Source organism: Meleagris gallopavo, chromosome 3 (genome assembly GCF_905368555.1).
Source record: "Meleagris gallopavo chromosome 3, MGAL_WU_HG_1.1, whole genome shotgun sequence".
In the NCBI taxonomy this organism is placed as follows: Eukaryota; Metazoa; Chordata; class Aves; order Galliformes; family Phasianidae; genus Meleagris; species Meleagris gallopavo.
The window spans coordinates 40,155,053-40,225,764 of NC_139406.1; the positions used below are offsets into that span (position 1 = coordinate 40,155,053).

General features: G+C 35.1%; 1 long non-coding RNA gene across 5 annotated transcripts; it reads left to right on the forward strand.

The window, feature by feature from the left end:
* Positions 1 to 2,543: 2,543 nt before the first annotated feature.
* On the forward strand, positions 2,544 to 41,473 carry LOC146544670 (uncharacterized). 5 transcript variants are annotated; one of them, XR_014882413.1, is made up of 6 exons: positions 2,544 to 15,526; positions 18,902 to 18,977; positions 23,930 to 24,287; positions 29,658 to 29,863; positions 40,421 to 40,546; positions 41,235 to 41,473. It is a non-coding gene; the product is annotated as an uncharacterized LOC146544670 (long non-coding RNA). The 5 variants fall into 5 exon arrangements; XR_014882412.1 differs by having other exon boundaries at positions 24,206 to 24,287; XR_014882411.1 differs by having other exon boundaries at positions 18,902 to 24,287.
* Positions 41,474 to 70,712: the final 29,239 nt, after the last annotated feature.

A 70,712-nucleotide genomic window follows, 5' to 3' on the forward strand; every position in this document is an offset into this window, starting at 1 on the left:
CATGATAACAGATTACATAGCACTTTTTTGAAATATATGTTAATTACAGTGCTGAAGCATTGTGCCATGTGTAATATCATACAAAAATTTTGAGCTCAAATTTTCATAAGCCTGTCTGGAGCTCCAAACAGCTGAGCACCTCATTTTAAACATCACTATGGAACTGCTTTTAAGTCAGAAAAGCTAAAAATATGTTTCCTGTTTCTCAAGTTGGGAAATAAATCATAAGCTTTAGCTGCTTGAAAAGTTTGATATCAGTGTTTATCTTGAGTATGAATATGCCAATTCTTACTATTAAATGTGTTTGCACTGAAATCTTGAGCTGAAAAATGATGATTAAGGAAATTCTCTAGTATTCATTCCAAGTAATAGAGTGACTTTAAACTTTGTCAGAATTGGTTGTAGAGGACCAAAGGCACTTCAGTAGAAGGATGTAGAACTCCATATTCCTTTATATGGTGTTATATTTTTAGAATTTTGTGAAACCCAAGCATTCTCAGGAAACCTGAGAATAGAGTTAGAAATTTTCCTACTGCCATAAGGATGAGGAATCAGAGCCTAGTCTGTTGTTGTAATCACTGAAAACACAAAAGCTGAAAATCATACTTCAAACTCTGACAGCCTTTCAAATTCTCTTTCCACTTACAATTTGTTAGACTTTTATGTCAGTAATAAGAAGCTCCATTATTTTTTCCTCCGGATGACTTAAAATGGGCAGTCAATGATGTGCATTTAAAAAAAAGCCAGGGGCAATGGGTGGGAATAGCAGGCAGCTATTATTAAAACCAGGTGTGACTACGTGTGTATATATGTATGTATGTGTGATGTCAGTTTTTTTGTGTTTTTTTTTTGAGGTTCTCAAAGTGACCTAGTGGAGAATTGGAGGACTGGAGCAAACAGCAAGAATTGAAGAATGAGGAAACGAGTGGGGGATGTGAAGATCTTCATGCTGGGTTGCTGCACATACTGGTAATGGTAATTTGCATGACTCTCTGCAAATAGGGTATACATTTGCGTAATTAATCTGCAGTGTAGGGAAGCCAAGAGGAAGGACAACAGTTAAGAAATTTGTAATTAAAATATCTGTGATTTGTATCAAGACAATTAAAAGGCACCAGAAGCAAGTCAGGTTTAAAGCAAAATTATAGTTAATTCTATCCCCTGGTCATTTTGCAAATAAGTTTAGCATTTAGCAAGTAATGACAACTTGGACTGTTTGTCAGCAGGACATCACAAACCTTTTCATGTAAGGTGTGTTTTTCTTAACTCTGTGAACCACCTATGGCTGAATGTAGCTTCTTCAGAAGAGTACATCAAAGAATAACTCTGGTAATGAAAAGACTACTAATTTTAGAATTTTTGTACCAAAAGACCGTACGAATACGGTTCTATAACCAAGGTTACATTTTATGTTGGTTATATCTGCAAAATGTCCAGCTAGGCTCCTGACGGCTTATGTACTTTTATCAGTCCTTTCATGCTTAGTACATTATGTGTGCTTTTGTGAAGACACTGATTAAACAGCAATCTGAGAAGATGTGCGGCAAACAGGAGTTTATGCTCTTCTACGCTCTGTTTTAACTTAACAGCGCACCTTCTCCCTGTAAGGCTCAAATATTAGCACAATAATGTTTCTCTCCTAAGTAACTCAAAATAAATCCAGTAAGGGGTAAGTTGCTTCAGACAATCAAAGCCCTGAAGTTATGCTTAGTTCTCATATTCTTTCTCCTTCACCTCCTTCGCTCTGGTTTCTGTATAATACCTTCCCTTTTGGATTAGATGTCTGTTGCTAAGAAAGCTCAGCAACAATTTTTGCAAAGAAATCTGTTTGTTCCAGACCTTAGCAATGCTCCCAGGCAGCAGGGTATAGGATTCTCTTTTGTTTGTTTTTCTACATCTGTGCTGCTATTCCGATGCCTTTTATTTTCCCATATAAGAAAAAAACAAACACATATACATTACACTGAACTACACTGCACAGCATAAATGATTAGATTGTTAAAAAATTCCTTTGAATTGACTTTTGTAGAGCATCTTTTACTCCCTTCCCCCTTGTGCTGTAAGCCAATCCTGATGAAAACAAGTTAAGAAAGAAAGAGACATTATATCAAATCAGAGAAATCCAATATTTGGAGAGCAAAGCATTTACACTTAGTCATCGTGTGTTCCTGATTGAGGCTGGTTTGAAGGCAGTGTATCACCTGCTCAGGCAGCATTTGGTTTTTTTAATCACTTTCATGCTTCATGTAATCAAATGCATCTTGTTATTTTTTCTCAAGCAAACTGCTCTTATGGGCATTGTATTTGTTTCTTCTATTCAATTATTTAGTGATCATAAAAATTATTGTCAGTAGTTGGAGATTTATCTCTTAAGTATTTGTCAGATAAACCTCTAGTTTTCATTATTTCAGTGACCAGTTCTAGAAGTCTTACACATGGCTTTAGAGGAGAGAGACCTAAACCATCTCTGAGGTTGTGTGTGCCAGTGGACTTTAATGAAGTTGTCATAGTTTTTCAAGGCAATACCTCTGATCTTAACCTACATGGGCAAAAATATAGTGTTTTGTTTAAAAACTGGTACAACTAATGCCCTTGTTTACTGCAAAGACAGCTACAAGTAAGCAAACAGAAATGTTTTCAGTCATACTGGGAAAAGATTGTTCACTAAGAAGTCTGGGAATCGAATGTTGTTTCTTCATCAGAACAAAATAAGAATGTTGTTAATTTCATGGACTCTGCTACAATTTGGGTCCTTTATTAGAACTAATAGCTCTTTTCAGGGGGCCTTTCTACTTTATTGGGATTCTCTGATAAGTTTTCATTGCTAATCCTCTAGATGAATCTTTCCCAACAACACATACTCAGTATATAAGTAAAGTAATATGTATTTTTATATATCTGTAGAGATTAGATAGATGGAGTATAGATAAGAATAGAGAATTAAAGGATATATATGTAAGCTAGTAACAACTTATGTATAGCCAACATTGAAAATATATGTCACACACATTGCAAGAGTATCCTGTGCAAATTAAAAGGAACATTCATTACATGCCTCAGGGAGTGCCCGAAGAAGGTATTGAGGAAGACCGGGCACTTTCCCTCCGTACTCTTTGTTTAACAAAGACTCTGAAGAAAATCACCGTATCAATATGAACAAGAAGAGTGTTGAGACATCTTGGAGACAACAGGACTGACACCAGATAACAAAAAAAAATTAACAAATGTAAACCTGATAGGATTGTGAACCTGGAGTACCCAGCCAGTGGGGAAACAGGTGAGGGGGGGAGGCAAGGGGGAGAAAACAGGGTATAAAGGCTGTCATGTTGTGTCCATAGGTGAGCTCCTGCTTGCGGGACGCCCGCCATTGCAATCGCAAATAAAATCAGCTTTTATCAGAGATACCATTCTGACAAAAATTATCTAGATATTTCCAACAGAAGGACAGAATGTAAGAATTTACCCTAGCTGTAAAGGAAAGGCAGATGATGAAACCAATCATAATTACTGTAGTTAATTGACAGGTTAAGGAAAGGACAGAGATCAGTTTAGAGTGCAATTAAATATACTTACTGTTTATGCAGCAACACCTGCAGCATTAGTCTTTATTTATTGATGAAATGAATTATTCTTTCATTTACAACAATTTTAGGCCTGTAATTAACAGCTGACTGTGTGAAGGAATCTAAAAGATTTTTTGATGGTATTTTTTACAATGACAGCTCTTGGAGGGGGCTTAGTTAATCATTCTGCTTTGCTTTTAATCCTCATGAATATGTGCTTTTGTTTATATACATTGTTGGAGATCGAGTGATTTGCATATGAATGCTTCTTAATCCTAGGAGGGATCTGGCCTTGAGTGATCTTTACTTTGTCTCCTGATCTATGCCAGTTCTTGTGCAGCCAACTGCGCGGTGTTTGGGCAGGGGGCTGCAGGGCGCCCTGCGTGGGGGAGGCCATGAGACACCTGTGACAGTCTCAGATGGTTCTGATGCCAATGAGAACAATCAGTGGGATCCTCATCCCTGAAATATTTAAGAAAGAGCCCCAGCTACTGAGGAAAGGGGACTTGTAAGAAGACAGTTGAGAAGTGAAGGAAGCACAGAGGGACTGCTGCTGGGGGCATGGCTGGAGACACACTCTGGGAAGGAGATGTTTTGTGACAGTGGAGGAAGTTCTGAGAGACCATGGCTGTGGGACACCCATATCAAGAAGTGATACCCCAAGGAGGAGGAGAGATGGTGGATTGATGTTAGTCTGGGGAAAGGGCATAAAAGACGCTGCCCTAAATATTTAATTATTTGGAGTGTTGTTGAATTCCCTCTCCAGCAATGCAATGTTGTGCAACAATCCCCCCATTTTACTACTCCTTTCTCATCTTTCACCACTTTGCTTATTTCCAGTGGTCCTTCCTTCTTTCTCTGTTACTGATCTCTAACACCAGCTCACTTCCCCTTGATCTATAGAGGATACATCCCTTCAATTCCCTCCTGTCTTGGTTCTAACATCAGTTCTTCTTTCTGATCTGCAGTAATGATGGTACTTAAAAAAGAAAAAAAAATTACCTTTGTTCTCAATACTTTCATCTTCTCTCATATTCCTTAAATGCTCCTTTTCTGAAAATGGGACAGGTACATCTCATCAAGAGCCATTCAAAGTGGATACAGCAATTGTTGAACCTGTTCTTTATCATTTGTCTTGATTCCTGCTTTCCCCCTTTTTTATCCCTCTTTTGCTTTGTCAAGGGGAACCTCTGTGATTTAAAAGTAAAGGAAGAAATCGCAGTCCCTCTTCCTTATTACATATTTTGGGATCTGAATATATAAAATACCAATTGGTGACATCAAGTGGAAAAGTGGACATGCAATACAGATCTAGAGAAGGTTCCATTGCCTGCCTGGAAAGAACAAGACTTTTGCCCCTGATTAGTTACTTAGCATTAATGTCCTCATGGCAGAATTGTTGCTATGGCCAATTTCTGGGTTTCAATGAAGTGCATGGGCAGTGCAGGATGGCTAGTGCTCTGTAGCCAGCGGAACTCTGTTCCTGTCTGCACATTAATTGGCTACCTGCATCTAAAAAGTTTTGTGTCTTCTCAGTAGACAGATTTCCATTTTCACATCTTTCCTTCTTCTGAATTATACATAAATCCTATGGAGAAAAAGGAAAAAAAAAAACAAAACACAACCACACAAGAAGATGGCACAACTGTCACTGCAAATAATTATTTCACAAGTCAGCAGCACCAGCTGTTGTTAAAGCCCCAGTGCGCTGTGTGCCAGTAAAACAAATGAACCCAGAGTAGCATACTTTTGCATATGAACCAGTGGTGTCAGGGAGAGAAGCAGGTAAAAACAGGGTCTTCTTTGAGGTTGCTCTCATAAAAAATCTGCTGAAAAAACAGATTGCACGCTGGATTACATTTCTTACTTTCCACCAAGTCAGTAAGAGCTTTTTGGTATGAAGGTCCTGAGCTGTCACCTGATGTCAATTTAAAGAGACAGATGACTACCCACAAAGTGAAAAATAACGTGGCGTTATCCCCCGAGGTACAAACTCCACATAGCAATCAGAAAAGAAAGCTCCTCTAGAGAGGAGAGAGAGCAGTGCTGACAGTGGTGAAGTTGACAAGAGTCTCATTTTGGAGTTGGCTGTGTTGATATGGCTTCTATAGTTCCCAGTCTCCATTACAGCTGTCAGTTCCCTTCTCCTCTTTTCACCAGCTTCTGAATCTATCCTCATGTCATATACTGCAAGCCCTTCTTTACAATAAATACTTTAAATTAGCCCCCTAATGCTTACTAGTTTTTAATTCAAAATTTCAACAAATGAGTTTCAAGAATCATCCTTGTTTCATTTCCGTGGTTCTTTTCATTAGACTTTTCTTGAGGGCTGCCATTCTCTTCTGTATTCCTCTTTTCTTTCTCCTCATATCTTTCTATGTCACTATTTCATAAATTATGAACATTCCTCTTGTAAGAAATTTCTTTACCGCTCATCTTCTGGGCTGGCATTGAGAAAATGTACAAGGAAGCACAGTGAAGAAAATAAAGCCCCTCAGGATTAAATACTGTCAGGGGGGAAAAAAAAAAAAAATAAGAGAGAGAGAAGCAAAAAATAGCCACCTTAAAAGTCTCCACTGTGCTACAAATGCTCTCTGGTACTTCACTAGTGAATAAATTTCTCTGTGACATACTCTGGTCACAACAGAAATTTTTCAAATGGATTTTTATCGTTGTTATTTTTAGCTAAAGACCTTTGTGTACACATATAAAAAAAAAAATATATAAATTTAGTCGAGAATTCTGTGAAGTAGTATCAGCTGAGATGATATTCTGTCTTGCAGTTAGCACAGCCACAGAATGTCCTTTTGCCAGAAAAAAACCATGACCATTCTCATTTACATATCAGAAGAAGTTTAAATAGAGTAAGCTTATTGATCTTTTGTTTAATTCAGGATCTTTGTGCATCACTTTATTTATAGCTTTTTGCACAGATTCATATAAACTCGAGGTCTCACAAATTAATTCTATACATTTCTGCACTTTGATAATAAGAGAAAAATGGAATAATATTCCACCTATTTTGAAAGTCATTCCTATAGACTTGAGTATGAACTGTGGTACTAAAAAGAACCAGATTTATGTCATTCGGTTGGCAAACAAGTTTTGTCTAAAACAAGATGCATGTTATTATTTAACTGGGTCAAGAGAGGTATACAATGAACTCTTGCTTAACAAACAAGGTATAAGCACATGGGATTCTAGTGAGGCTAGAATTACTACCTGCTGCAAAATTTCATGTGGATGATCTATGTGTTTTTTTATTTTGGAGTTGTTTAGTCTCAAATTTTCATCCATTTATAAAGTTGAGTTAATGGTCTTGCATATATTCTGCTCTCAGTCAGAAAGGTGGGTAAGCAGAGGTTAAAAATAAGAATTTCAGTTTTCTGTAATTCCTCTGAACTCCTGAAAGAGTTCACACTTTCCCCTGACATTCTTAGTACTTGAGTTATACTGAAATAGTGTGCAAACAAGGGTTATTGTTATTAACAGCTGTATCTTTTGTTGTCTTATTTTTATGCATTTGCAAGGAAAACTTTTTTAACCAGTATTGCCAAGGGGAGAATTTGACCTGTTTCACAGTCTTTTTTTTGCTTGTTAGAGACAGAATTCTCATTAAGTGCCTGATACTTTTTATTCCTGAAGCATCTTGGTATAGCTGGAAGCATATCAATTGATAATAGAACACCTTTAAAATAAATTCAGTATTAAATAAACACCTGTTCATTAAATCTGCAGCTCTCTCTGCAGTTTGGTAGCAGATGCTACTGCTAATGATACAGACTGTTTGACAGGCAAGTTAGATGCTAATGGAATGTACTAGAGATTAATCTGGATGCTTCAGAAGATTATATGCCAAAATAAATTCTGTATATCTCTGAAATAAAACAAGACAAATATGCTTGGGGGACTGAGTAAACTTTTTTTTTGTTGTTTAAAAAGATGTTAAGCTTCACACCATTAGCCAGTATTTGAACTAGACTGAACTCAGCAAGGGTTCTGGCATTTTTTGAGCCTTTTATTTTCATATTTGTAACCTTGCTTAAGGGGTTATCTGGTCAAGGGAAATGAAATTTCAGAGGCATAAATAGGAAGTGGAGTTTGTTATAATATTACTGGGCTGTCTAGGTAAAAAAAAGAGATGCTCTTGGTTTTTTTCAAAATGCTTATATACTTGATGTTTAAACTAGACAAGTTCATACAAGTGCCCAAAGTGAACCTAAGTTTAGTCTTTTCTTTTTTCCCCTATGGATGTCGTTGGTAAAATTTAAGTTTTGTTACTTTAACAATTAAGTCTCAATGTATTAAAAAAAAAAAAAAAAAAAAAAAAAAAAAAAAAAGCTCTGAGCATAGTCAGGGTTTCTTTCTTTCTTTTGAGATTGAGACAGACTGCCACTGAGAGACAACTCCGCTTGTTTCTCTCCAAGTACAGCTTTTGTTCTTACTCCTTCAGAAGCTGCCAGGAGCACTTGAGAAGAAAAAGTGACTCCAAGTGGACAATGAATGTACTCAAAGAAAGAAAAAAAAGAAAAAAAAAAAACAACAAAAAAGTAAAAATGTCAAAAGGGCTTCCTAATGACCTGGGAACAAAATGCCAGAAGAAAGTCAGAGAAGGTAAATGTGAAACGATTTAAAGAGAGTCCTCACCTCAACCTCTATATGTGCAGTGATTTATCTTAGCCTTATCATTCAAGAATGAAATTTTGGAGTTGTAATAAATAGCGTATGATAACCTTATATGATCTCCATGTCCAATAGCAGTCAGAAGTAGGATAAATGATTAGAAATCCCTTTCTTCTTTATTTAAAACCATGGTGCAGCAGCTTCTGTTATACTCTGTAGCATTTTAGTTTTTTTTCTTCTCAAAAATATACCTTTAAAAGGTCCCGGGAAGGACAATAAGAACTATCAAAGGTATGGAAAAGCTGCTTATGAGAGAAGACATAAAATACTTTCGTCCTCTAATTATACTACTCCTAAATTGCTTCTTACAGGCTTCAGTTGGGGACAGGATGCTGTGCTATGTGTACCTTTGTTGTGGCCCAGGGTAGCGGCGCTGTGTGTCATGGTGGGAAGAGCACTGTACCAGGGCAGGCTGACACAATTAAATTCCATTGAAGCTTAGTATTCACCACTGCTTTCCTTTGAAGAAGTGTTGGTCTCCTTTCATATATGAAGTGTGAGTGTGCCTGAGACTGCAAAAGAATTCAGATTAAGAACAGCTTCATTAAGTTTTTTCTAAATCCTTGCATTATGCTTTCAATTTTTTTTCAAATGCTTAAATAACTTTTCCTAGTATCCTAAAGAAGTCGCTACGCAGTAACATGTTTCCACCTGTATTGGGCCTATCTCATGCTGCTGAAGCCACATCTGTGGGGACAAGTGGAATTTTGACCTGCATCTTCATGTACTTTTTCAATGTTTTAAATTTTGTAAGAAGATGTTAACCTTAGGGGTATCAAAACAGCTATACTGGATGCACAGTAAAAATGTAATTCCTTCTGTTCTATTTCTTCTTATACTTTAGTTTAAAGACTCATTTGTGATACAGCCCCTATGGACTCTATTGCCTTTAGGTATGGGAAAATACTTTTGATCTGTATGTTCTGCTGTGTTTACAAACAGGTACAAACAATGACATTATCTGCAATGGTAGCTGATTTCCGACAAGGTAGAGAAATGAGCACATTCCAATGAGCTGGCTAAAACACTTCCCATTAATATATGTTTGAAATAAAGAATTTGAGTTGGATTGTTCATTGATAATAGTTCTCTATGACCTGTAGCTGAAAACGTTCTTATCTCAGTTTTCACTTAATTACATCTTCCCCTTCACAGTGTAGCCAAAGCTAAGCCTATCCTTTAAGAACTTCAAAAGGAACTTTAGCTAATTCCGTGTATTTTTTTAACTCTTCTGCTTCACTGTAGCGTTAAAAGAGAACTGGCAATTTAATTAAAAAATAATTAACTAGAATTTTTCAGTCTTTCTAAAACCTAAGAGTGCTCAAGAAAATATTTAATCCTAAATATATTTTAGCTGCTCTTAAAACCAAGATGTATTTCACTATTAAGAAGCCATAAATTCAGAGCTAATTTAATAAAGTCAGAAGGAGGCTTAACTAATGTTTCCAGCCTTTTGTGTTTCCAGACAGAAAATGGCTATTTTTATTTGTGTGTTTACAGACTATAGCTATTGCTTTCTGCAAGATGTTCTCTATAAATTCAGTGAGTATATATATTTTTTTTCCTAGGAGTATAATACTCTATGATAAGTTATAATAGACTCTTGACCAAGTAAAAACAAGTCTTTACACTAAGGTATCTTCTGATTTACAGAATTTTGGAAATCGATAAAAACAAACTGCCAACATCTTGAAAATGAAAATAAAACAATATAAAATGTACTTTTCCAACTTTGATTTATGCTTAATTATAAGAAGAACTTTTGTGTTTATTACTGTTTATAACATAAGCTCAATTTGTAATTTGTATTTTGTTCTGGTAGTCAGCATAAACCTTAGGTGTGATGAAGAAAAAGATAATAAAATTAAAATTCAGACCATTAAAATCTATATAAGTATTAAGATAAATATTTTGGAACTTCAGTCTTCTCTACCAATTCAGTAGGAACTTTAAACTGTCCATTTCATAGAATGCATCATAGAATGATTTGGGTTGGAAGGAACCTTTAAGATTATCTAGTTCCAACCCCCATACTTTAGGCAGGGATATCTTCCTCTAGACTAAGCTGCTCAAAGCTTCATCCAGTTTCAATGAAATCTCTGTAATATTTAGCAGTGGAGAAATTGGGCCATTGAAGTCCTTTAAAATTTTCCTAAAATTAATATGAAAATGTCACTAATTAGATTAATCTAAAGCAACTGCTGTTCCATTTCAAGAACACACTTCTGTACAATAAAAGATAAGAAAGTGTAAATCCTAAAAATTTAGTGGAAGGCAAATGTAGTGTTGAAGTTGAACCACATTTCATAAAGAATAGATACTTAAGAGTTTTAATTAGGTATGAAAGGCCAGAGAAAGAGAGGGCAGACTGACAAGTCAAACTTGCTTTAATGAAGAGGTTGATCATGTACCTTTATCTGTGTCCAGGTTCTCTTTCAAATGAATCCCCAGTGGTAAGAGGAAAGATCGTTTTATTGTATGTATTTCCTGCTTGTCTGATTAATGGAAAGATACTGCCATAAATATTCTTTTTTAAACCAAGAGAGCCTTTGTAATTTGTTTCTCCCTTTGTAGTTGCATGATTGGTCTTGAGGAAGACAAAAATCCTGCTGCCTTCATGTGTCATCTCTTTCTTCTTTCTAGTCATTAATACTTTATCTTGCTTCTGAAGCTTACATATCCTTCAATCATTGGGATTTTACAAATCTAGACAGTTTATTTACGCCCACTGGGTATTTTTTAGCTTATCTCTTTAAAGAAAGATCTTTCTTTTTACCAAGATCAAGCAAAAGAGACAGTGAAGAAGAATCCATAACACTGAGTACTCAATTACTTGAATTCAGCTCAGTGTCTCAGGAACCATAGAGTTTTAACCATCAATTTTAAGTACATTTAGCTTCACTTCTTTTTCAGTTTATTTAATTATATTAAATGTGAATATAGTAATTACATTTTTCTTAAGGGCTGTAAATCTTTTTTCATAGCAGCATTTGGATACTTAAGCACTCCCTCACATAAAGTGTGTACTATTTATATTCAAGAGCAGATTTTATTTGAATAGTCATATAAGCATGCACACAACAGAGAATTCGGAACAAAATAAATAGCTTAAAAAGATCTTTATTGCCACTTACCTTCAGTGACAGTACTATGAAATGAGGATCTACTTTTTATCTCTATCCTCACAGACTTTTTTGATTTTGGATTTACATAAGTATACATTTTTACATTAAAATAAGACCTATAACTTACTGATTTTCTAGCAATGCCTTTTTGGACATCACTTTCTTATGCCATTTTAATTCAAAATATGTTGGTTTCTAGAAAGCCTAAAAATGCACTGCACTTTTCCATTACTTTTGTATATTAGACTAATATGATGATATGATTATGTTAGTAATGAATGTGGAATACATGCTTTTGAAATCACAGGAAACTTGTAACTTCATCAGTATGAAGGATATCTCTGTTAGACATTCGAGAATAGAACTGCAACTTGGGAGAAAACTTAATTCTATCACTTGTTATTAAGGTATCAAAGTCATTTAATAGTCGATTTCTCCCATTTCTTTCAGTTGTGATAATATTTCAGAGTATAATAATATTAATTCATAGAATAAATCATATTTAAACTAGTGGATCATTTGAGTTATTCCTCTCATGAAAAGATCATGAAGTCCTGTAGTTAAACTCTTAGAGCAATTTAAAAAACAAGTTTTGATCAAGTCCCGTTTTTCTGCAAGGGAGATGAAACTAAGACAATTTCTAGGTGGTTGCTCTTCCAGAGACCTTGCCATACTATAACTTCTTGCTCCTTTTTGATTCTGAATTCCTGACCAGTTCCAACAGATGGAATTTGAAGTGTCTGTTGATAAATATACTTTAACTTTGGTTTCAGAAAAAGTATCTGATGGAATTAACACTAATTCATTTTTTTTTTCCTAATGAAAAAAAACCTATGTTTTACAGATTCTGTAAGAGAGACAAACTAATTTCTCATTTTCAGTAACATTGTTCTCCATTCTCTCTTTTCACAGAAAACACATGGAATCCACACAAATGACCTTATTCTGCTTCAGATCAGTGGTTACTGTCACATATAATTGCTTTAAGTAAGAGAGCTCCTCAGAAGATGCCAATCAAGTGCTGAAAGTAGATGAAACACAGGCTTTTTATATTTCTCTGAATGATTTCAGAATTTTGTGAGTGTAATGTATTAACAGAAAACGGTAAAGAAAAAAACTGTTCTCAGCCTGAAAACTGAAAATCAGTTTTCAAAGAGCAAAACATTTGTTTATGTTCTTTTTAGATTGGCATTGATATTACTAGTTACGGCTGTAAATTGTTTATAAAACTGCATTAAAACAGGGCTGAAAAGGTAAAGTTTTTAGTGTTTTTTTTTTTTTTTTTTTTTTTTTTTTTTTTTGTGTCTGTCTGGACATCTGGTGTCCATTAACAACCAAACATTGTGATGGGCTATTCATCTGTGCTGATATTGCACAAAGGATTTTGCCACCTGTTCGATTTTTATTCACTGCTTTCAAAAATATTTAGAGGAAGATCTTCTACACTTTCGAGTTAAATGTGAAGGACATTATATCAAAATCTGTTTTTTAGCAGGCAGAGCTTACAGAATGTACTAAATCTCACAGTTTTGAATCTCATTAAGTTTCCTTCTTTAATTATGATTTTCTTGCAATTATTTGGAACTGAATGTTTGAAGACAATGAATACCATGTTAAATAAATCTCTGTAACAGGAGGTAGAGCTTATTTATTTATTTATTTATTTATTTATTTATTTATTTATTTTTCCCTCAGGTATTTGAAGACTTGTATTTTTATAATCAAAGAGATCCCCCACTATGGCCCTACTACTGATTACCTACTAGGTGGCATTGATTATTCCTAACCATTATGAGATCACAATTAGTGACAAACTGAAGATAGTACTGAAATTTCTTGAATAGTTAATAGAGTTAAGAGTTAATATTTCATTGGTTCTAGAAGGAAACATATCTTACAGTTTACGTTTCTAAAAAAAGGGGCTAATCTTATAGACAATATTCCTCTGTAATTCTTGTTAATCAAGAATGTAGCAGAAGTGCTGAGTCACAGCTTGAAACAGTGACTGAGCATTCAGTGGGAAGGCAGGGCTAACCCAGGGGAGCTCAGGTGTGTGCAGTGCCCCCGAGTGACTGGAAAGAGTGGAGCCAGGATCTGTCCCTTCCCAGACCTCATTTAAGAATTGGCAGTGGAGATAGGGGTCTCTGTGTACCTGAGGCCTTCTAAGGGTAAGCAGGGTTGTGGTTTTTTTTTTGTTGTTGTTGTTGTTGTTTGCTTGTTTTTAATGATTTGTTTCTATGTCTGCTGCATTTGAGTGTATTTTCACTTGCTGCACCCTGGGACTTTGCTATCCTGCTATTGTTGCTGTGCTTTCCATTGCATTGTAGAAAAAAGGTAAAAAACAAAGAAAAACTGTAGCTTAGAACTTGTATGCTCCTTTTGGAGATGAGACCCTTGTTATTTAAGTGAGATATTTCCAGTTTATTTAAAGCTGAGGTCATCTTGATGTGCTCAGCATCTGGAAGTCTAATGGTTTAGAAGAGCATCATCTTTTTGGAGGGGAAACAGTATTTCATGTGCTGTAAATAACAAGGTACATGTGATTTCTTTATGAGTTACTCGAACATTACCTACCAGTGATTATCCTGCAGCTGTAAATGTATCTGCAGATGTTTAAGATCCTGAGATAAATGAAGAATTTTTCCTGTATACTTAAAAGCAATACACAACACTATCCCCCAACCACTCCTCTCACTCTCCTGTAGTCTTTTTAATTGCCTTAATTAAAGAAGCTGAAGTATTTTACACTAAACTCCCATTTCAATTATATATACATCTTAATAAATTAAAAGCAAATTTATCTTTTGCTGTAACAGGGATAAGAACAATGGAATTCTGATGCTTAATTTCACTTTGGGTGTTGTTGTTGTGCTTTTTTTTTTTTTTTTTTTTTTTTTTTTTCCTTGCATGCTTGTAGAAGCTCCTGACAGTGAAACATTCTTTTCTTTTCTAAGAAGTGGAAACTGAAAGCCAGTGACTGATAGAATGTTCATTTTCGGTTAGATGTTCTTTTATACTTTGTTTATATAAAATAGTGTTACTAAAAGTGTTACACTACTTGAATGAAGTACTCTTACTCTATTAAGTTACCTATACAGTATGAATGAACTTTGGAGAATAGAATTACTTGAAATGCTGTAAATTTGAGGTTTTCTTTTTGTTGTTGTTTTGCTTGCTTGTTTGTTTCCCTTGGTCACCATAGAATTGTTTGAGTTGGAAGGGACTCTTGAAGGTCGCTTAACTGCTCTGCAATGAACAGGGACACCTACAAGCTAGATTGTGTTGCTCAAAGCCCCATCCCATCTCACTTTGAGTGTCTCCAAGGAAGGGCTTCCACCACTTCTCTGGGCAACCTGCTTTAGTGCTTCATCACTGTTATAAAACATTTCTTCCTTTCAGCCTAAGTCCCCCCTCTTTCAGTCTGAAACTATTTTCCCTTGTCCTGTCACAACAGGCCCCACTATAGAGTCTGTCCCCTTCTTTCTTACAGCCCCCTTTAAATATGGAAAGGCCCCTTTCAGGTCTCCCCGGAGCCTTATCTAGTCTGAACAGCCCCAGTTCTCAGCCAGTCCTTGCAGGGAAAGTGTTATATTCTGTGATACTTATTTAGAAGAAAAAAAAAAAAATAGGTCAAAAAGGGAAAAGAGGCACTGTAGATCATCTATTCCAAAGGAAGTCTAACTTCAAAAATATATTGGGTGCCACAGGGCCGTATTTACACAAATGTTTCAAGATTACATTTCTTTGATGTTTCTATGTTCTAAATAAGCCACTTCAAATTTATTATCAACTTTCCAAAGCATGCTTGCTATTTCTTTTTTCTTCTCTATTGGGTTTCACAACCCCACTAAACAAACTAAGGAATTTTTCATTTGCAATGACAAATATTTTTATTACAACTAAGAATGACTCATTTATATCATCATTCTAAATGTGATAGATCACACCAGAAATTCCTTAAGAAATAAAATTAATCAAGTTAGTCTAAAGTCTAATGTGCAATAAAAACATTTTGTATTTCTTTCACCACAGATAAAAATCAGGATTTCATGTTTGTTAAATGTGGAAGACAGATGTGTTGATGGTGTTCTCAAAATTTCTAGAAAAATCCTTGGCAATGATGGCTTGATAACGATGAGACTACAAGGCTCACAGGTCTGAACGTAGTTATCATCATCTTTTTATTTCTCTCAAGTGATTTTTCATATACTTTTTTTCTCAGTAGCCAAGCATAGTTATTTACAAACAAAGCATGTTTGTTTGTTTCAGGGTAAAATAGAATCTTTTGATGAGCTTCTATCACCCAACAGGCTTACTGTCTTTGTGTCTGGCATATAAAAATTTTATTTCATGCTGTCACACTGTCCTTCTGACAGTTATGCTAATATACTAATAGGGTACCTTCAGTGTTCTGTACCAGTTCCAGGTATCTATGCTAAATCAGATATGATATGTATTTCTGGTGGGGAAAAAAAAAAAGAGATCTCTGGTCTTGTTTAGACTCTGAAATTTTAAAAGTTACTTCAAAATTGTATAGTAGGAAGATCAATAGAATTTAAAGAACTGTCTTGCAAATATTACAGAATGCATCTGGATAGTTGTGGCACTCCTTGTTTTCAGTTTTCTCTTTACAGCTAACAGAAGAGGAATGCTTCACACACTCCAAAGAACAACATGAAACAGTAGTCAGTCATCTACATTTCAGAGTACTATGTTTATCAGTTTGGGTTTAGGTTTAATTTTCTCAGCAGCCTACAGAAGGAACTATTTAGTTTGAGAATGCAAAGATGTTGGAGGGAATTCAAAACTGAATCATTGCATAAACTGTTCCCAATTTTACTCTTGCTCACTTCAAATCTTGCTTAATTAACTTGTAAATCAATGAAGAAATAAAACGTGAATGTACAACCTAAGACATCAAACAAACATTTTCATTTGAGGGGACTTATTACTAGGTTATAACATCTTTTGATACCTAATGAAAAAGGAAAAAAAATGTTCTTAAAAGCAGATTCTTTCTTTTAATTACCATAGATTTTAAATATTAAGACTGGACTAGAACTGGTAATTCAGTGCATAACACCAGATTCTGCTTTCCAAGAAATTTATACAACTGTGAGTGTAGTAATATGAGTGTTGGTTATTTTGGAGACAGATTGTCCAGAGTCTGCCCTCAGTAATAGCTAGTTTAATGGACAACAATGGTAGTTGTGTGATCTTATCCGAGGTCACAGACTGGCTCATGATTTTCACATTTATATTACTGATTTTACAAGTATTTGTATTTAAGTATTTTAATTCAATTACCAGTCATACTGAATTAACTGTGCTCTTTGCAAACACAATCGCTATATGTTGTTTTTTTCTTCCTGAATTGATTTGTACTTATTATTGTTTGTAAAATTATAATTAATATTAAATGTTATCATCTGTGCTAGGCGCAAAAGGCTGAGTACTTTGTCATATATTCTTGACAAGGATTTAAACTGTGAACAAAGAAAAGAATTGGCATCAAGTTCACTTGGAAAAAGTATGAACTTCAGGAATAAAACCCTGCAGGTTTCATCAGCTTTCCATAAAATGCATATTTAAACTGGATTCTACCTGAGATGTGATGAGTTCCCATGTGGTAGGTTTGAAGGATAAAAGTACAGGGTGTATGAGACTGCTTCTCATTACAATGCAATGCCAGTTCAGTATCCAACAGCTTAGAAATAACTGAACACTATTTAAGAAGCAAAATAATATAGTAATGAAAAATACTTCAATATATTTTGTAATTATATTTTTATGATAGGCAAATTTCACTTCTTGTACATAAGCAGAACCTAATTCATTTGTCACATATATATGCACATTATCCAGACCTTGCAGGATATTAATATCTCATTTTAAAGAGGGCTCAACACATTGTCAAATTTAATCCTATGTAAAGTTCATCATATCTTTGTCTAATAATTCTCTAGCAATTATTAAAACAACACTAACAGAAAAAAGTAATGACATTTCAGTTGTGGTAGACACAATATATGATTTTAAGCTTGTAATAAATCAATTATCATGAGCTTCAAAGACATAGTAAGGGTGCAGGATCATTTCTTCAGAATGTCAGGTATATCAGTTGCACATTTGAAAATATAACTTGTGTAGTTAAAGCAGCTAACAACCATAGCTTTAAGGACACATTTGTATTTCCAGTTTTTTTTTTTTTCCCCAAAAAAACTCACTTTTAGTACCTCTTGAAAAGCGTGCTCAGCTGAAGCATGAATGTTCTTTTTCTGACATAAAAATGATGTTTATTTTAATGCAGAAGAAGAAATGGAAATACATTCTGAATATTAATGGAATAATCTTATGAGTGAAGCTACTTACAAGTGCTTGAACTTGTATTTCTTTTGCCTCCAAAGAAGAGAAAAAACACTAAGTAAAATAAAGTTATGTGAAAAATCCATTCATATTAATCTCTATTAATACAGTTTCTATAGTTAATATATTAATATATTGATACAACCTATATTATCTATTAGTTTTGGGATACTCAGGGTGACTTACTCTCTTGGAGACTAATTTTACTTTGTTAAAATACCCTTCAAAAGCCAGATATCTTAGAGTGTTATACTGTTCCACGTACAGTAACATTCTGATGGTCACCGAAGATATTTTTTCAGGTTAATTCTCACGTAAGTCTACATGCAATCAGAAGTATTTCTATGTGAATATGATTGAATTCTGATTTTATTATAGTTACTCAAGTGAAGTACTTAAAATGTACAGTATATTCTGAATATATTTGAGGATGTTGGTGTTCACCTCACTTTCTCAATTCTGTGCATTTAATACAGACGCCCTATTTAAGAACCTCATGGTGTTTGTAGAGCTGATGGGAACTCTCAAGCTCTGTCACTGAAGAAATCAAAAATCTAGGCTGACATTTTGGTATTAGCTACAATATCATGTCTTAGAGTTTTCAAGACCCAGTAGGTAATCAGTACTTAGAAACTTCAAATGACGCAAGGAAAAAAAAAAAAAATCTGCTCTTCAGTACTGTTTTCTTTTTAAGAATTAAGAGCAGCTCTTCAGAGAGTTTTTCTTTCTTTGTCTACGCGTACTTCTATGCGTATTCAGTTTCTGACATGAAAATTTCTATAACACAAAATCATGTTTTACCTCTTTAGAAATCAGAATGCTTTTTTCATTAAAAGTGATTGGGAATTGCTGATACTTTTTGGTTGAATATTGATTCAAATAAATATTGGATAGCATCATCTTTCAAAGCACTTTCTTGCAAAAGTGTTCTTTTAGAAGGTGTATTTCTTTTCCATAAGGACATCTAGGTGATCTAGATCACCATACCTGTGGACCACTTCCTACATTCTCTCTGCAAGAGCCTCTTTTGCTTTATATTGGCTTTTGTTAATATATCTCTTCATTCCAGGACTTACTACTACAGTAAATATTATCTGAAACAGTGGAGAATTATAATAGGATAGCTGAATTTTATTTTATTTTATTTATTTTTTTTTTCTGCAGAGGTTTATGAGATGCTGAAGACAGTCTACTCAGGATTTCTGAAGAGAATTTCCGCTTCATATGCTACCTCTCAAAGGTATAATGAGGATTTAGAAAGTCAGAAACAGAACAGGGAGTTCTGATTACTTTTTTTTTCCAATTAAGTACAGCTTTTTAGTTTCATGTACTTAAGCATTGGAAGGGACAGATTTATTGGAGCTTTCTTTCCTTAAAGCTTTCATGACTTAAACTAGCTTTTTTTTTTTTTTATGATGTTTGCAAAAGTCACTTATTGCTGCAAGATTTTCATCTACAAAACAAATCAGATTTGTTTTCCTTTTATGGCAATACTTTGTCAGTAGCACAGTGTCGTTGGAATTTGATACTTTGAAAATTGATTCAAAAATACCTGTGGAGTTTCCCAGTGAAATATCTGTCAACAAAAGAATTAGCAGTGATAACAGATATTTATAAAACCCTTTGCCTTTCAATAAGATGATGGCCAAAATAAACAACTGTTTATTAAACAGAATATACACCTGATCAGTTATCTGCTACAATGTTCATATGTTATTTCATAATGTCTTCTGTCAGTTATTTTTGTGTTGCATATCTGTGACTAGTTGTCAAAAAGTTTCATTAGCAAAATGAACCATAAAAGGAGGTAGATGACTTACATGTGTTGGTAATCAATTATATAGTTTAAAGCAAGGCATGTTTCAGGATCACTATGTTGTCACATGACTTTTCCTTGTCAGTTCTGATTATTTATAATGCTGTTGCAAAATGCAGTGCTCAGGGTAATGCCTTGATTACTGTCAGCATAGAGGACATTTGGGCTCCTCTTCCACTGAGGACTTCTTTGCTAACTCTACTTAGAGCTTTTTTTCCTGCTCTGGAGGCTATGGTCAGAAACAGATCAACTTGGAATCCGTGAGATAAAAAGATGAAGCTCTCTGGCTCTCAACTGATGCAGTGGTTAATCTGTGACAGCAAGGTCTATTTGACTTTTCCCAAGTACATGAACATCTAAAGCTGAGCAGGAATAGGGAACAAGAACTCAGCAAAGTCACAGCCAGAGCAGCAGTAGAACCCCCAGAGAAAGTGTCAATAGGAGAGTGATCAGCAGCTGAATGATCAGTTCTCTAATTTTTGCTATGTATAGGTATACCAACTGTCATTTAGCTGATACTTTATCATCTAAATATGTGGCAGTACGATATTTTTCTAGACTTCTGTTATCAGTGTAATAGGGTATATTTCATTGATGCAATTTTTGATTTGAAAGATATCACTGTGAAGTATTGTAGTCTACTTTGTTCTGACTAAATTCTCAGGTGTTGCATAATCTCCATTAAGAGTATATACAGGCAAGATTAAAGTAGGTTTATACTTTCATCAGTGATTGATTCAAAATTCAATTTTAAGATGTTTAATATATAAATATTTTTGGTAAAATGAGTCATTTTCTGTTGATTTTATTTCTGATGACTCTCACAATAGATCCTGCCAAAAAATCTGTCCCCTTCCTTCTTGCAGCCCCCCTTTAGATATTGAAAGGCTGCTATTAGGTCTCTCCAGACCCTTCTCCAGGCTAAACAGCTCCAACTCTCTCAGCCTGTCGTCACAGGGAGGTGTTCCATTCCTTGGATCATTTTTATGGCCCTCCTCTGGATACACTCCAATAGGTTCATGTCTCTCCTGTACTGAGGACAGGACACAGTACTCCAGGTGAGGGCTCACCAGCACAGAGTAGAAGGGCAGGATCACCTCCCTTGGCCTGGCCACACTTCTTTTGATGTAGCCCAGGATGTATGTGTGAAGAAATTAATGCTTTAATGTTCAGCTCAAGTTTTAAATACTATATTTAATTAGTCTAGAGCTAAGAAAGAAAATTAGCAGGTGAGAAAAATGATGCATCAGGCCATAGTTGCAAATTATATAAAAGCACATGAAGGTAAGAAGGCAGCAAAGTTTTAATTTTGAACCTCAGATATTCCAATTTTTGTACCTATTACTTTTAGTATGACTGTAAAATAGTCTCTCATTCTCTCTATTCAGAACGAAGAACCCTGAGGTTTCTGCTGCTTGCAGTTCCTATGACAACACACCCAGATTACTGTTTCTGTCATTTCCTAATCTAGACAGAAGATTTTTTTTTTTTTCCCTTTTCATACTCACTTGCAACAGTGTCAGAGATTGTTCATTCTTTAAACCTAGTCATTACAGCATGAACTGGAAATATTAAATGATGTAGCTGCATAACTTCAAGTCTATGGGTGGACAGGGATGTCAATATCAAACTATTTTTGTATAGACTGCACACTGCTTGGGTCACTTCCTCCCAGCATTAAGGAAGATGCATTGACTCAATGGATATTAGATTATTTGTTTCTCCTCTAAAAAATTGAAGTGATGTTACTCATTTGTGGCTGGCTCACGCCTCAGAGTTGAGATTTTAGCTGAATTTACTTTTCTCAATTTAAGAGAATAGAATGGTAATGCCTGTCATGATAAAACCATCATTAATCAATCAGAATGATACAGTATCTTAGCAGCAGATAAATATATAATAAAAAAATTGCGGAGACCTTATGATTTTTTCTTTTCCTGGGAAAAGACAGAGATAGCTCACCAATACTCTCTTCACAGTAGAACAAAATTTTCTTTGCAATATAATTAGTTTTAATGCTGAAAACTGACATCATAGCATTTTGGCAAGCAGTTTTGCAACCTAGTTCCTTGGTTTTAGGTCTATTTTGATAGCATAATAAAGTGTATAATATAATTACCAGGTGATGACTTCTGTGTTTTTATGCACAAATTTTTGCAGTCAGGACCTCAATTTTTAAGAGCTTCACCTTCCTTTTTCAGGAACAGCACAAGTTTGCCTCAACAGCTGGTGGGAATAAAGGCACATTTTTGGTTTGTTTCCTACAGTAAAAATGTTACCATGTTGTAGAACAAAACTTTCCAATGCATTAAACTTTCTGGTCATAAACTTGAATGTCCTATTTAGTTACAGACCTTTTTTTTTTTTTTTTTTTTTTTTTTTTTTTAATCCACTGATTTATTTTTTTTTTTAATTTTTTTTATTTTTTTTCCCCATTGTCTGATGTTGTATTAAGAATACAGTATGGTGTGCTTCCTACAACCTAAAGTGCATTATGGGAGTATCTCTATTTCTCGCTTTCAAGAATACAGTGAAAGTTACTGTTTTACACCTCATCCACGTCAGAGAATACCTGTATTAGTTTTTCATTTGAAGAAAATTGCTTTCTCTGTTACAATTTTTACTGTGTCTGTTAGTTACTTCTAAGATTCTGCTACACTCTCTCCTTTTAAAGGGTTTCTGAGCGCTGCTTTTAGAAAGCGTCTAAATTCTAGTTATCTTTGTAATTTACATGTCACACATTTCCTTGTTATCTGTTAGAGCATCATGATAACTCAGGATGAGGCTATATCACTTTTACATTATCACACACATAGCACAGCATGTTGTGAATCTGTGTTGTCAGTACATCAGTTATTGAGAAAGATATCCTTTGAAACTCCTTCGTTTTACTATATGAAAAAGAGCTATGGCTAAGTTATGGTTAACTTTTTATCCATATCTTTGTTAACTTAAAGGTATTACAAAAGAATAATGACAGTTTGGATTTATCAGGGTAGTTCTCCCCTGTTTTGGTATATTCAATTTTCTACCATTTTAATTGATATCATGTAGGAGTAATGAATGTGTGCTTGAGAATGCATCTTAAAAGACATCTTACATATTTTAAATAACGTTTGTTGATATCTAAAAAGCTCATTTCACAGGCATCAAAGGAGTTCCATTTTACTCTCTCTAAATTCTAGAATAACCCAGAGATTGTCTGACTGAACTCTAGCTCCTTGTTTACATTTTCTTGAAGCTTCTCTAGGCACTTGAGGTTGTCTTTAGACTTACTGCCAGCAAAACAAACTCAGCTCACCTTAGGCACAGTTGCAACCAATTTTGTGTTCTGTGATGGATTCATTTTATGATGTCTATGCTTTAAAGATACCACTCCATGTCTTCAATGAAGTTTTGCATCTACATTGGTTGAGGATAGCTGTTTCAGCTATCAGCCAAAATGTGTTACACTGAAACACGCTCAGTTATTGCCTATTTTCATCAAATTTTCAATGCTCACACAAAATATTGTAATGAAGTAGTTAATATACAAACTGAGTGGAATGGAATTAGCAGCTGCAGCATTTATGAACCAATCTTAGACCCTTCTGGTCTCCTACTCCTCCTCTTGTGATGGAGAAAAAGCAGATTACATGAGAAAATATCTGATATACTGCTTACCACTCTGATTCTCCTGACTTGTTTTGTTCATTGTGCTGTGTCTCATTCCTCTACACGGAGCTAGATGAGCTATTGCTGCATGTCTGCATTTTTCATTCTGATAGAAATATTGATTCAGAACTTGTAGCTCTGGAATTAATTTCCATATCGTACATGTCTGCAGGTCACAATGGATTGCTTTAGCAGTAATGTCTTCAGAAGGACATTTTTGAGCTTAAAAGAGTAATGATTTAAAATGAGACCACACAGCATAATATACTTGCTACAGCCATCAGTATATGTGGATACCTAGGGCAACCAGTCTTCTGTGGCAGGTTTTAGTAGCGTAAGAACTGCAGGGCAGCCTCTGTGAGGAGAGCCCAGTGCTGCCTCATGTTAGATCAGAGCTTCAACTGCTCTAAAAGGGACACACTGCTGCCAGTGCTGAGTGTGTGGGAAAGCAGATATAAGGAAGAGAGAAACTCCCGTGCAATAGCAGCTAGAAGAGAGGGGTGAGAGAACAGCCCTACAAGCATCAAGGTTAGGTCAGGAGGAGCTGCAGGCACACAGCAGCAGCTCCCTGCAGTCCAAGAGAGGCCCACAAAGGAGCAGGCTGCCCCATTCCAGCCCATGGGCACCACACGAAGCAGATTTGCCCATGCAACCATGGAGGAGCCCACGGGGCAGTGGTGGATGAGGCCTGAAGGAAGTACAGCCCATGGGTACCCCTGCAGGAATGACCTGAGGTGGAGCAGTACTGGGAGAGCTGCAGCCTGTGGGAAGCCCTCATGGGATCAGTTCGGGAAGGATGGCACCCGTGGAAGGGATCCACGTGAAGCAGAGAAAGAGAGTGATGAGGGAGGAGCAGCACAGATGAAATAGTATGTACGAATTGCTTGTGTTCCCTTATCATGGTGGTCTTGCAGCTCACATCTCTTAGTAGCTGTTTCTGTTCCCTATGCTTAGTTTCCTCCATGAAACTGGGATCTTTCTATCCCCTGTTCTTGCAGCACCAGGTTTGGCCAACAAAAGCCTGCTGTTTCCTTGGATTTTCCATCAAGTCAATTCACCAGCAAGACAATAAAGAAACAGGTATCATCACTGATATTATGTGAGATTATATGAAACAAATAAAGTTCAACAGTGGTTGAGTAATGTGTATTTTAATTAAAAGATTTGCTTGCACAAATGTATATTCAATAGGATAGACTCATTTGTTCATAAATAATACTGATAAATGATCATGGTTTTATTATCATATTTCTAATAATTCATGATTTACATTCACATTTTTCTTAGTTACCAAAAAGACCAAATATTTAGGAATAGTGTCCTTCAAAATATGTGCAATGTAACTTAAGAGGAAATTTTTTCAAGCTTCTGTGTTTGTGAACTGTTTACTCCACTATTCTGTAGTTGCTTTTTGTGCTGTGTGTGTGGTCATTTAAGGCATTCTTTCAGTTTCTTGTGTGGAGAAGTGATTGTCTTCATATATGATGATAACAAATAATGTTTGTATGATCCATAATTTATGCAACCTGAAAATTTCCTGACCTACTATATTTTCTGAAATGCCAAGAAGTCATCCAGAGAAGAATTACTGCCACAGCAGGGAAAAGCCATTTTCTGAATTGTAAGGATGTTCTGAGACAACAAGCAATTAAAGGCATTGTAAAAGAACCAAGAAATCTAGGAGACATTTGGTAAATTTAGAAAAATCAAAAGAAAGCTTAGTTTTGTTTTTTTCCTACATTGGAAAAATATATTTTTTCAATTTGTGTACTAGATAAAAAAGTAATAATTAATAAAAATCTTTCACAATAACTGAGCCTTAACTGTGTTTCCCATCTGGTAACATGCTGGATCAATTCGTCACAAAATGACAGGAATATGAGATTCCTGAAAAAACATAGTAATAAAACAGGAAAACATGGTCATCATCATAACTGATCACATTATTTGACTTTTTCATTTGGACTGGATTCTTTTTGTTCTCTGTGTAGATATTTTTTCCTCCTTAAATAGCAGTCTGCAGCAGGGAGTTCAGGAGTTCAATCTGTGTGGTAGCAGATGAAGTTAATAGCAATTCCAGCAGTGTATTGACAAATGTATTCCTGTGATAGGAAGGCTTTTAACAACAGAGTTCCCTTTACGTAGATTTGAACATAGTGCTGGGAGAAAGAAATGTATGCCTAAACATAGATGAAATTATAGAATGGAGAAAATAATCTACCTTGTGAAATACATAGGTTGCTCTGAAAGTAATGCCTCCTATTTATTTCCACAGAAACTACAACAGATACAAAGAGCAGTATTTCTCCATTACTTTCAGATCAACCTTGTATTTACTTGACTAAAGTATACTAAGCACTATGACCATGCTGATAATATGAATTGTAATCCTGCCCAATTACTTCTCATGTGTATAGATTGCACTGAGGAGAGCTCTATTTTTCCTTTCATGTGTTTGCTTGTCTCTATATATCTGTGGTGACTGTTACAGAATTTAAATTATGGGCATTATCTCCTGAATGTTTAGTAAAAGATGATTTAAATCTAAACAGCATGCCAGAAATGTCATTTCTCTTTCCCCTGGTAGAAAGGTAATTTTTCACTTTAGTGATGAGGAAAATGAATGTTTCTGGCTGTGGATAAGAACATAACATGAAAAGGAACTGAAAAATGCACAGGTCATATTATAATCTGAAAGAAGTTGTACACTGCTGAAATGTTACCAGCAAGCACAGTGACAGGTTGCTCTAGATCATTAGCACACATCCACACTGTTGAGCTATTTAACTGAGATAAGCATGTGATAATGTTAATATTGAAAATCTAGCTCAAAAATATGAGACATATCTTGTTTCTGAGTTTCACCTGAGTTTCTTGTTTCTGAATTTTCACCTAGACCTCTGTTTCTTGGTAGTTAAAGTACACTCATTAAATCTTTGGAACCTGATTATTTAGGGGCAAATCAGCCTCATGACTTGGCTGGAATAAGTTGGAGGGGCCTTTTTTTTTTTTTCCATTTTCCATGAGATGAGATTAAATTAACATTACTTAGATTGTCTGTGGAAATACAAGAGAAGATTAAGATATTATGGCATTACTTTTTTTTTCCCCAGAGCATTATTCTCTAATAATAGTGGAATACCTACACTGCCTTTGTGGATAGCGTTTGATGAAGTCCATTTCTTTTTACTAGTTGGTTCTTTATGTAGATACTGCCTAATATTACTCCTCTTTTAACAGATTTGCATCTGCAGAACACTCATCTAGCATCACTGTGTTTTTTTTTTTTTTTTCCAAATTTCATTCCATAAAATAATTAGATGTTGTAGTTTACCAAATGCTTCTTTATTGCATAATGTCATATATCTGGCCTTGTGTATTCTTGTTCCTCTCAGTTACTAGAAAACTAAAGTTTTCTGATTTTTCTTATCTGTTATTACAGCAAAATTGACTGAAACAGAGTGGCAATGTCTTGGAAGCCCAATTCCATGTTTCTTAGATAAGTCATTACCGCTAACAGAGACAACTGGTGTAAAATATTGGTGAAATCTATTGATGAATTGAAACTTAGTATAACTCTCAGATAAGATTTTCTACAAATTTTTGAACTCCTCAGAATAGAAAACAGAAGAGAAATCAATAGAGTATTTTTGCAATTATTTTCAGGTAGTTTGTTCCATTCAGAGGATGGTGACCTTTTTTTAAAAAGAGTTTCCAGAAGCTATTGCAAATGATCTTTTAAAGAAAACTAAGAAAAAAGTGTAAAAAAAAAAAAAAGTGCCTTATGTCTTAGAGATGTGGAAAGCTCAATTGCAGTCAAAACCCAGACTAGTTTTTATATTATATTAAATGATTTAAACAACTTTTTTTTTTTTGTTGTGGTATGGCAAAAGAAGGTGATGATACTGCCTTCTAATGGGATACAAGCACTTCAAAGCAATAGTAACAAAGAAGAAAATGTTTTCTAATCCTTTCCAACAAACTGATGGTTCAAGAGGAGGACAATCTCTATTCAGAGAAATGCTGCTCACTCACCTGTTAACCCTTAAATGAGAGTGAGGAGGGGTGGATCCAGGCTCCCCACCCTTCTGGTTACCCAAGTGTACTGCTTGTATATGAGCTCCCTGGGTTAGCCATACTTTCTCACCTGATGCTTAACCACTGGTTCAGGCTGTGACCTAGCAAGTCCACTGCATTTGTCTGAATTTTTTCTAATGATCTCTCACTAATGATGAAAAAGGATGAAAAAGGCAGCAAAAATAGTGACAGTGGATTCCAAGTCTGGAATTCTAAAATAAACAGAGCACAGATAGCAATACAGTCAACATTTTTTTTTTTTAAGTCTAATGAGAATAATTCCATTTTACATTTAAAAAAAAAATATTATTAAAAACCAGTTTTGAAAAACTATTATTTTAGAGTGCTTTATATAAAATTTTTTGTTAGTTCTATGTATGCTGTAGCAGTGAGGGGTAGGGAAGGAGGCTGCAGCTGAATGATAGGCTGTCTAATAGAAAACAGTACTGTTACTGTTTTAACTCTTTCCTGACTTGAAAAAAGTTATAATCTTACTTCTCTAAAATAATTTTCAGTTCGATTTTCTTTCATTTTATTTTACAGGAATTTGAAATATACAAGATTGTGACAAAACTCCAGATATATTCTGTGCATTTGAAGAATATAATCTGCACTGTCTTTTTTTTTTTTTTTTTTTGCTGTGTAGTGGATTAAGCTCGGATGGAGTTAATTTTTCTCATAACTGCGTCTATGGTGCTGTAGTTTGAATCTGTGACTAACAAGGTATTGATAACACTCTGTTTTGGCTCTTGCTGACCAGTGCTTGCAGATCATCAAGGTTTTCTTTTTTGTTTTAATTTTTCCAGCTCTGTCCCTACAGTGAGCAGGCCAGAGGTGTGTCTCCATGACAGCTGATCTGAATTGGCAAAATGGGCATTTTGTACTATATGGTGTTGTGCTTGGTGATGAAAGCTTGGTCAAAGTGGAAACATTCATGGCTCTGGCATTTGTCTTCCCAAGCAACTAAGTTATTGATAACATTTTCCTGTTTCTATGTTTGGTTGTTGTTGTTGTTTTAAAGAATAATTAATATTTTCTTTTTTTTTTTTTTTTCTTTCCTAAAAAGACCATTTTACTCCTCTTGGTAACAATAAAATGTTTGACTTTCTTTCTAGATGTCTACCTACCTTTGTAAAAATTTCTTCATTTGTCTGAGTGCTCTGAGTGCTAATTACATGTGATGTAGAAGAGCTGAATTTGGAAGAGGCCTCCAGAGATCTAGACCAGTTACCCTGTTTAGATTGAAGTCAGCTTGATCAGTCTGCTCAAGCTGGTATCCAGTCAATATTGATTATCTCCAGGGATGGAGGTGCCACAATCAGTCTGGCCAGACTGTTCTAGTATTTGACTACCCTTGGAGTGAATAGTCTCTTCTTATCTTTAAACTGAAATTCCTGTATTCCAGTTTATATTTATTGCTCTATTCTCTCATGATCGGACCTGTTTCCCTTTTCTTTACTGCCTACTAACAGGTATTATATGCAGTGATGGGATCTCCACTGAGCCTTCCAGCCTCCAGGCTGACAGGTTGTTCATAGCCTCTCCTCATGTGACAGATGTTTCCATCTCTTAATCTTTCACAAGCTAGCTAGCTAGAAGCGAATATAAATAAATTTGCAACAAATACAAGAGAAACAAGATAATCTTATTCTGCATCATGTTTTCAGCATCCATAATGAAAACGACATTCTAAGAGTGATCTCTGAAAATGCAGTCAATGCTTACAGGATGTAATGAAAATCTTCTATGTTTTCTGTAGTTAAGTTTCTCATACCAAAGTAAATGAGAATATTAGCACATATCTTTAAAATAGAAATGCCCGTTATTTCTACAGTTAAAGGAAATAAGTTAGTATTTGTCTGTCTTAATTTTTATTATCTGAATAAGTGTAAATTCAATAATAAATAATATATCCTGATTTTGTTGTTGTTTTGTTTGGTGCTGCTTTTTAACAGTGGTTACAAAGAAACACAAGAGAAGAGAACTTCCTCATAACGACTAATAGTAATTATTTACAGTTTACTTATAACCTCAGACAGAATGTCTGTTTGTAGATTATTTATGCTAATCTGCAGTCTGAAAATTCTGAAGGAAAGGGAATCCCACCACTTCCCTACTACTGACTCTTATTGTAAAAATTAGGAAGTTGTTGCAACAGCTAGTGAAGCCATTACTTTAAAATAATTTTTTGATAAATTCTTTTTGTCTTACTGGACTGGACACATTGATGGAGATATATAACAAGTCTAAGAGCTTTTTCTCTCAGCATTTTTTAAAAATTAATTTTATCTAATGGAATCTTATGCACATCTTTTCTTGACTAAACATCTAAGAAACCAAATAATTGCCTTGTACTTCGCTCCCTTGTAATAGAAATGCTGAGTCATGGCTTGAACCAGTGATTGAGCACCTGGTGGGAAGGCATAGCCAACCTTGGGGAGCTCAGGTGTATGCAATGCACCTGAGGGACTGAAAGGTGTGGAGCCAGGATCCATCCCTTCCCAGACCTCATTTAAGGGTTGGCAGTGGAGGTGAGAGTTTCTTGCTGGAGATCCCTGCCTATCGTAGACCTTCTGAGGGTAAGTAGTTTCTGTCCTTTTTTTCTATATCTAGGGCTGCTGTATTTAAGCAAATCCTTACTTGCTGTAGCTGTGGGCCTTCCTGCTCTGCTGATACTTCTGCACTTTCCCTCATGTTGCATCAGAATGTATTTGATTTGGTCTTGTTTATCATGAAGAGCGAAAGAGTTATATTGAAGCCATTATTTTATGATGAAATTAAAAATAAGATGGGAAATTTTTATCTCAAATGGATTAAGATCATTAATGTAACTGTGAAGAGTGAATTCAAGGGCATGATGGTTTTCACAAAACACTTTGAATGGGCATTGTATTTAGTTGTGAAAAGTATTGGAAGAAATATGAAAACATGAGTTCAACTTATGCTCAGTGTGTGCAGAAGTCAGTGTGTCAGAGACTGAATACATATGTAGAATCTGTTTCTTCCTTTGAAATGACAAAGTAAGATGCATACTTCTCTCTCACCAGGCACAGTAACATAATTTTTCAGTTGAAAAGCTTGGGAAATAGATTGTTTACATCAAGTTTATAGTAAAATGTCTGGTACAGGAGTTGTATCTAACATCATGGACCTCTAGTTCTGACTTTTTTCACCATATGGGTCTTAGTGAACCACATTTTAAACAGGTAATACTTTATTTTGCCTTTAGTGAGAGAGATTTCATGTCCTCCTCTAAACATGAGGAGTGCTAATGAAACAGCAGATCAATTTATTGGCTTCCTTAGGTGTTTGGAACATAAAATGCCAAAGGTGATTATGTCCTTGCAAAATGTCTATGGACTTAATGGCTGACAAAGTGCAAGAATTACTCTTTCAGTTCCTTACCACAAATAAATTACTCAGTTTTTCTTACTAATGTTGTCTTTGTCAGTGTTAGATGTTTTGTAGTAAACTAAGTTTTCAGCACTCTGAAGATTTTTCCAGATATGTTGGAATAGATATTTGTCCGTTCATAAGGCAATATTTTTTTATCATTTTAGCATTTGTGCAAAAAGTTTTAGTAATAATAGTATAAGGAATAAAAGCAACAACTTGCACAAAACCAATTTATAAACTTGCATAGAATAATGCTGACAGTAAAATCTGACAACCAAAGAGAGTAGCAAACTACTTCTTACTAAAAGAGTCCGTGCTTTTCTACTCAGCTTTTTATTAAGTCTTCTGTAAAATTTAGATGCATGCTTCTACTTTTCTTTGTTGAGTTTTCTTCCCATTCATGTCTACAATTACTAAAGAATTGTGTCTAAATTGATGATAGAGAAGTATCAGGCTGCCTTAAATGCCCGCTTCTAAACCCTCTGAAGCAGTGAACCTCTATTTTACAGCACTTAGAAATCTTAGCCACTGAATGTCTGTTGCAGTGTTAATATTATGAAGTGATTAATCAGAATTCTGATTAAGATGAGAGTGATACAGTTCTTTTGTACCATTAACCAAGGGTTGAATATCAGTCTTATCACTAGAGTAAAATCATAGCCTTCCTGGCAAAATAAAACAATTTTATAAATGACAAAAATGGGTACTGAAGGAAAAATGAGGATAAAATGTCCTTGCAAAATAAAATTTTAGAAGAACAAAGGAAGGATAGAGGGCATCTATGCAAAACAAGATGAAGGAAGAGCTGAGAAGAGTTTCTGTCACAGGATTCTGATTATACAAATTTGCAAAACAGGAGATGCTAGCTTAGCACCTATGTGTAAATCTTGTTTGCTGGGAAGAACAGAGTGATAGACTTGACAGGATACAAAGATAGTTCTAGTTGGGCGAAATAACAAACTATGAACCCAGATTACAAAGTACGTATAAAAGAGGAAACAAAGGGGGAGTAGCTTATAGGGAGATGGCCTAGGAGAATGTGAACCCCAAGTACCTCAGCCAATGGGGAAAGGGCAAAGGGCTCACTAGCATCAGGATGCAGGGATAAAAGAGGGGCTGTGTGCCCCCCTGGGTATGCCCCAGTGGAGTCTCCCTTTATTCAAATAAAGAAAGCTGAGGACTCCTCTGTCTGTCTCTTTTTGGGATAAAGATTACTGAGCAAGCTTTTTGGAACAGAGATTTTCCTAACAGCTGCTTTACATCAAAATTATTGCTGTCAGCAGGTGGTCACTATTTTAAATGTTTTTTTTTTTTTCCAAAATGTTGTAACACCTTCTTAGTGAACAAACACTTCAAAGTCTCAAATTCTTGTTGGCGTGCAGAAGGATACAATTACTCTGTACCCAGGGAAAGTATAATTTTGATTTTTTTTTTCCCCTCAAAACACAGTATTTCTTGAAATCCACGCAGAATTACTTTGTTTTTCAAGGTAGCACTTCACGTACTAATGTCTTAGACTACAGTTTCTTTTATCATTGTGCATCTTCCTACCATCTTTGGTTAGAAATTGTTCAGCCCCAAAGCACAGTCCACCTTATGTGTTGAATGAAGAACTGTAGAAAATTGGTATGTGAGCATATAGAAGTTAGAGGAGAAATGGACACATATTCCAATTTATTTTGATTGTATAGTAAACGTGCATGTATTTCTCAATTTGATTAAGTAGATGCTTTTTAAAAAATTCCTCTGAAACTCTGTGGCTAAAATGAAGGACTATGCTTAGCCATTGTTTTGTGATTATTTCCAGAAGCTGTCAAATTTCATGTTTACACCTTTTCACATTTTTCACTGGTATACATACAGCATGAAAGTATTTAAAAAGAAAAGACAGTTGCCAATATCTTGTATTTCTTTTCAATTTTCTTCTAATTCTGCTGCTATGCAATACTTTATATCAGTTTGATTCCTAAAGGAATAGATTATCATCCACTATTCAAATCTAATTGTTGAGTCACAGCAAACAAAGAGTCTAAGTAGGTTGCTTTTACCTGGTCAAAGCTTTGCTCAAGAAGATAGTAGCACAGTGCAGATAAAAATCATGGTATTGCTAATGTAAGTAACGATCAAAATACTGTCTCAAATTGGTTGCTCAAAGGAGTGCTCAAAGAACTGATGGCAGTCATGAAACCTGGTTCAGTATTGGAAGGCCATTTGAGCATTCAACAAAACCGTGACTGAGTCAGTCATTTTACTCCATAAATAGAGGGAATCCTGAACACCCCTTAAGCACTCCTGACTGGCAAGTGGTTGAGTGGCAGGATGTCCCTTTGAATAGGGACGCCTCTTGACTTTATGCCTGCTGCGAAATTTCCTTACGACTTGATGTCAATAGGTTCCTTACCGATAGAGATCCTTTGTAATTGACAAGTAGCTTTAAGCTTTGCTATCTTAGCAAAGATTAAAGTTTAGATTAGTTGTGCACATGTAATCCTTCAGACATAAACCACTGACCAACTCCGAAATTATGAGTGGGTTCAGTTGCACCTGGGCTCCTTATCTCTGTGGTTCAGGAAGTCTAGAAAGCAGTGGGCTTTACTCCAAACCTTAAGAATCAACAAGAGAGCCTCCAGTGTGTGTTTGACTCTATTCTCTATGATGTAAGTAATCAAGAGTGTCTTGCTACCCCTAATCCTGTCAAACTGCTGTCATATACAATTAAACTTTGTTGCATTACTATATCCCATCAATAAATATATCCTCTCTTCTTTCTTAGGAGTGTGGTTTCCATCTGTGATGCCAATTTAATTTCTTTTTTTCCTCCCTCTCACTCTTAGTTAAAGAAAATATTAAAGTATTTTCTTTTTCAGAAATCAGAAGTTTAAGAGTTTGAGAAAAATGTATTTAAATTTGTAGTGTATTTACACATGTACTGAAAGTCACTTCAAAGTTTTTCTTTTATAGATTGTCTGAATATTTTTATCACAAAAGTTTCTCTGTAGATGATGATTGCACAACACAGCATGAATTTAACATTTTTTTTCTCTTTTTTATGTCTGTGATGTAAATGGGGAGAAGAAATGGGGAGGCATGACCTAAAATACAGAAGATGAAAATTCTGGTGAAATCTACTAAATGCATTCATTTTATTTTTTTCTTCTGCTCCTCCTCCTTTTTTCCTTTACTAAATACCTTTTTTTCTTCAAAATTATTGCCATGAGGAAGCAACTTTTTTTTTGGCAGACAATTTACAGAGTTGTAGAAGGTCGCTGACAGCATGTTGATGTGAGGGAAAGGATGTTTTTGCATAACAAAAAAAAATTGTGAAACCAAAGGGATGTACCTCAGGGTTTGTGATACAATGTAAGTTTCAGCTTTCAGTTAGACCCCAAGAATAGAATATGTGTCCTTGAGTGATAACAGGAAGAATACCACTAAGTAAGAAGTAAGGAAGAATACCAATAAGGGCTTTGTTGGAGAAGGTTTGCAAGGGCAACTCGATGGTAAAAAGGAAAAAGGGGAAATTGAGTTGAAAGAAGAAAGGGTAAGATGTCCTCAAAGTAAGTCTGAGAATTGGTTAAACAAACTGATCTTATAGATATATAGCAGGGGATGCTAGTTTGAAAATTCTTATAAATCTTACCTGCTTGACAAGACAGAGGGAGATGGACTTTGTCAAACAAGATACAGAGATAACTCTAGTTGGTCAAAGCAATGAACTCTGAATCCAAATTACAAAGTATGCATGACCAAAGGGATACCTAGAGTAGGTGATAAATGCATGATACCAGAGTCAAGAAGAATGTGAACCCCAAGTACCAATGGGAAAAGGAGGAAGGGCTCATTTGCAGTTGGGCAATAGGGAACATAAATGGCTGTATCTTTCCAGCGTGGTATGCCTACATTAGGTAGGTTATCTGCTTCTACAAGAGCATTAAATAAATTGTGATTCATAGCAAAGTCTGCATGAGCCTGGTTTATTGGACCCAGATATCTCTCATATTGAAACTAACAGAGACAATTCCACTAGAATTTATGTTAGGATGAGATAGTCACATTTTTTTCCATTTGTCTTCATGTTAGATTGTGAATGAAGCATAACAAGCAACTTCTGCAGTACATAACCTAGAATATCTACTGAAATTTTCAGTATTATTCATAAGGCAATTCCCAAGCCCTTGATGTTATCCAGTGTATTCAGGACAAATTTTTCCACTTCATCATCACTCAGATTTAATAGTCCTAGTTGTACTAGAGAGAATCTTTTGGTTTCAGCAAATGGTGCTTGCTCACCAAGGTGACAGGAGAAATTAGCATACCCTGCACATAAAATGACAATGGCAAGCAGTTATTTTCAGACTCAATTCAAGATGTAGAACAAGTTTAAGAATCTTCTCTCTCTTTTTTTTTTTTCTATCAATTAAAATAAAGTCTCAACCTGAGACTGGAGTAGAATGGATTCTGATGGAACCATAACTAGCATCAGCATGCAACAGTCCAATAACACTGCTTATCATACCTTCTGCCCTGAAGGACTGTTGTGACAGATGTGCTGTCTCTATGGCTATTTGACTTTTAGGAGCATCTTGAAAATTAACATATCTATCTGGTCTGCTGGAACTAACCAAATGTGTGCAAATGGGAGAGGTGGGGTTGAGATCTCAAAACTACTGCAGGTTTTTCTCCAAACAAGTAGTCATAGTTTACTGAAATGCGTATGAAGAATGTACCTTTGTTCTGTTGAGGTACCCGTTTAGGTGAAAACTGTAGTAGAATGTAATGCCTTCTAAACACTACGTTGATATTCAGGAGTTTTACTTGGGCTGAGGTCTGTCCAGCAACAGATGAAGCACAAATTGTGGACCAAGTGAAGTCCACAGACAATTTAGAAGGGCAGCCTGTGAAACACTGGAATGATATACGTATGTGTGTATCAAATGACAGGAAAGTTTATGGTAATTAATGGGTATGAATTAGTTTTGAGCAATATTTTGTATCCATTGTTTTGTAAATATATGTACGTATTCTAATAATTATTATTTTTCTTTTTCTGTCTTAGTAAATAGTTTTTTTTATCTAAGACGTTTCTTTTTTCTTCCTCATCCCACTGGGAGAGGAGAGCAAGTGAAGAGCTGGATGGTGCTTTGCTGCAGGCCAGGTTAAACCACAAAAGTTCTCTGTGCTGGCATTGGATGCTGACAGTGAGCAGCTTTGGAAAATGGCTGCTCCCAAACCATTTTCTTTCTTTTAATTGCCCAATTTTTTTGTTTCTTCTTTTTTTTTTTTTTTTTTTTTTTTTAATGAAATGCCTTGTTTGTTTGCTTTGTGATCTGCAGAACAGAGTAAGGACTGAAAAGTTCAGAGAGCACTTTAGTTTTCCATTTTCTTCTGTTAAGAACCTTTTTTTTTTTTTTTTTGAATATACATTTGATATCTTAAGAAAAAAACTGGAGTTGAAAAATCTCATTAAGTATGAAAGACAGAAATGGAAACTGGCTGCTAATTCCTAAATTATTGTGTATAGAACTTTATCCTGCAAATCGATATGGATTTTTTTTTTTTTATGGGGTTGGGTGAACTCTTTCTGGTTAACAGCTTTTTGAATAGAAAAGGTAAGATAAAGCATCTAAAAAGGGCTTAGAAGTTGTTCTCAACTTTCTCAGGAATCTGCAAATGAATAACTCATTAGGATCCTTTTAAATACCAGCTGAATGAGAGAAAGATAAGTTTCACAAACTTGATACCCTTGAAATACTTTCTAAAACGAAATTAAACTTCAGAAAATGGCTTTATATTTGTATTTCATGTTCACATTGATCTCAGTAAGAGGTTTTGAATGCTCAGCAGTCACGTAACTCTGAATTCAGTGGTCTGATTTTGAGTGGGAATGTGACATTTTTGTCCTTCATTTTTTTTATCTCAGACTTTTTTCCACTCAACTAAAATTCTAACACCTCTGTCTTTTTCTTTCATCTATTTATTGTCAAAAAGAGCTTTCAAGCAGCTAGCTTTAATGAAGTACTTTTAAGACTCTGTATATGATATTCATAAGCATTTCTTCATCTTCTATTTTTTTACTCACAGTACACAGCGCAAGAATACAAAAGTCTACAAGGTAGACTTGTCAATAAGTCAATAATATCTAGCTGCAAAAGTGACTTTTGTTTGACAATTTTTCTGAAGACTGGCGGGATATATAAATATACAGCAGACAATTGGGATCCACAGGGACCATGTTAAGATCATTATGAATATTTGAAAGGGTAACTAGAGCAAGGGGTGCACAGGGCAATCAATTACTATGAATTTTTATTTCTCTAAACACTCAAAGGGAATGTCAGGACAGGTATGTATTATCAATAAGCTTCATTTAAGGAAACATGGGCATTATTTTAATAGGGGCAGGGCAAGAGAAAAGAGTCACACATAAGTAAACGTATTTAAACAGAGGCTTTCAAAGCTAATTATTTAATTAGTGCAATTATTTTAAAACTGAATGCTTATTATTATTTATAGATGTTGGATAGTTGTTTTTTTGTTTTTTTGTTTTTTGTTTTTTTTTTGTGTTTTTTTTTTTTTTTTTTTTTAATAAAATTCCAGCACCACTCTTTTGAAAACTTGAAAATCAGTCTCAGGAGTCTGCAAAACTGAAGAATGAAAAGAAAACTTTTTTTATAAAACTTGAACATCAAATTAGGAATTGCAGTTTTGAAGGCGTCCTTTCTCACTTTTTTAGAGACTATTGTTAAAGAAGAAACGAGAGAAGAGTTTAGATATTTAAGCTTATCATGATATTTCACCAAATATTTTTAAATTATACATTGTGTCAGAGACAATTTGAAATCTTATTGTGCCTCTGGAAATCTGATTGTTACTGTATTGGCATCAATTTATGCATATGTTTTGTGTTATATCACATGCTCTTATTGAAAGTCTGGTCAGGCCCAAAATGTTGTTCCTAGCCAAGATTATGTTGAGATCATAGAATGATAGAATCGCTGAGGTTGGGAAAAAAACACTGATATCATCTAGTCCAACTGTCAGCCCATCCCTGCCATGCCCACTAACCATGTCCCTCAGTGCCACATCCACATGTTTCTTGAACATCTCCAGGTATGGTGACTCTAAAACTCTGGGCAACCTGTTCCAGTACCTCACTGTTCTTGGGGAGAATAAATTTTTTTCCAAATATCCAACCTGAATAGTGTAGAAGTAGCTCAGAAGATCAAAATGAAGTACTTATGCTACAAAAATATAATAATGTATATATAATGTTATATATACACCAATATAGTATATCTACTAATACAATATTTCTACTATAAAAATGAAGGCTGTAATTTACTGGAGTAGGTACTTAATCATGTGGATCACCATTAAAGCTTGCTTCTTTGAGATCTTAAATACACTCCCACAAATCCATCTATTTTGTCAGCTGTGACGTTAATGACTAGAAATATTCTGTGGGAGACACAGATGAAGGACTTGATACAGAATATGTCACAGTTACTCCAAGTTAACCAGATAAATATATATACTCTGTGGTTTTTTGTCATCATCCTCATTCCAGCCCAGACAGTGCCAGACAAATCCACTGCCATGATGGGATGGTGTGGGACCAGCGCAGGTGCCTGCATTAGGTCAAGGATTGTTCCATATCAGGTGATGTAGGCAGAAAGCTGTAGGCAGTTACCTGGGAGTTATTTGCTGATTGGGGGTTGTAGAGTGTTGGTCAGTGAGAGTGAGTCCATGGGTTGCTAGTAGTGCATTGTGTTGGTGTTGTATGTTCATTAGTGGGTGATTGCATTAGGAATATAATATATTAGGAATATATTTAATATATGCTATAATTATTTCCATTTCCCTCTTCTGCCTTAGTGAATGGTTTTTGTATAAGCCCCTGAGTTCTGTTTTATTTCTAGCTCTTCCACTTGTCCTGCTTGGGGAGGAGAAAGCAAACAGCTGCTGCCGGGGTAAAACACTACAGTAATTCCAAAACACAACTTATATGTAACTTGCTAATAGTGTAAAATAGTTGCTAATTTTGAAGAAGTTAATAATCAAGGATTAAATATGGGATAAGATGTTTGTGTGGTGATTACTCAGGGACCTTAAGGTGAAATGTTAAGTATCTGAAATCTGTTTGGACAACAGTCCAAAGAAAAGAGAAAACTGCTTTTCTTACAGTATTTATTATACAGAGTCCAGTGGTTATCAAAGATGCTGAATCCATTACAAGCTTACAGAATTTCTCAAAGCTGAGGTCACAAGAGAATTCTTTTCTATTTCCTGAGATCTGTTCCAGAAGCATTATTTATATAAAAATAATGCCTTTAAAAAAAAAATCCTAAAAAGAGAATATGGAACATATAGAGCTCAGTGATTTCAATTTAAATAGAGACTTTACCTTTGCAGTTCTGTTTTCTGTATGCTGTATCCTGAAGTTTTTTCTCAAGCTGTTTTTGATCTACAGGAAGCTATTAAGAGACTGTCAACTTAGGTATACTTGAAAATCTAGCTCAGCACTGAGGCCTTCTGGTTAAGTAACTAATGGACTAAAAACAAAACCACCAAACTCCCTTTCATTTATTTAATACCAGCATTGTTCAACTGAGTGCTAGGAGGCTGGATTTTTGTGGTTCCTGAAGTAAGGATTTCAACGCTAACATAGGCAAATATGTGTGCAGTATAAGCTGCTGCTGTTTGTCTTTTCACTGATAGACTGCATGCTTTCCCTCTGCTTGTTAATAGTGACCCACTCAGTTTAATGTTTCTTGTACATGACTATAAAAATGGCTTGGAAACTTAGATACCCTTGTATATAAGGGACATGGCTCATGAGGAAATATTGGCCAGTAGATGGACAGTTGGACTAGATGGTATTAGAGATCTTTTTCAATCTTGGTGATTCTATGATCATTCTCAAACCTCACTTTGAGCTATTAAATTTTCTTTAGAAGAAATGGCATGAATAAAATGTGTCATATTCGTAGGATCAAGAATTAAGCCAACCTACTGAATGACTAGGATTCTAGAATGAGACTTAAACAATATGACTTATTTCTAGTCCCACAAATTCTTCCACAAAAATAACAACTTATTGCATTAATTTTAGAAGTTACTTTTTATTCTTAAAACACAAAGTGAATTCATGTGAGGGCTTATTTTCTGAATTGTTGAAATATAATCCTGTTTGAATGGTCCTAATCATGAACAACAGTTTTTAGTCAGACCTTGCTTCACTGCCTCTGGGTATAGTAAGTAAATTTAAATTATCTCCCTCAGGACAGGAGAAAGAAAACAATCATGCTTTTCTATGCTTCTAAATTAAGACAAATCTCTGCAAGAAAATGCAAAAACAAACAAAAAACACAATAACAATAACAACAACAACAAAAAACAATAACAACAAAAAAATACTCAACAAGTACCTACAAGATGTTTGTTTATTAAGAAAATTTGAGTGTGGGATAAAAAAATCCTCTTACTAATACCATGTCTAAGTTGCTGATAAATTATACTTCATTGCTACAGACAAGCTCCTCATACAGAAATCTTCCAGCAGAGTAAAGAAGGTAGTCAGAAATTTCTTAAGTCTGGACTAACATTCAGTCTGTAATGCACTTGTAGTTTCTGTTGTGGTAGTGGATATAGTTCTTGAAGTACTTCATTTTGAGTTGTCTAAGAGAATACATATACAAGTGTCATCTTATTTATGAGAAAATTTCAAAAATCTATTGCAGTGGTGGAAGTAGGAGTCTGCTCACAAAGGAGGAAAAAAATGTGGCCTGAAGATCTGGACAAGAAATAAATTCTGAAGTTAGGAAATCATAACTAAAACAATCAGTGTTGCTAATGCCTGGATTCAGGTAAATATTATGGACTCTAAATACACGTTTTCCTTTTGCTTGCAGTTGTTGAAAGTCAAAAAAGGTATAAAAGCATGGAAATATTTCCACTTCTTACTTTCTCAGTCTTCTGATGGTTCATTAAATACTGGTTCAGTTGATATCACTGCAGTGATTTTTTTTTTTTTATCTATAAACATACTTTACCTGTCGTAGTGTGCAAGGAATCTACACTGGATTTTTTTTTCAGTTTTTTTCATTAGTACGTTAATTCTGATAAATGGCTTTGCACATGATTAACCATTTTCACTACCTTAAAGCAATTGAAGAGGTCTATGGAAGCTTTGATCTAAATCCCTAAGGGAGTGTGACACTTTAAATCAGGGCTGCAAATGCCTTAATCACTTTTATTTTCATTGTAAGCCAACACTATAATTTAAACAGGAATCTAGTTACTAATCTTGTTACTTGAATTTTTCTGTACACTTTGCTCTAGTTATCAATTCTGTATCTTACACTGATTTTTCAGTTCCTTGTTTTCTCTGCATTTCATATATTACTAGAAATGAGTTAAATGTCATCCCCTGGCAACCTTTAATTTGTAATGATACTGAAAATCCTTGCCAATGATTAAAATTCCCATCTTGCGATCACTTTGCGTGGGCTGAATTTGCTTGGGGATTCAGTGAAATCTTATGTTCTGTTGCAGTCATTTCAGTGTATGTAGGAGTGTATGGGAACTGCTGAATCATGGCCTGAACCTCTGATTGATCACCTGAGATGAACAATGGGTCAGCCCTGGGAGCACAGGTGAAGGCAATTCCCCTGTGCTGCCGGAAGGAGTGGAGCCTGGCTCCACCTCTCCTAGACCCACTTAAGAGCTGACCACAAGTAGGGAAGTATCTCTTTCTGGAGATCCCTCCTTTGGAGTTCTACAGCGAGCCCAGGACAAGGGTAAGCACTTTATCTATTTTCTTTTTGGTATAATAACCAGCTTAGCCAAACTCTCTTGTTTATTTCCTACTTAAAACATCTGTATATTCATTGATTATACAAGGAGACAACTACGATACAATGATCTGTGATCTCATGCTGGAGATTTCCCAGAATCACATAGAATGGCCCGGGTTGGAAGGGACTTCAAGAATCATGAATTCTCCAACCCCCCTGCCATAGGTAGGGCCACCAACCTCCCCATTTAATACTAGACTGCTGCCCAGGACCCCATCCAACCTGGCCTTGAACACCTCTAGGGAAGGGGCACGTATCTGAGATTCAAGACTTAGGACAGTGCTCATAGATTAGGCTCCCAGAAGAGCTTTAAGATAATTAAGATGAATAAAGCTATTAAAAACAGTGCTAAAATTGTCAAACATTGAAGAAAAAGACAATGGTCCTACCAATTCAAATGTTCAGTCAGAGCATTGCTGTAGAAATACAAACCAAACACAGGCATAAGAACACTTTTCTCACCCACAGGACTGATAGTAACTGCTTTCCGGACTATTTCTCACTCATTGCTGTAGCTTCTCTGCTTACCCGGCCTTCATGTAGCAAATTTGATCCTCTTTCAGTATTCGCAACTGTTGCTCCCTGTATTGATCTCTTCATTGTTCAGTCTTTAGAAATTTCCTCAGTGTTTTCTTCCAAATGAGAACAGTCACAGTGGAATACTGCGCTATGCAGGGGGATTTGGCACAAAGACAGTCTGTGATAAAATATGCTTGAATATAAGAGGCTTTTAAAACATGAAATACTAATATAATAGAAAACAGTAAAAGCATTATGTATAGTGACTTACTAGAAAAAGTTAAATGTATTACTCTAGAGACAAGCAAAGACTAAACAAAGAATATTTGAAATTTTTCTGGCTGACACTAACAACTGCAATCTACAGTTTTTCTACACAAAGCTGTAGCAGACTGAGAACATGCACAGAAGAAATGTACTCATAAGTATAATTTTGGGCTACAGGCAAACATGGGGAAAAAAAGTTGAGTTGCATTCACATAACTGAGTGAAGGTATATTGATAGAAAATTACTACGTGGTCTTGTTCTTTAAATATCTTTTTATTGAGATATATAATGTAGTTCTATTTTTTTCTAAGATTCCATTGATTTGGTAAAACAGTTACATACAGCCATGAAAAGTCTTTGTTATGAGACTGTCCTGGCTTCAGCTAGTTAATTTTCTTGCTAGTAGCTGGTATAATGTTAAGTTTCTGGTTTAGAAGAAAAGTGTTGATAACTTATCTATGTTTAAGTTGTTCTGAGCAGTCCTTACACTAAGTCATGAACATTTCAGCTCCTTGTGCTGCTCCCCCATCAAGGGTTTGGGAGTACGAGAAAAACTGGAAGGGTACATAGTGAGGATGGCTGACTGAGACTGACCAAAGGGATGTTCAATACCATGTAACATTGTGCTGAATGATAAAAGTGATGGGAGTTGATTAGTGGGGCTGCCACTGCTAGGAGACTGGACGTTGGTCGGTTGATGGTGAGAGATTGTGTTGTGAATAACTTTCTTCTTTTTAAATTATTTTGTCTTTATCTCAAAACATGAATTCTCACATTTACTTTGTGATTTTCTTCTCCATCCCACTGTGCGTGTGGAGGGAGGGGGAACGAGTAAATGCCTGCGTGGTGCTTAGTTGTGTGGTGGCAGGCACTATGATCTAACTGCTTATTTATATAAAACAAAATATCTTGTTATTCCCTTGTGTAATTAAGGACATCAGCAAATAGTATCTGCCTGTCTTAATAACTGGCATTCCAGAAGAAGATAGTATAGATGCTACAAATTACCCCGGGAGTTCACAGCCAAACTGATGCATTTAAATAGATTTGTATTGCAGAAAAGAGGGAGAAGAATAAATTCAGGCTTAGTTTCAGGAAGGCGTTCCTTAAGGTAGGAATACGTATTTTGTAGGTATATAGGTGAGTTATTTCTTGAACTTACAGGTGAATAATATTGTATACTGTGTTGGGATACAGAGATAGTTAGGCTAGGTGCAGAGAAATGTACCGATGTGACTGCAGTACTGGCTGGTAGGAAGATAAACAGGATGATTTTTTAGGGTTTATTTTCAGTCTGGATTTCTTTGCCAGATTTGAATGCTCCTAAGAATTAGGTCAGCCTTCTAAGGTCTTGCAAATCTCCCTCTGGAAATGACCTTTTCTCCCACACTATGGAGTTTCATCTTCAGGTGACAAGAGGGTTTTCGTTGTTCCTTTTCTCTGAAATAGTAAAGTTTCATGCTGTAGGTGTTATGACTGTGTTGCCTTTTTTTTTTTTCTCTTAAAAAGAGAAGAAGATGCAGCAGAGAGAGATATGCAAAATGGTGTTCTAGCCTGACTCAAATAGGCAGGAAGGATCAAAGTGTCAAATTCTGCACATTCTTTGTATAAGAGAGACGGGTGGGTATGTGTGTTTATATATACATAAATATATGTATATGCTTCATTATGTATCTGTCCAAGGAGATGATTGTGGAAGTGAAGAACGACATAGAAAATCCATAGGATCTATAAAGATAATATGTATTTAACAATGTTATGTAATCCAGTAAGAAATTCACTGCAATTATATTTTGATGCTATCCAATTGATCAAGTTCAGGATAAGCCTTTCACAGTTAATTATTTTTGTTGTTCTGTTATCTACAAAAGAATATTATGTCTTGGTATATTTATTGCGCTTGTAATTGCATCAGAATTACTGTTTGTTTATAGTTGATCTGTAATAAATGATGTAATCTAAGAGGAAATAACTAGCTGTTATAAATCATTGATTTTTATGGACAAAAGTTAATACTCTACAGATCAGTTTTGCAATTTACAAGATAGAAGCATTTCTTCCCATTCTCTCCACACTCTTGCCCTGGTTCTGTCTTATTTACAAGCATCTTGGTTGGTTTAATAAATAATGGCTGAAATATTTCATTTTTAATTAGTATAAAATGTCATTTGTTTTTATGTATTTAGAGGAGGGATTTGGAGGTGCTGCTGAATGAAGGATTAACACTGAAATAGAGATCTGAATAAATACATAGTGTTTCAAACTGAATTCACAAAACACACAGTGGATCACGTTTTTAGATAAAGCTCTTGCATTTAATGTGATAGTACAACCCTGCTGCTTGGACTGTGACAAATTGCTCAGTATGTGTCTGCTGGGACATAAGAGGACAAGATATTATGCTTAACCCCAGAACTGTCAAGTCTGATTATTTTTTAAGAAGCTTAATAGCTCTGGGAGCGATAAAAACAAGTGTGTATAGAGAAGAAGGAAGAAGGGAAGAGGAAGGAGAACGGGGAAGGTGTTGCTGGTGTTTTTCATGTTACTACTAGAAATAATTCAGTCTGGGAATTCACTGTGTTGGTTCTTTTTTTCTCCCTGTATGGATAATAAATCTAATAAAATGGCATTGAACATAGAAAGGTATGACTATTGCTGTTGACGTATCTGCAGAATAAGTCATCAAGAAAGGAATAGTTAGTTTGTAACAGAACAAATGTAAGTATATATATGTATATATACTGCCTGTGATCTTAGTGGATTTGTCACTGCCAGGCTTCTGAGAACATGGAGGAGCTGGGGGGAAAAGGCTGCCCAGGCTCAGAGCCAGTGGCTACTACAAGGTTAGACCCTGCTGGATTTCAACACTTTTACTGTGTCACATTTGATAAGAACGTGTTAAAATATTATGGGAACAGAGAGTGTAATAGGCCATGTCTTTGCTGTTGGCTGACTCAGCATGTTACTACAGAAGACTGAAAAGTGTGTGATTGAAAGCCCTGATTTTTCTCCTGATATTTGAAATTGAAAAATTGAAATTGCTGGTTCTTCAAATGTGCAATCTCCATAAAAAGCAAAGGCCAACTTTTATGATGTTTGCCTTTGTCCAGTTTCTAGTGCTAACATTAAGGAAGTTAGCTTCTTGAATGCTCTTTGCTCGTTGTTGATTCCTATTGGTGTTCAAGGTTGTCAGGAAAATGAATGCTCACTAAGATGCTTCATACTATGTGCCAGTGTATACCAGATGTTTAGGTGCAGTATCAACTGAGTCTGAATAAAGAGTAAGGGTTTTATGAAGAAGGAAAGAGATGAGATGAAAGTATGGATATTGGGAATACTGTTTGAACCAAACTGCAAATGAACAAAAGGGAGATGAGACAAATGCATGATGCCAGGACTGCTGTTTTGGTGGGAGATGAGAGGTATCCAAGTCTGCATTTATTTCTGAGAAACATTACACTGAGTGAAAAATTTGGTCAGATTTCTTTAACTGTCAGGAACAACTCACCTTTGGCAATTTCTTGATTTACTCTTTTGTTGCAGCTGTTTGTCATAGCATAGAAACTTTCCAGTAAAAATGCTTGTAACCAAGGAATTAAATTGTGACTAATCCAGCTTTTTCAATGTATTTCATTTGATAATAGTCATTATCCATTGGAGAGAAGAATTCACTGAAGTAGATAAGCAATCATTTCCTCCTTTCAGTAGTTTGGGTCAGCTGACATTATAATTTGAAACAATATATACATATTACCAATACTGAGACAGCATGCTTAGTCTAAAATTCAGTCATAGCACTCTTATTTTTAAGAATCAGAATTTTATCTCAACAAAACTGTCCTTAAAAAAACAAAACAAAACAAAACAATTATCGTTGTGTATTTTTTTTTGCTTTTATTTGTTTCTACTTGTTTTATTTTAAGATCTGTTGTAAATTTTCCTTAGTGCACTAGCATTAAATCTCATTCTCACGGTAGATTATGTATAAAGATATTCAAAACGAATGCACTTGTTGTTAAGGGAAAAATAAAAATATCAAAATGTTGTTAGTTTTTTTTTAAAGACAATTTCAAACACATTCCAGCTAATGAGTAAAACTGAAAAAGTGAGATTTTTCAATTTTGCTAAAAATAAGTTATTTAAACTTCTTTGGCATCCAACTACAAAGAAAATTGAGATAGAAAGATGTTGATGTTTTCTGCTCATGCAGTGTAATAAACCTGTGGCTAGTATGAGTGGTGACAAACATTTGCTTAATCTAGATTATAAGTAATGATAAGAAGACGCATCATTTTAATGTAATGGACAGTTAAGTAATAAACAAGATGACATACCTAGCTGCAATTACAGGAAACTAGATAAGCTCATATTACATGCATATTAAAAAAAAAAAGTGTTAGTAATGCACTTGAATGGTACATGCAAAAGGTTTAGGAGGAATCAACTGCAGTGAAGTTGTGTTTCAGAGCTCAGAAATATATTTTATGGAAAACAGTACTTGTATCATTCCAATTTATAGGAGGGAGAAGAGGTTCTTTTAATATATGTATACTCAATGGCGAGATTAAGACACAGCAGGTCAAATGTTAGCCCAACCAGTTTATTATAAATCCTAGTTGCCTAGGGGTATAGGAAAAGGGAGAGGAAATAAAAAGCAAGGAGTCTTTTAAAGAAAGCAAGAGACAGATAGTCACCACCATGGGTCCTGCAAGGTCTCAGGAACTCATCTGGTCACCACGGGGTACAGGAGGAAGCCAGGAAGCTTTGCAGCAAGTAGGCCCCATGGTTGGGGTTCTTCCAAAGAGGTTTTCCTCTCAGGGAATTCTTTGTCAAAGATTTCTTTGGGAGCTCTTCTCCAAAATCCTTAGTTTAGTGAGGGTCTTTTTATTCCCCGTTTCTCTGGGTTTTTTCTTCTTTTCTCTCTGTTAGTGTGACATACCTGGCCCAGCAGATAAGCCAGCAGGGAGTGGTGCCTTCGTTGCCATGCACAAGCATTATCACCTTTTGCAGTGGTCAGCTCTTTCAAACTGCACCCCTGGAAAAAGACTGTTTGTCCTGCTTCCACTTATCTTTACAATCATGAGCAGATGTGCTGTGGCATAGTGACACCCACCACTTGCCCCCCTAGATAATTTGCAGTTGTTACTTAAAGTCTTATCACCAGAAAGGCCTCACAAAGCAAGTTTTGAGACAAAAAGAAAAACAGTTTGGTCTTTCACAGTACTCCAGCTGATATATGTGCTGTAGTCCTGCGGTCTATTTTATGTTGTGATAATCAAAAGTGAGAACGGTGGTACCTCTTGGCTGCATAATTTATTAACTTTATAAATGGCTACAGTCCTTCACATCATTTAAATTTTGTTCAGGGATTTTCAGTGGGCCAAAGGAAGCTGATTGGCCATGTAACTTAGTCTACTAATTATTAGTATTCCTTCTTTGTATTTTGCAAACGTAATAATGAGACTTAGCATTAACATAAAATGAGAAAATTACTTGAAATAAAATGCTACATGTATTGTAAATAATAGTTTATATTCAAGTATGCACAACTCTGTGAATTATAATTTTATAATTGTTTAGGAGGAGAACATGTTAAACTGAATATTTTTCATTTTTGTAGTAGCTGTTACGATGCAAAAGTTTGCATTTTAAATTTTTTTTTTTGAAGAATGTTTGAGAATTTTACTGTAGTATGGCATTTTGATATGAGCATGATCTAGCTTACTAAACAAATGGAGTATTTGCTTGATTTTTATGGAATTGGAGAAATCTGTAGGTCGCTCTTAAGTAATGTCTCTTATCTATTTCCACAGAAGCTACAAGAACTACAATGAGCACGAGTATATTGTTTGATAGAGCAAATTGTCAGCTACAAAACACCATTTTTCAGCATAGTTCTCACTGTTAGCTATGTGTTTTTGTCATCCATGAACAAGAGCCTGCCTGCTATGTTCATAAAAATCTGCGTCAGCGACGATGACCCACTGTCACAGTTTTCACTGCTAAAAAGGACTACCCATCACCTCACTGTACTCACATGCACTGGTTGGTCTCCATCAACACCCAGCATCAGTGAACGTCAATGTGCTCAACTTTTTCCTTACTGAGGAATTCAGTGACACAATTCTGCTCCATGCACACTTGTCAGATGCATTTTTGTCAGATTGCCCCTCTGCTGCCATATGTCACACAGCAACAAAATGTAATGCAATATTGGTGGGAAGGTTCAGCTTCTACTGCCGTTCCACTAACATCCATATCTGCTGTCATGGGTCAACATCATAAAACAAGAGACATTACTTTTGGAGCAGCCCTTAGAAGTTCTAAAGAAAGTAGCAGTGGCAGTATTTTTAATGATTTTGCTTCTGCTTTCATTGTAAATTTCCAAAGTGGGCTGCCTCCTTTTTCTGTAGAAGTTTGAAAATTTTGAAGGAAAAGGTAATCCTAAGGCTGACTTAATAAGAAGTATGAAAGCAGCTGCAAAAATGTTCAAGATCAAGGAGACAGCTGTAGTTTCAAATGAAAAGCTTTAAAGCTTTAATGTGTGCCATGATGAAAAAGCTTCCCTTAATCTATCGTAAAAGATTTTTTGTGGTAGCAAATATTAAGAAGAACAAGACTGAGAACTAAAAATGACTGCAGAGTGTACTTCTGCTTTGAATCTTTGAAAATTAGCTGGAAAATGCGTATGTGCATGGCCATGCTGTCCAGTAGAGAGGAGAGAGAATGCATAACCAACAAATGAGCAAAAATGTCCCACATGTTTATAAACAAGAAAATAACATATTTTGGGCTAGATTTAACATTCTTACCCAAGAAAAATTAATTGTTACGCTTGTGACTGTTAAGGTAATTGTATTTCAATAGCAATTATGGCAGTGAAATGTTACTTCTTTTTTTGTCTGAACATCTGATCAAACTGAGTATTCAGCATTCTGGGTGATTAAAAAAGATTTGACCTAATGTTAAAATTATTTGAGAAGAACAGAAAGAAAGAGGATTTCAAAGGCTAGAACAAGATTGGAGTAAGTGGAATTAAGAAAGCTATCAAGTTTAAAGTTTCTTCTGAAAACTGTGAAAACTATGAAGCCAAACTAATAAGTATATTAGTAAATGTGCTTGATAGCCTAATTATTTTGTTAACCTTCAAATCTGATATCAAGTAATTCCTGTATCCTGGGTAATTCCCCTAATAATTCAAGTACGTCACTTTTTTAAGTAAAGCTTGGACTCTTTACGTATAACTCTGTCTTGCACTGTCTTTCCCTTGCCATGGGAGGGATGTAAGGGCATTCTCAATGGACACACCTCAATCTACAAAGCATATTATGCCAAACATTATTGACTTACAGGTGTTATTGTAATGGTATTACTGATTTTTTTTTTTTTTTTTCTGTCAAGAATTTATAGTACTTTTGCATTCTATTGTGTTAGAAGAAACGTTTTTACCACAGTTTCTACTCATGCTGGAGTTTTTCTATTAAACTCATTCTCCGCTAGTACATTTTTCTGCCACCTTCTGGCAACATTGATTTGACATGTTGTAGCTCTTCACATGCATCTTGAGATTTAGTGTATTAATAATTCATGTCATGAAGCTATGATCTAATTTAAAGATTTGAAGCCAAAGGCTAAATTGAATTGGCCAAAAACAGGTGTATGTATGCTTTATTCTTCAATCTAGCTATAAGTTCTTGCTTTGCAGAGCTACTTGTGGACATTTAAGGCAAACTTTTTCTAATATTAGCAAGAGTACAGATAGCCACAAAACCAACCAAAAATTGCACAGGCGGGATCTTGGTGATTTCTTTTTTAAAAAAAATTGGTTGTGTAGGGAACCATATGTTTGAAGCTCCCAAGGCAGAACCTGAAGTGATTGATGCTGAAATCTAAGTTTAATAGTTGACTGTGAGATAGGGAATAGCTTCATAAAATTAGCTGATTATTCTGTTATGGGATGGGTTGTACTTGCTTGAAAGAAGTTGTCAAAGCACAGTCGAATAAAGTGAGTTTCTCAGTTATGTACTGTTCTATACAAATGTTCTACTCTAGACTGCTTCTTTCTCTTGTATGATAGAAATTCCTGGGATTTCTTTTATTTATGTGATCATAAAGGAAAGTAAATTATTCTTCATCTTTCAAGTCTGTATAAATATTTGTAATATAGCATACTTCAACTAAGGGATGAGAAAGCATGTAAAATATATTTTTCTAAAAAAAAATAGAAGTTTTATGAATTATTAGTTTTGATAACATATTTAGATTTCTCCTATTTAGTTAACAATGAATGTTTTATGTACATGAATTTAGTAATCTCTACCTGCTGACTGTTTTCTTACCAGTCTCTTTGGCTTCGTCACTCTAATGTGTTCTCTTCATTTTTTTTATTGTAGATGCAACTATAGTAAGGCAAATACTACATTATATTCACATCTTCAGCAGAAATGTCTCTTAAAAATTAATGGGAGACAGTATCTATGACTAGGGAACATAATCTGATACTTTAGGAAACCTTTTAGTATAAATCATTTGAATGTATATTCATGCACATCGTTGTGGCAAACTGAGAAAAGAGGTCAAGTTGGAAATCATTTTCAAGCATCTGTAAATGTTAATAATGCTGAAACTCAGTGCTGTAGAGAAGATAGAGGTCCTAGGCAAAAAGTTTAAAAAAAAAAAAAAAAAAAAGTCAAGATGTACATATCAGGGTGACAAAAATAAATGAGTGGAAATTGATCATACAGAGTTATTATCCACATAAAAAGTGACTGGAACACTCTGCTACATTTATCACATGCTTTACCCACAGACAGTTTTTTGCAGAAAATCTTGTGCTGCTTCTTTGAGAAGGTTTAAATTTAAATTCTCAAGTCAATAATTTTCTAGCATTAAATTTACCTTCCGCTAAATTAAACAGGTTATATTTTAAATTTTATTTAGGTGTTAAGGATGGAAAGTCTGTAGAGACAAATGTCAGGAATATATCTAGAGGCTCTGAGGGCCAATTTGAATAGGTTAGCCAAAAAGTGGTCTTTCTATTACATTACTCCCTGAAGATGGTGCAGTAAAAGCCACTTCTCTTTTATATGTCAGGAAAGTGAACAGCACTTCATTTCACTTTTTGCCTGTGAATAGAACTGATGCATAATACCATCAGTCTGTGAAGAAAGGTATCTGAAAGAGAGAAGGGCCAACAAAAGATGTTTTGGATCTCCTTGCAGAGTATTCATGTTATTAATGTACTTGCTAAGAACAGCTGAATGATCTAGTGAAGCACAGAGAAAAATGGGCTCTGGATAAGGAGTAGTGAAGAAGAAAGCTGGTGAATCTGGAGAGCAATCTGTTGTAACATCCTCTCCCTTTTACACAGAGGTGTTCAAACAGCAATACAGATAAAAGAATATTCCTTAACTGGGATTTACAGTCAGTGTTGCGTCTTCACTTCTTCCAGAGCCTTAAATCTGTCTGTGAACTGTCTGTGGATGAGCTAGGACACTGTCTCAAATGTCTGCTAGCATTTCTTTTATGGATAGTGATGTTAGAGATTTTCCATATGAAATCCATGATCTTCAGCCGAAGTCCTAAGCATCTTGTATGCCTGATTTCTGTCTATTATCTGACTTCTCGTTTAGATGAGAATCAGCCATTGAAAGCCCTTCAAACATTTTTCTGTTTTAGTCATCTACCAAGCTAGATTTTTACACTCTGTCCTTGCAAAAAGTCTGAGTGCTGATTAATCTGATGCTTTAAGTCCTTATTTTAGTCTGATAGTAGAATGAGATTGTCTTCAGGATAGTGTGACCAATAATGAAAAGGCATCTGGATGCTGTTTTTTTTTAATCCTGCTCTACTCAAAATACAAATATTAATTACATAATAATTTCAGAATGCATAAAAGTGTATGTGTACAGCAAGGATAGAGACAATGGCAGGCTGAATTAACTAATACAATTGTGAATAAACTATTGATCTGAAATTATTTTTCTTTACAATGTTAAGAATTTTTTACTTCACCTTCCAAAAGCCATTTTCAGGCCTAACTGCCTTTTCTAAATCCAACACCAGAGCAGAGAATAGTACTATGCAATACTAGAGGAGTGCTGTAAAGAGCTTTTTAGAAGAAACAAAGCAAAATAACAAAAAAAAAAAAACAAACAACAAAAGCTGTTGGCCTGGGGTTAGTGCAGTAAATACTGCTTTTGACCATTAGTGCACAAAAGGAGTCTAGATGGTTGTTAAGATCAAAGACAGATTAATGTCTAAGGTAAGGTACTACTGTTGGCCCTCAGGGCTCTTAAATAGGCACATAACATTTCAGATTTTTTTTTTTGTCTGAGCCCAGTGGCTTCTGAGAAACTGGCAAAATGGATAGGTGATGCAACTTCTTAAACCTGATGTAGTTTCAAATAAGATACTCTTCCAGGGTTGTTCTGTTGTCTTTGAGTTTAGGAGGAGAATGACAATAATTGCAAGCAAGTGTATCTGGCATGTGGTGTTGTCATTGAGTGCTTCATGACAATGATTTATGTGAAACATACTTAACATTACTCCCTGATAAGTTATGAAGCTTAATAGTTGCACTAAATTATCTGCAGACATGTGAATAATGAAGTTGCTACATTTTTGACCTGAAAAAGGAAGTTTCTTGGAAATTGCTTAGTTTTTTCTTAATATAGTATATCAGGTTTTGTTCTTGTTCTAGGAGTTGGGGACATGCTTGCATACCTTATCTCACAAAATCAAATTTATTTTCTTGTCAATAGCTATACCTTACACAACAGATTCAGAAATGCTATCAGATTACTACTTATTTCAAAAGATAAGTGTGAACTTTCTAAACATTAAAAAGTCTTGCCATCTTCATGCATTTCAGTATTTCTGAAATGACTTCCTCTCTGGATTTTTGAGTAAACAAGACAGAAACATGCTAATGACTTAAAGAATCCGAACAGGCCATGTGAGAAACGTGAAAAGTGGAGCAAAAATATTTATTTATATTAAAGGCTACACATACATGCTCTTATTGCTATGATTTGTTTGATGATGGCCACTGAATCCTGCTGTGTATAGAGGGCAAAGAAAGTTTTAACAAATCACTGACGGACAATTTTAAGAATACAAGGCTTTCTTAGTGCTGCATTGCAGCAGCTAATGTACATTTGAGCAGCAGCTACATACATTTCAACATAGTTGTCTAAGTTCCAGGGAATACATCAGGCACAGAAAGTATCCTATTGCCTGGACAACTTGCTCTTCAGCAGTCAATAATTTGCTGACATTTCCTTTAATTGAAATTGGTGATGGAAAAGTTAACATAAAAAAACATTATGTGGCCATATGCTGTCAATTTAGAGGCAGCTACAGGAAATACAAGCTACTTTCCAGGTAGCTGTGCAGATTTTTAGGAGTGTAGCATGCAGGTTCTTGTTCATTATTGGTGAAAATGCATAGCTAAGGGTAGTGACTATGTTGAAAAAATATCATTTTGTAGCTGAGAATTTTCTCCATCAAATGTTACTTTGCTCTTTCTATCTATTATGATGGAAATAAATAGGATACACTACTTAGGAGCAACTTACGTACATCTGTAAATAGAAATATGGGCATAGGAAACATTAAGAATATCAACTTAATTTTCTGAGTACTTGTGACTAAAAGATTTTTTTCAGGGACTCATGATGAGTTAAGACCAAACTACATACACACACATCACTTTTTCTGTAACTGAAATATATGCAATGTATCATGTGAATAACGTGTGTGTATATATGTAAATGTGAGACTAAGTGTGAGATTAAGTCCTGCTTTTTAAAAATTATGACAGATTCAGTTATCACTGGAATAAAACAGATATTAATTTGGGCAAGAAAATTAATAGAGCTGTTAAGTTACAATAATATTGTTAAGAAACAACTACAAGGCGTGGAGCATGCTTATGATTAAATTAATTAAAATGGAAAGGTCTCATCTTAGGAAGTACTTGCCATCATTGTTTCGCAGAATAATACGTTGCCCTACTCAGGAATTCTGTTATTTTTAAATAGCCTAACATTAATTCTATTTTGCAATTTCTATGGATATTTAAAGCTCTTTATCTTGTAATTGCAAGCACTTCTAGGGGTAATGGAACATATCAGGAAAAACATGAGAGACACACTCATCAATAAATCTCTTGAAAATACTTGTATAGTAATCGGTTTGGGAAGGGGAAAAAGATACAAAGGGAGCACATTGAATCATTGGACAGAAAGCTGAAGTACATTAACATATTATATTACAGAAAATAAAGCACAGAGAAACTCAATGACAACAAAGCACTTATTCTCACATCTTGGATTTCTAAATTTTCACTATTCATTTATTCAGGAGAAATTCTTCTTTGTGTTTAAAATACACAGACCCTTTTGATTTCAGCTGGGATGCAGATTCTTTGGATATAGTGATTTCATATTTTGCTACTCCCGAGTAACGTATAAAGGATGATGTTATATAAATTTACAGATAAAAGTTGGATTTTATATACACGTATCTACAGTAAATGTAAAGACTGTCCATGTGAGCAAAACAGCAGATGCATTTGATGTGGACAAAAAATAAACTACGTTTTGGTATTTTTCTTTAATGCTGCATTTATAGAGATGAAAGGGCTGAAACCTCTAGGGAGAAAATCCTTTTATCAGTAGTGTGGTGCAGTCTCTTAAAATTTGTATGCAGTAGATGTTTCCACTGACTTCTTTAGGTCTTCTCATATTTGAAATTAGCATACATTTAAATAATGCTATGAAAAAGGATCCTAATATGCAAGTTGCTGCTTCCTGTGGTCGATGAAAATTCAGGGTTTGATTTGTACTCTGCAGAAATCTGTGCTTATCAGCCTATAAGTAATTCTCCTCTTACATTACATTACAGATAAACGATCCACAACAGGCATTTTTCACTTGTCAACAGTGTGATTGTCTCATGGGAGGTTACTTCTTAACCAATATGAGCACCTCCACTACAGGGACAGGCTGAGAGAGATCTGGACTCTTCACTATGGGGAAGAGAAGACTCCAGGGGAACATTATAGCAGCCTTCTAGTACCTGAAGGGGGCCTACAGGAAAGCTGGGGAGGAACAACTTGTAAGGGTATGTGGTGACAAGACAAGGGGAAATGGCCTTAAACTGGAAGAAGGTAGAGTAGATGTTAGAAATAAATCCCTTACTGTGAGAGTGGTGAGACACTGGAACAGATTGCCCAGTGGGGCTGTGGATTTCCTTTCTCTGGAAGCATGGAAAGCCAGGCTGGATGGGGCTTTGAGAAACCTGGTATAATGGGAGGTCTCCCTGCCTATAGGAGGTGTTTGGAACTACATAATCTTAAAGGTCTCTTCCAACCCAAACTATTCTATAAATGTCACAAGAATAAATTAAATCTCTTTTTCTAATCAAAATATTTTATTTCATATTTAGATTTTTAGCCAAATATTTTTTTAGTGGTGCGTTTTGAAGAGTTATTATTGTGCAACAGTGTATTTCCTCACCCTCCCTCTCCTTTTTCCTAGCAGCTGAGCAGGGATGGAGAAAAGTGAAAGTATATGAATTAGATAGGGAGTGAACTAATGTGTTTGCATGGATTGCTTTGGACTTACTAGTATGATATGGAGCTCAAGTGAGTGATTTCTTCATGTAATACAAAATGCAGTATGCACTTCATGTTTTTATTCCAAAATTGGCAATTTGAACCACCACAAAATCAGGGTTTATGTTAATAATGCAATCTCTTAGTGTTTGTGTTTATTTCACCTGGTTTTATAAACTTTACCAGTTCTTTAATTACTAAGCCTAATTTTCGTAAGCAATTATTGAAGAGAATGGACGATTATTAAATCTAACAGTATTGTCATTCCAAATTCTCTGAAGAAAAGCTCTTAGGAATGTCTTGCTGATGGATTCTTCCATCTGCCAATATGTTTTTATTTGTTAAATATTCATGTGTTTGTTAGCATAAAAATTAAAAAACAGTGAAGAATATTGGAAGCTTTTGAATCACAGAAAAACTGCAGCCTTTTAAAAATATTCATAGGAGAAAAGAAAATTGCATATTATGTGCAATTTCCTATCAAATACTTGGTTTTATATAAGAGAAAACATTCTGAGGGAGGGACATCTAAGTTAAGAGCCCATGAAAGTATTTCTGACATTTTAAATAATGTGGTGGTTGTGCTATCATTATTTCACTTATATAACACTGTCATCTTTGTTTTTTTCCAACTGCCCTTCAGACCTAATTAGCACTTTTCTCATGATATAGAAACGTTGATTAGAGAGGCAAAGGTTTATATAAAGACAATATGTACCTTGGCCACTGCTAGGCCTACAGAATGCTTGATTATTATGTGCAAAAAAAAAAAAACAAACCCACCCAGTGCTTATAACAGAGTGGAAGATGGAGGCAATACTTGTTTGGATTTCCAAACATCAGGTTTTCCAGAACTTCTTCAGCATAACCTATTGTTTCAGTCCTTGGCATTGCTGCTAGGAGAATATACTGTTGTTAAATGCAGAAACTCCTTTACAATAGACACTTGTCTTTCTGCTTTCTAATACATACTGTTATGAAAAATCAGTTGCGCGTGAATTTCACTGATTGCACCTCCCATCCATACTAAAAGCATTGTATGTGATACAGCTCTCAGAATCCTTGGTGACTCTTAACAACTTTAACTGAGTATTTCCAGAGCAAAATTACACAGCACATCAAAATTGAAAGTTTGGAGACAGCCTGTACAGTAAGCAGAATTTATATGAAAGTAAATGAAGCACTGTACTGGTTATGTTATTCATTTGCCTATATAATTCAGCCTCCTTCATTCTTTATGTGATGGAACTCAGGAAGAGTTTTCCTCCGCCTTCAGTGACATACAGTATAATTGATTAGCAGCTTACTCCAGAGGGCTACCAAACTCATAAAAATACATCATGTACCCTATTTATGCACACTTTGCAAAACAAAACAAAATGAATAATTGGTGAAATATTTGTAAGACTGAAGAAAAGTCCTTCTTTAAGGGAGGGGTTGGATTATCTCTTTTAGTCAATTTACTTGTAAACAGGATTACCAGAGAAAGATATTTCTTTTTTTGAGACATATTTTTAATGGCTTTGCTAACCAAAATAATTTAATAAGACACTTCATTTTGTATTAAAAAACAAAAACAAAACAAAAACAACAAAAAAATCTTAGAGAGCCAAAAGATTACGAATTTCTGTAAGCTTTATTCCCAGTATTACTTGGAGATTGGAGCTGAAAGCTTCTCTTAGTTTCAGCTGGGCTGAAGTTGTTTTCTTCAGAATGTGTTGTGGTTCTAGTAGAAAAACAATGTTGATAACACACCAATGTTTATAATTGCTGCTCAGCAGTGCTGTACAGAGCAAAGGCCATTCACAATGCAGGGCCCAAGGAGCTGGGAGAGAACAGAATTGGGACAGGTGACTTAAACTCTCAAAGGGATGGTCCATACCATATGACATCATACAGAAAGTGTTTTGAAAGAGGTGGGAGTTCATCTCTCTTTCTCTTCAGCTGCTTGGGGGACTAGCTAGGCATTGACTAGGGGGTGATGAGCAATTACCTGTGTATCACTGGTTATATACATTCATATACATACATAGTCATAACAATTTTCCTTTTCTCTGTCTTAGTAAACAGTTTTCTCAACCTATGAATTCTACTTTACTTTTTCCAATTCTCTCTCCCATCTCACTGGGAAGGGATGAGGAGTGAGTGAACAACAATGTGGTTCTCAACCACCTTCCTGGTTAAATCATAATGAAACTAAACATTTGAATTAAAAAGATGAATGAGAAGTTTTCTTTAAAACTACCTTCCTCAAATTTTTTGGAATGTATGTTAATACACATTTCCAAAAGAAGGTGAGTCTTCATCAAGAAAAAACAGAAAACTTAAAAGTAATAGCACCTTATCCTACAAAGGACTTAAACAGTATTTTCAAAATTATTATATGGAGTTGTGGAATCATTCTAGTTATTTCAACGTCTATTTATATGTTTTATATATAAATGATTATTTACAAAAAGGAACCTCTGTTGAGGGTATTTATTATGCTTAATGAATTTTATTTTCTATAGCACATGTGATGGAGAGAGAACTAGAATATATGCACAATAAATGTAATTTGTTTTTGTTTCTGCAAACTCAGTTGTGTAGATTGGGTGGATGAGATGTTCACTTGAGCATATTTGATTTTAATTCTCTGTCATAGTCCTGGATTATTATCTTAACTAATGGCATATAAAAGTTTTTATTCATATGCAATTTATCACTGAAAGGATGAGTAGTAAATTACTTCTTCCGGAAGTATGATATTTTTTTTTTTAGTATAGAAACCCCACAAATATTGTTATTTAAATGGTTTTTTCACAGCACTATGTTTCTTTGGAGTAAAATTATTGAAGGAAAAAGTGTTTCAACCAGATAAAAGGCTACACGAGTAGATTTAGATGATGTTTTGGTATTTGTTTTGTTGTTGTTTTTTGTGTCCTTTGTTTTAATGCATTTTCAGAAGCTAGCTTGAAAATTAATTGAGTTCTATTTTCTACTCATCTCACACAATACTGTGGAGAGTAAGATACTGTCCCCAAGAATATCTTTCCAGTAGACTTTTTTGAGGCTACTTAAAGTTCATTTAAACTAGGCATAGCTCTAAGGGAGGTGGATTAGTGTGCAGAGTGAAGGTAAGGAGACACATGATAAATGCAATTTGTCTCATGTCTATCCTTATCAGAGACGTATACAAGAAAATATATCCACAGAGCACAGTAAAATATAGTCACTTCTGTGACATTACTTATGCAACAGCTGTTTAATTGTGCACAACATCATAGCAGTAATATACAACCACTTTAGTGGCAAAATATTCCCTTCACTATTAGAAAATTATGCAGAGAGATAGTAATAAGAGGCACAGTGCGGTTCAAGAACATTCTATTTGAGAACATGAGATACAGAGCATCCAACTGAGAAATATACCATGGGACATATAATGACCATAATGGATAGGAAATCAATTTGTCTGAAAAAGTAGGCCTGTTTGGGGTATTATCAAGCAGTGTGAAAAACTCTTGAAAGTAGAATACAGAGCATAAACACCTGCACACAAAAATGCAGGCAAAATGTTGCATTCTGGAAACATGTATCTGGCCTATATTTTTGTACATGTAATTAGAAAAATAGCCTTTCAGCACAAACTTTTATATATTTTGGTTACATAAAAAGAACTAAAAGCTCAAAGTTTCAATGTAAAGCAGCTAAAAGATCAAAGTGTTTGACACTTTGTGAGGTTTGAGAAATTAAGCAGGAGTTTGAACTTGGAAAGCTTAAATTTTCAAATCAGCCTAAACTTCAAAGGATTTACTAGCTTCTTTGAGAAATATATTTTGGGAAAAAAAAAAAAAAAAAGACATCAGTTGACATCTACTTATTGTCACTATATTGGAAATTCTTTTCCTTTGACGTGCCGTGTCTCTGAGGCTTGGATTTACAAGTGACTAAACATTACTACATGGCAATTTCTAAACCCATAAGACTTGCTTTAAGGAGAAGCTAGTATGTTAGCCTAAGATTTGTGCTTTCAAATGGACTTTCATCCTCAGCTGCTGCTTTTCTTCATTTGAGGGTTAACACTTAACCTTGCTTTTCTGGAAAGTGAATCAGACTGTATTGATACAAATTGTTCAGGAGGTAACTGTCTAATTAATTGTTAAGAATGCAATTATAAAATAAAATTAAACTGCTGTCCTGCAGTGTAAAATAAGTAGGTCTTATCAGTGTTAAATGTCAATCAAGATGGAAATGGCTTTGCATTTGTACTAGTGAAGCAAGCTAGGCTTCAGGAAGAATGGTATGCTCAAATAGTTCCAGGGAGCATCCTGTAAGTGTGATAGCTCGAGGGGAAAAACTTATTTCTTACCAGTGTTTAAAAAAGAAAACCTTTCAAGCATGCCAAATGCACTTAATAAAGCTGAAATTTGAGCTATTAGTTACATTTATTTGCAAGAAATAAAGTGAAATGTTCAACTTAAAGTGTTACCAATCTTTATGGCTCAGCTACTTTTTTACTTAGATGCCAATTCATCATAATTTTTACATTCCTTAGTTTCCTGAAAGCTTTATCCTCTGCTGGGTTTCATTTTCTTTTGAAAAGCTTAGCTAGAAGTATGAAACAACAAATGCATTGATTAAGCTTTGGGAAGGGAAAGTAATTGAAAGACAGAAGGCTTCCTATCTGTGCAGAAGCTGGTAATTATTTCAACTTAATGTCAAGAGCAAAATAGTGTGTGTATAATATGGTGCTCGTACACGGAGACTTGTTTGCTACTGTTTAAATTTTAAAATCATCTTTTTGAATTCAGTGTCAGTGAGTAATTAAAAGCCTCAAGTAAATTTGATAGTATACAGCAGAAATGAGTCTTTGCTTTCAAAATGAGAAAAGAGTACACTTGTGTTTCAGAGTGCATCCATGTTAATAAATATTGTTGAGTGTTAGGAGCTAAACTATAGAGTGAAGCAGTCGATTTTGAGTGTTGATCGACACTACACTTGTTGACAACTTTATTTCTGAGTATATCTATTCTAATCTGCTCTGTAGGGCACAGAAGGAGCTGAGGTTCATTCTGTTCATCTCTGGAGTGCATCTTCCAGTTTGACTTCCTCTGTAAGGAATGCTGTTTATATACATTGATTTTTTTCCGATGTGAGCCATAGAGCTGAAGAGGGAAAAATCAGGATTCACTTGCAGATAAGTGTGTTCCTAATATGAACTGAAATGTTTTGGTCACTGAATGTTCATAGGAGTATTTTGTTTCTAATCAGCTCTTGCAGCAACCTTCTTTCCTATGGTGTGGCAGGATTGTAAGGATACCCAACAGTATTTTCTAAAGATGTCTCACCTTCATTTAGCTGAGGAGTACTCCCAGCCATGCCTTTGAAATGTTTCTACTTTATGTAATTAAATATTCACCAGAATGTCAATTATAAACTGTTTCTTGCTTTAGATAAAAGTAAGAAGGCTCAGGCTAGAAAGTCTCTCCTTTGTTATCTATCCTTTTCAAACATTTGGCTATCAAAATATTTGATTGATTTTTCTTTCACGAAAAGTTAAAGATTTTTCATGGATAGAATTTCTAATTTGAACACTTGATGGATTCTCTTGGTTCTTCCTGCTTTAGTTTAGTGCTCCTTCTTGAATTCATGACATAAAATTTCAGGGGTTTTTACTTTGGATTATTTTCAAACTAATCCAAATTCTGCAGTATGTCTTCTAGTTTTATTTCATCCTTAAATAACACTGTTCACATTACAACTCCTTAGATAACAAGCCAGCAATAACTGCAAAATGTGATTTGAAAGTGCAGTCCTAACTAGAACTGCATTTGTGTATAAGCTGTTGTAGCAAAACTCTACAAACAAAAAACAAGTCTAATCCCTGTTTGAATCAATATAACTGACTGCACTAGGTGAATAATCAAGCCTCGTGTTCATGTTTTCCTGATATTTGTTTCCCATAGATAATGCTATGTTTTCTAAAATACCTTTTCAGAAGATTGGCTAATAGGTATACGTATACCCTCAAAGTAAATTCATAACAATTATAGTATCCTTCATATGGTTACCTCAGCAGATATTGAGTCTGTTGGTTTAATGTTGGCTGAAGTAGATGAAGCATCTCCAGCTGGTCAAGAGAGAAGAGCCTTTGTCTCTACTCAGCACTGTTGAAGTTGCACTTGGAGTACTGTGTTTAGTTCTGGGGCACCCAGTACAAGAAGGACATGGACATAATTGATACAGCCCAGTGAAGACCCAACATGATGATGAAGGGGCTAAAGCAGCTCTACTATGAGAAAAGACTGAGAGAATTGTTCATTCTGCACAAGAGGAGACTCACAGGGGAATCAGTGCCCTCTGCCAATGCAAGAGGTAATAAGCAAAAATTAGAGCACAGGGAGGTTTGTTCTGAGCATCTGGAAGCATTACTTTACTGTGTAAATGACCTGTGCACTGGCACAGGTTGCTCAGAGAGGAAGCAGAGTCTCTTCCTTGGAGATTTTCTAAAGCCACCAGGGGATGGTACAGGGTGCTCTGCTCTGAGTGGCTTTGTTTCAGCAGGGGTGTTGGACCAGATGGACACAGAGGGCCTGTCCAACCTCAGCCATTCTATAATATTTTGTTGGACAAGTCGTAATGTTTTTAAAGGTACCCGTTCTTGACATCAGCTTTGAGATAGTAGGTTTCTCTACCTAATGTGTGAGAAATTGTTATGACTTTCGCATTCTGTGATGAAAGCATCAGGCTTGAAGGTCATAAACAACACTTGTAATCTGTTTATCTTTTAAATTCTGTAATGACTTAATGCAATAAAAATTCCAATTTGATTTTAAAAGTAGCTTTCTTCTATCAACACAGAAGCAGGATTTCTGTAAGACTACACACAATTACTGCGTGATACCACTAACTCAACTGCAAAACACATTTATGTAATATAATTTCTTCTCTGAACTATAATAATTATTTTCTAAACTGAATCTTTTTAATCTTGTTTCCTTGAAAAATGTTCGCTAATGAAATCCTTTTTTTAAAAAAATCTTTTCTTCTTTACTGCATACAGAGGAAGAGAGGTTTGCTTTTATTAGTGAAGATAATAAATGAACTCTTTTCCTTGTGTCTTAGTTACATTGAAGTAGCTTTATCTTTTTTAGCGTATTGATAAGAAGTGAGATAGCTGAGATGGCAGTTTGTTTCAAATGATCAGTCTGGTTGTGCTTTCATTTCTGCTCTCTGTGGATATATAGGATCTCTTCATAAATGTCTTTCACTAGCTGATGTTTTCACACATTAGCTGGATCTAAGTACAGTTTCATATGAATTTTGCCTGAGGATTTTGATATGGTAGTACTAGAAAATGATTCTAAATAAGGCATCATTGTAATATTGAAAGTATTTTAAACTTGGTTTGTATGATAAATTTAGTCCACAGTCAGCGTATACATACTCAGTGGAGAATACGCTATGTAGAACAGTGGATAAGAAAGTTGATTTGAGTTTGGGAGATTCCACTGTAATGTAAAATAAGGCTTTGAGTATGGTCTGTTCTGACAAGTGCAGTAGTTAGCGTATGCTTATGAACTTTAATTGGTTTGTGGGCAGCACTGTAATGTGACTAAGAACTGAAGAGTTAGAACAATAATCATAGAATCATAGAATGGTTTGGGTTGGAAGGGACCTTTAAGATCATCTAGTTCTAACCCCCCTGCTTTAGGCAGGGACACCTCCCTCTAGACCTGGTTGCTCAAAGCCCCATCCAGCCTGGTCTTCAATGTTTCCATGGAGGGGGCATTCACAGTCTCACTGGGCAATCTGTTCCAGTGTCTCACCACCTTTGCAGTAAATGATATCTAGTCTAAATCTACCCTCTTCCAGTTCATGACCGTTTCCCCTCATCCTGTTGCTACATGCACTTCTAAAAAGTCCCTCCCCAGCTTCCTGTAGATCTCTTTCAGGTACTGGAAGGTTGCTATTCAAGTGTGTACTGCTCTGATCATTCTAAGGAACTTTTCTACTTATTTTCAGAAAGTGCATACTGATGGAATTTCTGTGAGTAACAGTGCCATTCCAACTTAACTTATATTGTGAATTAGGTTATTTAATCATTGCAGATTTTTTTTTCCTCTAGTAAGTTTATTTGATGCTTTCTTCTCTGGAAGAAAAGGGGAAAAAAATCAGAAGATTAAAAAATATGTATTTCTAAAGAAAAGACAGGTTGTTCACCACAATCAAAACTACTGATTTGTTGGCATTCAAGTATCTAAATAAGAAAGAGTGAGAATCTTCAGGATTTAATTTAAATTATAAGTACTGATATGTATTGAGGAAAAGTAAGAATCTCATGTAATTAAGAACAACTTTATGTATCATTCACAGTAAAATATACCTTTATTTGTTACATTATAAGTGGCACTGCTGAGCATGCTAATGTGTATGAGTCCTGCCCTCTCACACTGGCTGAAATTTAACCATTTAACAGAGAACTCTCAGTAAACCTGCTAGTGGTTTCTTTTTGGTTTCAGGTTTTGACCGTCAGTCATTAAGTAATTTTAACTTGCTCTGTCAGCAACCATCCTATCTCTCTTGACTATAATGTGAAATCTAGTAATGATAAGAGATGATGGATATGCAGGTTCATGGTGCAGTTTCTCACTAGGATACTGAATGATTCAAATCTTTGAAATTCTCATATTTACATATACTTATCACCAAAAAAAAAATTATTTACACTTCTTATCGTGATTGCAGGAAAAATAATTTTCTCTCAGAAGGATCTGCATACCACGATTATTAAATAGTTGCTTCTTTGAATATGTTAGATATGCCTACCTTAGAGTTGAATGTTATTTTTAAATTCAAGCTTTTGTTGCAGTTCAGAGGTTTGCTCTTGTTCAAATGTTCCTTAAATCTGTCAATTAGATGTGTTCTTTGGACAAGCCATTCTTGTTTAATGTAAGAAGAAGCATTATGAGTATAGGATCATAAAGAACTGCAGATGAAATGTACTATTGCTCACAATTTGGAGATAACATGAATAGATATTACAACACTATAGCTCTATATAATTTAACTGTTTCCAAGGAACAAAGCATTAAAAAAATCAGGACTACTCTTTTCATCTTAATAATATAAAAATATATATTTTTACACAGATATTTGTGGTAGATGCATGTCATTCAGAACAAGAAACATACATGCATATGCTGGCTGCATGAAAATTGGAGCATGTTGCCAACTTTACCACATATGAATATGGTAAAGCATATAATTTCTCATGCATAAAAAGCACCTTACCCTGAAGTTGAAGATATCTATAGACAAGGGGCATTATTTATGAGCCTTGAGTGGGTAAGAAAAATATGCCCATTTCTAGTGGTAGAAAATAATTTAAAAAAATAAAATAAAATGGATTGCTTTTTGTATTTGTACTTGAAGATCATTATGTAATCAAGTAAAAACAGTCTACAGGGAAAATAGTATTGTCACAGATGGTATTGTAAAGCTGGCTTAGTTGTTTTTGTTAGATACAAACTGTGTTTTAGGAAAAGTCAAACTTTTTTGTAAAAAATAAGTAAATAAAAAATCTGCAGATTTGCTGTCATTAGAATGTAGTCTGTGTTTACATTTTTAAAATGAATTTCATGTACTTCTTAAAAGATAACATCAAAGAGTCTTTTTCTTCTTTCATATGCATGATACATTTTAGACATCTACCAATTCTAACCTTATAATTACTCTTTCTTTTTTTTTTTTTGACAGAGTTGTTGATATTTATTACAGCCCAAATGGAAATTGTAAATATTTTGACACTGTTAGAACTATACCCGTCTACTGAAATAGTTAAATAACATGCTTAACAGACTTGTGTTTGAATAGCCGCTCTAGTATTAGCACAGTAGACATTAAAACATCACTATTTGAAAAAGTATAGATATCATAAAATCATAATTTTAAATAACTGAATTATCTGAATTATCTTAGCCAATGCAAAGTACTTTTGGAATATACTAGTTGTCATGGTTTCACGATTTTTCATTATCAGTATTCCACATCATAACATCATGTAATGCAGTGGGGGTTTGACTGCTGATGCTCAAGTTCTGGGTGCCTGTCCGGAGGAGAAGAAGAGCTACATTTCCCCAGGGGGCTTTGCGGTCAGCGAGGAGATATAACTCCCGGCAAGGTCACCTGATGTTCTCTCTCTGCCTGCGCTTCTCTGCCTGCGCTTCTCTGCCTGCGCTTCTCTGCCTGCGCTTCTCTGCCTGCGCTTCTTTGCCTGCGCTTCTTCATCGGCTCAACTGGACTGCACTTCTCATCTCAGCGTTGTGGTGAGGCCGATCCACCTTCCAGACACACACTCTCTCTCTCTCCTTATATTCTGCTGATACTATATTTAGTAAATTAGTTTGTTTCACCTCAGATTATTGCCGCTGTTTTCAATAATTTCGGGGTCCCCTATTTTCCTTTTCCAGGGGCACGGATCCGCGGATCCCTCCGCCCTTCTAGTCACGGAACCGGACTGAACCAGCCTGTAAACCGTTGACACTAGTACAAGCCTTGAATAGTTTTTGAGTTTCCCAGGCTTTGGATGGGAACTGGGATATCAGAATGGATTGCATCCCTGAAACTAATTAATTTCAACTGGCAAAGCAGTAGCTTATTTTTCAGACTTTTCTGTCATAATGTATGTTCAACAGTAAGGTTGCTTCTAATTTTGTTAGAATAACTAAATGGGTTTAAAGTTTTATTTGCGTGGCATAAATCCATCATCAGAATTTACACACGAGCCTCGGAAAAAAATTTCTAGTGCCAGCAGACAGAAGTTAACTTTTGCAATATATCTTGTACCATGGTAGAAAAAGAAGTTAAAAGTAGTAAGATACTGTTTGTGGGATTAAAACCTGTATTACTGTTTTAACCATGTTTTGTTCTAACTTCAATTTTTTTTTGCACATACTTTAGTTTAGAATCTCTAAGATTTTGAGAAAAGGAAGTCTTCCTAATATTCTATTGATATTATGGTAAAGCATGGGAAAATATTTATGTAGCTCTGCATCAGTATTACTATTTCACTAAGTAATACTATTCTTTTCCTTTTCCCAAATCCATTATAGCCTTTTAAGTACTGATTATGGGATGAAGTAGGAGTTCAGGAGGGAATGTCTAATCTTAAGTGAATATTTCTGTTAAGGAAATAGCAATTCATAACTACATATATATTTATGGTTTTGTACATGTATGTGTATATAAACCTTTACTTAATGAAATGATTTTTCCCCCACTTACTTAAGGAATCCAAACCAAATTAGAAAAAAAGAATATCATTTGCTTTAAATATCAATATCTCAGAATGAATACTACCATAATCAAGGGTTCCTAATTTAATTTAAATCTTTGTGTGCTGCAAACAAGAAGGTAGAAACTTTTTACATATTATCTCTAGTGTTGCCAGAATTATTTACTTGGCAAGTAATATATTATTTTGTTATATGCTGCCTGTAAAAGTACCTTTCCTTTGTCTACTTCAAAATTTGAAATAAGTTCTTCTTCTCAGTAATGATGCAGATAAAATTGGAACTCAGCAACAAACGAAAAAAAATCCATAACAAGTACTAGAAAGAATTTACAACCTCTTTTCTTTTTTGTTGTTGGCAAGGGTGCAGGCTGGGGAATTCTTGTAAGGCTACAAACCAGTAAGTACCATTCTACAGTATATTATGGAGGCTTTACTGATAGGGGTCTAGAAGATCTTAGAATTCCAGCAGGCTGCTGTTAACCCAAGGGGTTCTCTGCAAGAAGACTAAAGGCTTGTAGTAGCCATTCCTTGTTGCTGATGACCTAGTTTCCATAGTTACTCACAAATATATTCTGCGACGTCTCTATCTCCATATGATGTCTTACATCATCACAATCACAGACATGCATACCATGAGATCTGTTCTTAATGTATTTGCACTCTTGTCTGTATCACTTCTCATTTTTAGATGTAACTTAGTCTCCTTTCCTCTCATCTCAAACCAAGATTACCATAATCATTTATTACTGAAGCGCTGTTTTTAAGTCAGGTGCTGATGTTAGCTGTAACCATTTGGAAGCTTTCAAGTTCTAATCACTCAGTTGGAGTAATATGAAGAGTTTTAAACTCTGTGTATGAAAGCATATATTTTCTGTCAGTTTTCAATCATATAGTGTAATGAATCCTTTTTTGTGACACTTTAGTACAGCTAAAGTAAATCTACTTTTACAATGATATGTTTATGCTTTTTTTTTTTCCCCAAGTAATAAGTATTAGCTTTTTTAAGTATAAAACTAAATTTAAAGGTTCATTTTGGGAGTAGAAGATCAGTAATTTTCACAGTAGTGATTTTAATGCAGTAACATCTAAATCTTTCCTGCAGAACAGAATAATTTGTTTTACTTGGATACATCACACCTACTGTATTAGACTTATTTCTCTGATATACAAGGCAAATTCTTGCTATTCTTGCTATTTAATCTATTTAATATGCTTACCACTATAAACAGACAGAATTATTTGAAAAGCAGAATATAGGCATTCAGAGGACTTAACTGAACAAATTCATTAGCATTTGCATGTTCTTGAGTGTCTGAATTTGTTATTTGTGAGAACGGTTAGGTTCCCTTTCATCTCCTAAATCCTGGTAAAACTGCAGATGGTTTTATCAAATGGGAGTAGATTCAAGTGATCTTCAGGGAGTTGGCTGAGCTACATTTCATACAACCATTATTCAAAGTTGGGTCTGAGGCAGCAGTGAGATGATTTAAAAGTTTTTGTTCCTGACCCTGTTGTAAAATGAATTACTGTTATAACCAGGAGTATTTTGATCATTCAGTGTGAAGTGAAGCTTCCTAAATTGTTGCATTGTCACAGAGAAATTATATGCTTAAAAGAAGTGGGTGAGTGGCTAGGAGTGGTTGCCAAAAAAGTTTTGTCTTAGAATAAAATGATTGTGTAACAGCATCAGTTGCTCAGTACTCCCTGGACTTAAGGATGTTTTTTTCCCACATGTGCCCTTTATGAGAAATTAGATCTTACAGTTATAATTTCAGTCTTGGACTTCTAAGTGAGGAACTTAATATCATGTGAATCATTCTGAAAATTTGATGACGAATATAAAAATTTCATCTTTCCAATTATGAGAAATTGGCATTAGTTTAGTGGGGTCATTTTATGTAGTAAATAATATGAGCTTTTCTCTCATCTGATGCTTTGGAATTCCTAGACAAGCTGGCTTATGGCCGATTTGTTGACCACCAGAACACCCAGGTTCTTCTTTGCAGAGCCCTTCTCCAGGAGATCATCCTCTAACCTGTAGATGTGGGTTTACTGTGACAATTTTGGTGCTGCATCTCCAATGCTCTTGTTTCAGAAATAGTCAGTTCATTGTTAGGTGTAAGAAAATGGCTAGGGAATGAGTTCCAGACCACAGTGAATGAGATTTTCTCAAGTCAATTTCTAATTTCATTTATGATTATTATTATTAATAATATAAGCATGTAGCTCTTTTCTTTCTCCACCATTTGGTGTTTCTCCTCTGTAGTGAATGGGCATTCATTAAAAACTATGTAAACAGGGCTAGGTTAGTCAAATGTTAATTTGTTTTGGCTGTGACTGGAGCAAGATTGAATTCTCATAAGGTATTCTGCTTGTGGAACTGTACGTACTGGTTTTATTCCACAACAATTAGTCATAGCCATGTAAAGATGTATGGAAAAAAAATAATGATTTCATTATAAAGATGCCTATGATTATGTAAATCAGATACCTGAAGTTCAAAGACCTACTTGTGGAAGACAAAAACTATGTTAGAATGTATCTCAGATCTCTGATCAGACTGAGGAATAAAATGCCATTTGTACTATGGAATAGAATATGCAGCTGAAAATTAATAGGAAAAAAGATATACACACTGAATATTTGACCTGGGAATGTATGAAAGCAGAGGGCTTAAAGAGAAATAAATGGTGAAACATCTGCTGTCTTTGTAATTTACTAGACACTTTGTTTTGTAGACCATTCAAATTCTTTCTGATTATTGTAGTCTTCTCTAATATACACTAGTAGCTGGAATAGTGAATAACTATTTGTAAAATATCAGCTTGTTTTCTATTTAAAAGAAGAATCCTTTTATGTTTCCTCAGCTGCTTCTAGATTTAATAACTCTACCAGATGTCACATTTGAATTGTATTTAGTTTTTAAGTCTTTGAAAGGCATCAGAGCAGAGAGACTTTGAAATTTCAGTGGCTATGCCACAGGTTTTTAGTTATCCAACTCTGCAATTATAAAAACTACTTAGCATTTAAAAATATAAAAACTTTTGGAGATATAAAATTTAAATATGCACTAGTCGAATAGATTAAGTGTTATTTGTTACAGTTACACAAAATGGTGTAAGAAGTTAAATCTGGTTTTTTAACAACAGAATCTCCACTTTATCTGGTGTCTCAGTAATGGTACTGCTTCTAAACACCGTAACTAATGCATTCAGTGAATGGTCGTATACAGTGTGTTCTGCACTTGCTGCAGAAAGGCATTGCTCTGATGTCAATATCAGTGGACTCGTATTTCAACTCCCATTGAATGCAATGGGAACTGAACTGTGAGAGTATCCTAACCCGCACAGCTTTAATGAAAAATATTCCTGAATTTTAAACTTACTAATAAATACCTGGTCAGCCCAGGCTTCTTAATCTTGACTTGAGAAATTTTGTACTGACCTTCTTTTTATTTGGCTAATCATTGTGTACGTGAAACATACACATT